Source organism: Mytilus galloprovincialis, chromosome 8, assembly GCF_965363235.1.
Source record: "Mytilus galloprovincialis chromosome 8, xbMytGall1.hap1.1, whole genome shotgun sequence".
Classification (NCBI taxonomy): Eukaryota; Metazoa; Mollusca; class Bivalvia; order Mytilida; family Mytilidae; genus Mytilus; species Mytilus galloprovincialis.
Window position 1 is genome coordinate 91,281,866 of NC_134845.1, and position 53,632 is coordinate 91,335,497.

Sequence of the window (53,632 nt, forward strand, 5' to 3'; positions counted from 1 at the left end):
TGTAAGTTGCTGTTCAATGTGAGACAAGGCTCCGTTCTTTGACTTATATTGGTTTACGTCTACACATTGTGACTTGGATGAGAGAACTTTCTTATTGGCACTCATACCACATCTTCTTATATCTTTTAACTCTGATACATCATCTATCGCATTAATAATTTGGTTGATTTTACTGATAGAACTATGTCTCAGGTTACCAATTTCTCGAAGACTATATAATTTGAACGACTAGTTTAACTTTTTAACTACCGGATTCAAGTTTTGCAGCTTCTAAAGCACTTGTTTGACAGGGTGTATGTTACTTATTATGCAATCCTTTGTATTTGTTGACTCATGCTTTTTCTGGAAAAACGACGTTTGTTTAATTTGACCATTGGTTTTTTTCTACTTTATTTCTTTCTGCTCAGCTTTTACCCACATTGCAAAATTTAAGTAAAATTATATATATATTTTAAAACTTTAAACAAGGATCCATAGATTTTAACCAGCCAGGCAATGTCACTGCCTTTCAACGTTTCTTCAACGATGGTATTCCTGGTCTACAGCGCTTTTGCGTCTTAAGGAAAATATGGGCTCTGCCTTTTCCTGTTATTGTATTGTAACCAATATTGAATACAACATGTTCATATGAAAGTTGACTTTTGAAATTGGAATTTTCACCGCTGAGCACATTAAACTCACTCAAAATGCATATTTGGAAAAACTCTTCGAGTTTATTTATGCGAGCATTTTTTCTTAGTGTTGCACAAAATCGGTACCACATAGCATTCATTAGACAACAGAGTTTAGTCTTTTGTAGACGAAAGTTAGGTAGACGAAACTCGCTTATGTCTTCCTTAATATTTATCCTGGTATCTACATATACCAACAAAGCGCTTTTATAGCTGTTTTTCATCTGAAAGTCACAGGAAAGCTTTCACCGTGGAGCAAAGTAAACCACCTCGCTACAAGTGTAAGACGCCAATATCACTGAATTAGGCGGACCTTTTCGCATAAAAGTTTGGATAGATATTATAAGATGTAACAGCATTAAATTTGGCCTTTGCAAAATGATCGTACTGGAAAATAGTGCATGTATTAAACAAAAAAGTTCCCCCGTATAAGTGTAAATATCTTACTATGAAGAATATATTTTCATTATTTATTTAGCACCTTTCTCTATGGAGTAACCAACAATAATACAATGCTTCAATTATTAATTTGATTTAGTAAAAACTTTTTTTGTATACATGCTAATTTTTTCTAAACAACAAATTCACTAACCGATAAATAGTCGGACGTAAAACAGCTCTAATTAACGTTTTACAGAAAAAAACACATGCATCAAAGCCAAATTCTTAAACTGACGTCACTTACGTTACAGTGTGTGCGTATCTCGATTCGTTTGGTTTATGTGCATTTTTATTTCGCCCCATTGGATACATTTCACTTTACTAAGTGTCTATCAATTAATGAGATTTATTCTGATATAAATGATTTAAAAGAGAGGGGTGAAAACTATCACAGGGACAGTCAAACTCAAAGATTAAAAACAAAATGACAATGTCAAGGCTTAAAAGACAAACAGACAAATAATAGTACTTAAGACATAACATACAAAACTAAAGACTTAGCAACACGAACCACGACGCCATATAATTTACCATCGAGGTGACAGGCGAAGACTGCCGTACAATATTAATTGACATAAAAATGAATTAAGATATGAATAGACAGCAAACACGTGCAATAGATTTTTTTTAGATCTGTTTTATTTCATATTATCATGATTGTAATTTAGAAATATGTTCATCTTCGTTTTCTGTGCTTAAATTAGTTTTTTTTTTAATTGAATCAGTCAACTCAATGATTTATCGTTGTTTCACTATATAAGTTGAAGTTTTTTTCGGCACATCTTAATCTTAACATCTGCAAAACAAGTAGGACTATACATAAAGGCAAAAAAAAGAGCGAAGCACTCAGAAAAAAACACCAAAATCAGGATCTTTAACTCAGATGTGAAATCTATACTTCTCTATGGGTCAGAAACTTGGAGACTAATAGCTACATCTACTTAAACATTAAAAGTGTCCATGAACACGTGTCTCAGAAACATCATTGAAATCATGTAACAATAAACAATAAGCAACAAAGAATTCAGGAAAAGACAAGACAATAACCAAAAGAAAGAAACAACACGCACATGGAAATCAATTTGACACACGTTACGTACAAACAACACAAATGTTACTAGACAGGCGTTATATTGGAATCTTCAGAGTCATTGCAAAAAAGGGCGACCAAAATGTACCTGGTGCAGAGATCTAACATCTGATCTACATAAATTTGAGAAAACATGGAATGAGGCAAAGAAACTAGCCAATGACAGGAAAAGATGAAAAGCTCCTATGGTCGCCCTATGTCCCCCATCATTTGCCTATGGGACGAAGTGGACTAAGTCAAATGATAAGTAAGTTATTGTCATGTTAACATATTACTTATGTTGTCAGTATAACGTAATAAAAAAACTGTCACACATGTGGATGAATAAACTCATCATAGATACCAGGACTTAATTTTGTATATACGCCAGACGCGTGTTTCGTCTACAAAAGACTCATTAGTGACGCTCGAATCCAAAAAAGTTAAAAAGGCCAAATAAAGTTGAAGAGCATTGAGGAGTGATTGTCAAGCTATAAGAGCAGGTTGAAACCATAGTTTTCTTCAGAAAAAATGTTGTTTTATCGGTAATACCATTCGTTCAGGAAGTCCAACGATTGATTTTTTATGGATTAATTTCCCCCTCCTTGAATTTACCTAGGAGTTCAGTATTTTAATCAAGACTATTTTTTTCATATTTTGGTAGACAATTTATGTCTGTAAGTATAGTATTCTTCGATAGTTTTTCAGACAACTAATTATGACGTAGATTATTATTTAACTAATGTACAGTCCAATTATAGACTGAACTGCAATGGACAACTTTGAAAATTGACTGAAAAAGACTGATATTATGTAAGGATTTATTTCTTAGTATTTTCCGAGCTGTTTTTATTTCTAAATTTGTTTCATTAGTGCAGTCATTAAAACGCGCTTAAGCTTTCAATTATGAATCAAATCGTTCGCTACAAATAAAATGATGAAGCTACAGCACTAAGAAATGTGTTGAGGTTCATAAATTTATAGCAAAATGGGAAGCTGTGGTGTTCAGTAGCAGTTCAATTGTTGTTTAGAAGTATCATAAAGCGATACCTTCCGTTGGTATGAGTAGACAGTATGAACGTACTGTTTTTTTAAATTTTAATTATAATATTCAATGTCGTTTTTCAAACTAATATTTCAACAAAACGTGTGTTGGCAGTCTGTGTTAATACTCGATTACACTGCCAATCAACATTTAATACTATCTAGTGTTTAAGTTGGGATGGGTGGGTAATTATATCATATATTATTCTATGATGAGTTTATTCACAATCACTTGTTCGATGCCACTGATGGCGTAGTTTTAATTTCCAGAGGGTATCACTAGTCCAGTAGTCAGCATTACATGAATGAAATGGTCATACCTATAAATTAACCGTTTACAAAACATCTGAATTTTTGAAATACTAAGGCTTTTCTACCTCAGGAATAAATTACCTTAGCTGTATTTAGCAAAATTTTTAGGAATTTTGATCATCAATGCTTTTCGACATCGTCCTGTATGTTTCTTTTTAAACTTATTTTTTCGAGCGTTACTGATGAGTCTTTTGTAGATGAAACGCGCTTCTGGCGTAAATACTCTCTTGACCTCTATGATGAGTTTATTAATATGATGTACCTGTATAACATGATAAGACATTCAAGTTTTGTCAAATGACTACAAAACAGATAGTTAGCAACCGGTAGTTTAATTAACTGTATTGCAAACAGTACAAATGAGTAACGTTAAATTGTTTCATTTCTTCCGTATCATCATTTTCGTTACTTTCATTGAGTAGGAAAATCCCTTCCATCCATTCCAAATCACGCCCTTTCCAGCTGATAAACCTTTACCACCATTCACATACTCTCCATTAAGATCGGAATAACCACAATTATAGGGATACCACCACGGTCCTCCATAATTATCTTTTGCACAATTGGCTCCCTTCGGACGACCGTCATTTTGTCTGTCTGCTGTTGTAAATTTCATATTATTAGCCAAACTGTTGCCTGTAATAGATATACATACATTGTGATACACGTTCACTTGATCAACTGTTTTGTTAATATTCTTACAATTAAATTTTTGGTCATTGGTAAACGATATTTAACCCTTCTCCTTTCTGTAAAAAAAAAGAAAATAATTGACGTGTGGGATAAGGTGATTTGATTCATAAATCTTCAAATATGTGTACTTTTCAGCATGACCAAAAAAGAAGAACCCTGATGCACTAATGTGCAAACGAGTATAAATCATTGACCCAGTCAGCAAACCCTTGTACCTGTAGAAAACTTATTTCAAACGGGATAGCACATCCTCATTTTTACGGAAATGTTGTTAACCGTCCCGGGAAATTTCGAAATGATCCATGTCAACTTTTTTCTTCTTTAAAAAAACTAATTCTGAAAGGTAACCAATTCAACACTATAATAAGATCATTGAATATTGTTTTTATTGTTATGAATATTGATTTTGTTATCAGTAAATTAAAAGCAAACTAAATATTACTAGACTAAGTATGTTATATACATATACACATGCATGGATCTACAATCTGTCGATACCTGTAACTTGGAACTGCACAAGGTCCTGTTTTTCTCTGGCTGTTTAAGACGTCTTTACAATAAATCCATAGGATGTTGGATGTGTACGGATTGATAGTTAAGTCTTAGATGCATATTTTTTTGTATTAGTTATTAGTGGCTTTGAACTAGCTGTCAGATAACTGCGAGTACTCTAAGATCTATTGATTGTGTCTTTTTGTGTCTGGATGTACAAGTACCCGGCCACGTCCACTTGTATTTTTGTCTATCTGATGAGTTAAGCCTTTTTCATCTGATTTTTATAGGTTGTTCTTATGTTGTATTTTTATACCACTGTACTAGGTTGGGAAGAGGGTTGGGATCCCGCTAACATGTTTAACCCCGCCACATTCTTTATGGTTGTGCCTGTTACAAGTCGGGAGCCTGCAATTCAGTGGTTGTCGTTTTTTTATATGTTACATTTTGTTTTTAGTTTGTTTGTTTTTTTATATCAATAAGGCCGTTAGTTTCTCGTTTGAATTGTTTTATATTGTCTTATCGGGGCCTTTTATAGTTGACTATGCGGTATGGGCTTTGCTCATTGTTGAAAGCCGTATGGTGACCTATATTTGTTAATGTATGTGTCATTTTGGTCTCTTGTGGACAGTTGTCTCATTGGCAATCATACCACATCTTCTTTTTTATACCTTTTGTATAATCTGTTTCGTCTTTTTTCATTAACGCGTAAACTGAAATTTGTATCATGTTTTTTTTAGGATCTTAATTAATGTTTGTAGTGCAACAGTAGATTTTGATGAAAGAAACAACCCAATGCATTAAATGAGAAACTCAATAATTCATATTTCAGAGTAATAGCGTCAACATATAATTTGAAATACTTGACTAAATAAAGCATATCATCAACTACAAAACAGATGCAAACATTTAATTTTGTTTTAAAAAGATCATTAATATTTTTTGTATGAAATCGCTGTTTGTTTGGAGTATTTACTTGAAGACGTATAATGTAACAAAAAATTTTTATCGAGCATTTAATGAAATCTACGGAAATGTATAAAAATAATTCTAAAAATATTATCTTTAACCTTCTTAGTTCTATTGATTGGAACTAATTTTCCGTTAACATGACCTTACGAATACTATACAAAAAGCTTACATTTGTTTGTTCTTAATTCTTTTCAAATAGTAATTGATTCAGTTTCAGGCCACGTTATTTTAAGCAGTTTATTTGTAGATAAAACGAATTGTAAAAACAGATGATCACTTAAATCCTGTTAAGTTTTATGTCTCATGAAAATTTCTATGTATATTTCTTTTCATAAATGCTACTGTATGATTGTGTTCTTTTAAAAATCATTTGGAACTCATTACGACGGCGCATTATTTGTATTCCTGACATTTTTTGGGTGAAATTCAAATATGTTTTCCACTTATCATATGCCAGTATATACCTGCATTACCACTGTATGACCCATATGACAACATATAGTTTGAGACTTCATCACCAACAGAAAAAGTATTGAAAACAGCATAACGACTGTTTCCTTCCCAGTCTTCAAGATATATTCTGAGCACGTTGTTTCCCAATCCAGTCAATTGATGAACTCGGTTATTCCCTGAAATTGTATCAATGTATGATGTTAATTAATATGTTTTACTCATTTTGTTTGGCATGCTACGAAAGTTAGTTTAATTCATATTTTTTATTATTACCAATATCATTTTCTTTATATGATTTTATAAATTGAATATTATTTTTGTATTGCTGACCCATTGTTATCATGGTGACCGTATTAACTGAAGAATTTCATTGTAAATTGACGCATCTTATCTATTTTATATCCGTTACAGATACGACAATTCAATGATTAATCGAAACAGTTATCGACGCGATTCATGAATGTAGCAAAGCGATCATTTATACGATTTTAAAACAATTACTAATTTAAAAAGGGAGATGTGGTAGAATTACTTTTGAGACAAATATCAGGCAGATACAAACATGACTTTATTTAAGGTCACCATTAGAGCTAATCACAAACTAAATAGATTATATAGAAGTAGATTTCTGAACAATGTAATTTTAACACACTAAAAAGTATATAAATATTATAATGTTGAACATATTTACAAAATGATAAGAATAAATACAATGTTTTGCTAGACAAACTAGCTTTACCAGCGTGCATCTCGGATGTAGACAATAACAATCAAAACCAAGGAGTAAACAAAGACTCACAAAACCAAGCGACATTTACATCAACAGTTAGAAATAAGAAATAAGAAACAACAAGAACTCCACTAAAAACCGGGAGTGAAATAATTTGCTCCGGAAGGGTAAGCATTGCCTGTACTGTAAAGATAATAGGATACTTTTGCAGCTCAATTTACATGTTGCACTTGAATTTAGATGCCTTTAAATAATACATAATTTTGATAAAGTTCAAAATTATTTACAAAATTGGGTGTTGAAGTTAGCAACGTCCATTGGCCAATATTACGGAATAAAATTGACGATGAGAAAGGAATTGATATTTATCCGTTTGATTGGGATCAAGGTCCCTTAAAAATGGCTCAATTCTGGATGTAACTAGTAGTAAGGAAGTTTATTTTCTCCTTAGATCATTCATATGTAAATTTCATTGAATGGTGGAAAGAGTTACACTGTTTTAGAAATTCATTAAGATGTTCGTGTGAATCTATCCATTTGAAATCAATATCGTTAATGAATCAAAACCATGATAAGGGCTGGTATGGAGCACTAGCCAAAAGGCGTTTTTCAAGTTGGCCAATAAACATGTTCGCGTATAAAGGTACTATTTTGTGCCCATACTAATGCCGTCAAACTGGAGATAGTGTTTGACATTGAAAGACAAGTTGTTGCTTTCCAGCACTAGTTTCAGAAGTGTAACAAGACACTTATTTGGATGATTTTTTTTTCACAACGAGTGTTCCATTCCTTTTCACACGCTGCTATTCCTTCATCTTATATAAGTATACATATATATATATATATTTATATATATATATATATATACCACACAGACGACACAAGTTTTGTTGAATTGACGATTATTTGTTTAACAAAATACGCAGAACTAAATTGCAGTAATTTTTCATACTAAGTTTAACTCAAGTGAACACTTTTATTTCTTAATTGATGATGTATGATAGAAATTTCTGAGATTTATTAAATTATTTTAGTCTTAAAACATTGTATTTGACTAAAATAGTTGCACAATATGTCTAAGCAAGCTAGTGTTGTTTTTTGTAATCCAGTCACTATGGGGAAAATAGCGTAACAAATTAAAAACAAATATTACAATTGTACTACAAGGGTGGAGTGATTTTGATATATTATTGCAAAGTAACCAATGCTTAGTATGTGTCAATTTAAAAAAGTTTCTCGTAAAATAGTATACAAAGTTACATGTACCTTTTCTGACCTCGGACCTGGTTTAAGTTAAATTCTCAGTTTCACTGTGTTTGTTTATTCTACATGTAATGGTGAAGGGTTGAAATCTCGCAAAACATATATATCCCCGCCGTATTTTTGCGCCTTTCCAAAGTAAAGAACCGTTTGGCCTTTGTTAGTCTTATATGTTTCTTTTAATTTTAGTTCATTTATATGTTTTGGAGTTATGTGTGACGTCCATTTTCATTGAACTAGTAAAACTATTGTTGAGCGACGAGATGAACCGTCAGACGCAAGATTTGCTCGCTTTGTTGGAGACCCATTGGTGGCCGTTAGCTGATTTTTGCTATTTTGTTTCATTTTCTCTCTTTGACACATTCCCAATATCCGATTTTAATTTTATTATAAGTCAATTCAAGAACTGCGTTTTAAACTTATAATTGAAATGCGTCAGAAGGAAATTCATACAAAAAAAGTAAAATAGATAAGAGATTACAAATAACAGTGTTTCAGTATACTGTACCTAACCGATGTTTCAGTATGCTGTACCTAACCAATGTTTCAGTATGCTGTACCTAACCAATGTTTCAGTATGCTGTACCTAACCAATGTTTCAGTATGCTGTACCTAACCAATGTTTCAGTATGTTGTACCTAACCGATGTTTCAGTATACTGTACCTAACCAATTTTGCAGTTTACTGTACCTAACCAATGTTTCAGTATACTGTACCTAACCAATGTTTCAGTATACTGTACCTAACCAATGTTTCAGTATGATGTACCTAACTGATGTTTCAGTATACTGCACCTTACCAATGTTTCAGTATGTTGTACCTAACTAATGTTTCAGTATGATGTACCTAACCAATGTTTCAGTATGCTGTACCTAACCAATGTTTCAGTATGATGTACCTAACCGATGTTTCAGTATACTGTACCTAACCAATGTTTCAGTATGATGTACCTAACCAATGTTTCAGTATACTGTACCTAACCGATGTTTCAGTATGCTGTACCTAACTAATGTTTCAGTATGATGTACCTAACCAATGTTTCAGTATGCTGTACCTAACCAATGTTTCATTATGATGTACCTAACCAATGTTTTAGTTTACTGTATTTAACCAATGTTTCAGTATGCTGTACCTAACAAATGATTCGGTATGATGTACCTAACCAATGTTTCAGTATACTGTGCCTAACCGATGTTTCAGTATGCTGTACCTAACTAATGTTTCAGTATGATGTACCTAACCGATGTTTCAGTGTGCTGTACCTAACTAATGTTTCAGTATGATGTACCTAACCAATGTTTCAGTATGATGTACCTAACCAATGTTTCAGTATGATGTACTTAACCGATGTTTCAGTATACTGTACCTAACCGATGTTTCAGTATGCTGTACCTAACTAATGTTTCAGTATGATGTACCAAACCGATGTTTCAGTATGATGTACCTAACCAATGTTTCAGTATGATGTACCTAACCAATGTTTTAGTTTACTGTAACTAACCAATGTTTCAGTATACTGTACCTAACCGATGTTTCAGTATGCTGTACCTAACCAATGTTTCAGTATGCTGTACCTAACTAATGTTTCAGTATACTGTACCTAACCAATGTTTCAGTATGATGTACCTAACTGATGTTTCAGTATACTGTACCTAACCAATGTTTCAGTATGCTGTACCTAACCATTGTTTCAGTATGCTGTACCTAACCAATGTTTCAGTATGATGTACCTAACTAATGTTTCAGTATACTGTACCTAACCAATGTTTCAGTATACTGTACCTAACCGATGTTTCAGTATGATGTACCTAACCAATGTTTCAGTATACTGTACCTAACCAATGTTTCAGTATACTGTACCTAACCGATGTTTCAGTATACTGTACCTAACCAATGTTTCAGTATACTGTACCTAACCAATGTTTCAGTATACTGTACCTAACCGATGTTTCAGTATGCTGAACCTAACTAATGTTTCAGTATGATGTACCTTACCAATGTTTCAGTATACTGTACCTAACCAATGTTTCAGTATACAGTACCTAACCAATGTTTCAGTATATTGTACCTAACCGATGTTTCAATATACTGTACCTAACTAATGTTTCAGTATGATGTACCTAACCAATGTTTTAGTTTACTGTGACTAACCAATGTTTCAGTATGCTGTACCTAACCAATGTTTCAGTATACTGTACCTAACCAATGTTTCAGTATACTGTACCTAACCAATGTTTCAGTATACTGTACCTAACCATTGTTTCAGTATACTGTACCTAACCGATGTTTCAGTATACTGTACCTAACCAATGTTTCAGTATACTGTACCAAACCAATGTTTCAGTATACTGTACCTAACCGATGTTTCAGTATACTGTACCTAACCATTGTTTCAGTATACTGTACCTAACCATTGTTTCAGTATACTGTACCTAACCAATGTTTCAGTATACTGTACCTAACCATTGTTTCAGTATACTGTATCTAACCAATGTTTCAGTATACTGTACCTAACCAATGTTTCAGTATACTGTACCTAACCGATGTTTCAGTATACTGTACCTAACCATTGTTTCAGTATACTGTACCTAACCATTGTTTCAGTATACTGTACCTAACCAATGTTTCAGTATACTGTACCTAACCATTGTTTCAGTATACTGTACCTAACCAATGTTTCAGTATACTGTACCTAACCAATGTTTCAGTATACTGTACCTAACCAATGTTTCAGTATACTGTACCTAACCAATGTTTCAGTATACTGTACCTAACCGATGTTTCAATATACTGTACCTAACCAATGTTTCAGTATGATGTACCTAACCAATGTTTTAGTTTACTGTATTTAACCAATGTTTCAGTATGCTGTACCTAACAAATGATTCGGTATGATGTACCTAACCAATTTTTCAGTATACTGTACCTAACCGATGTTTCAGTATGCTGTACCTAACTAATGTTTCAGTATGATGTACCTAACCGATGTTTCAGTGTGCTGTACCTAACTAATGTTTCAGTATGATGTACCTAAGCAATGTTTCAGTATGATGTACCTAACCAATGTTTCAGTATGATGTACTTAACCGATGTTTCAGTATACTGTACCTAACCAATGTTTCAGTATGATGTACCTAACTGATGTTTCAGTATACTGTACCTAACCAATGTTTCAGTATGCTGTACCTAACCATTGTTTCAGTATGCTGTACCTAACCATTGTTTCAGTATGCTGTACCTAACCAATGTTTCAGTATGATGTACCTAACCATTGTTTCAGTATGCTGTACCTAACTAATGTTTCAGTATACTGTACCTAACCAATGTTTCAGTATACTGTACCTAACCGATGTTTCAGTATGCTGTACCTAACCATTGTTTCAGTATGCTGTACCTAACCAATGTTTCAGTATGCTGTACCTAACCAATGTTTCAGTATGATGTACCTAACCATTGTTTCAGTATGCTGTACCTAACCGCTGTTTCAGTATACTGTACCTAACCGATGTTTCAGTATGCTGTACCTAACTAATGTTTCAGTATACTGTACCTAACCAATGTTTCAGTATACTGTACCTAACCAATGTTTCAGTATACTGTACCTAACCAATGTTTCAGTATGATGTACCTAACCAATGTTTCAGTATACTGTACCTAACCGATGTTTCAGTATACTGTACCTAACCGATGTTTCAGTATGCTGTACCTAACTAATGTTTCAGTATACTGTACCTAACCAATGTTTCAGTATACTGTACCTAACCAATGTTTCAGTATACTGTACCTAACCAATGTTTCAGTATGATGTACCTAACCAATGTTTCAGTATACTGTACCTAACCGATGTTTCAGTATACTGTACCTAACCAATGTTTCAGTATGATGTACCTAACCGATGTTTCAGTATACTGTACCTAACCAATGTTTCAGTATGATGTACCTAACCAATGTTTCAGTATACTGTACCTAACCGATGTTTCAGTATGCTGTACCTAACTAATGTTTCAGTATGATGTACCTTACCAATGTTTCAGTATACTGTACCTAACCAATGTTTCAGTATACAGTACCTAACCAATGTTTCAGTATATTGTACCTAACCGATGTTTCAATATACTGTACCTAACTAATGTTTCAGTATGATTGATCTAACCGATGTTTCAGTATACTGTACCTAACCAATGTTTCAGTATGATGTACCTAACCAATGTTTCAGTATACTGTACCTAACCGATGTTTCAGTATGCTGTACCTAACTAATGTTTCAGTATGATGTACCTTACCATTGTTTCAGTATACTGTACCTAACCGATGTTTCAGTATACTGTACCTAACCAATGTTTCAGTATGATGTACCTAACCGATGTTTCAGTATGCTGTACCTAACCAATGTTTCAGTATGATGTACCTAACCAATGTTTCAGTATACTGTACCTAACCGATGTTTCAGTATGCTGTACCTAACTAATGTTTCAGTATGATGTACCTAACCAATGTTTCAGTATATTGTACCTAACCGATGTTTCAATATACTGTACCTAACTAATGTTTCAGTATGATGTACCTAACCAATGTTTTAGTTTACTGTAACTAACCAATGTTTCAGTATACTGTACCTAACCAATGTTTCAGTATACTGTACCTAACCAATGTTTCAGTATACTGTACCTAACCATTGTTTCAGTATACTGTACCTAACCATTGTTTCAGTATACTGTACCTAACCGATGTTTCAGTATACTGTACCTAACCAATGTTTCAGTATACTGTACCTAACCAATGTTTCAGTATACTGTACCTAACCAATGTTTCAGTATACTGTACCTAACCAATGTTTCAGTATACTGTACCTAACCGATGTTTCAGTATACTGTACCTAACCAATGTTTCAGTATACTGTACCTAACCAATGTTTCAGTATACTGTACCTAACCAATGTTTCAGTATACTGTACCTAACTAATGTTTCAGTATACTGTACCTAACCATTGTTTCAGTATACTGTACCTAACCATTGTTTCAGTATGATGTACCTAACCAATGTTTCAGTATGATGTACCTAACCGATGTTTCAGTATACTGTACCTAACCATTGTTTCAGTATACTGTACCTAACCATTGTTTCAGTATGATGCACCTAACCAATGTTTCAGTATGCTGTACCTAACCAATGTTTCAGTATACTGTACCTAACCAATGTTTCAGTATACTGTACCTAACCAATGTTTTAGTTTACTGTACCTAACCATTGTTTCAGTATACTGTACCTAACCAATGTTTCAGTATACTGTACCTAACCAATGTTTCAGTATACTGTACCTAACCAATGTTTCAGTATACTGTACCTAACCAATGTTTCAGTATACTGTACCTAACCAATGTTTCAGTATACTGTACCTAACCAATGTTTTAGTTTACTGTAACTAACCAATGTTTCAGTATACTGTACCTAACCAATGTTTCAGTATACTGTACCTAACCAATGTTTCAGTATACTGTACCTAACCAATGATCCCCATTGACTTCTCCAAATCCGTTTTTGTAGTCTTCCCAAAGTTTCGTATGAAAACTAACAAGTCCACCAGATCGATATTGAAATACCTGTGAGAGATCATATATTATTTTGAATTTTTGAAATTTTACACACAAGTACATTTTATAGACGTATATACATAGAAGTTAGTAAACTATCCTAGGTCGCCCTCGTTAAAAATTAAAATGGGATACATAAATAATTGATATTTCATGAAAATATAACATGTTTCATATATTTATTGTTGTCTTAAAGATTAACTGTAACAAGTAAAACAAAAAAGAAAAGTATTCAATATAGGAGAGAATTGATTATATTCAGTATAAGTTGCTATCAAAACAGCAATCTCTTAACTACGTACACATTTATATAACTAATTATCATTAAGCTACCCAATGATTTTTTTTTTTTAAATCAATACCAATGTTATATCATAATAATTCTATTTTTTTACTTACAAGAATAGATTTTTGGAGCGGTTTCTTTGTGTCATATTTGGAAAAATTGACAAACGCACTCAATCGACGTAACAAATAAATTTGTTCAGATGTTTGAGAGATATCCAAATGCCAGAAGTATATGAAACAATGCAGATTAAAAGGATTTTCTAAGTTGAATTGGTCAATTTATTGTAATTTTTATACCATACCATCCTTACTTAAAATAAACAGCTGACATATTTAGGTTCACGTTCTGTGTATATCTGATGCATAAATTATCTTATCGTACATACTGTCCATCCCCCGCCGTCTGTATCCATATCACAGTAAACTTTATATCCTGGAACTCCAGTAGGGTAGATATGATAAACTCCACTGTTGTGCATCGTTCTGTGTACGTCATTGCAGTCGTTCACCATATTTTCTATATTAACAAAAACAGTAATACTACTACTACTACTACTACTACTACTACTACTACTACTACTACTACTAATAATAATAATAATAATAATTATAATAATAATAATAATAATAATAATAATAATAATAATAATAATAATAATAATAATAATAATAATAAGAATTGTAAGAATTATATTTATTTATATTCTTATTTTGAATATTTGTTAGAAGATACATTTATATATAAGCACTAATAGTGTATACATCGTCACTTGGCTGCCACTATTTAATCTTATGGTAAGCTTTTTGTAAAAACTATTTTTTATACGTAATTATTGACGTTTACGGCGCTAAATATATTTGCTGTATTTGCCGTCCGTCTTTATGACGTTATGTTTTCCTATGAATGTTATTTCAATTTGTTTACAGCAGTTTATTATTTGGATTTTATTTGGACACACAAGATGACTTTCACAGGTTTTATAAGAGAGCATAATCGGTAAGAATATATTTAATCCGACTTTATCATTCATTTCTTTAGCAAGAATTGTAACAATGTTCCGCAAATGAAAAATATGGATTTAATCATTTGTGCAAACTTTGTACTTTTGTCAGAAAACATGTTTCTTTATATTTTATTATGATTGAGAAGTAATTAATGCACTGTATATTATTTATACTTAACGGAATTTAGTTTCACTGTTATTTATGATTTATAATTTATGTATTTGCAGAGAATCGTATCGTATACAACTAAATTAAAGAACTGATTTGATACGCATACTTGACTTTGTTTTGATTTACTGTGTGGTTCAAACAATAATAATAATAATAATAATAATAATAATAATAATAATAATAATAATAATAATAATAATCATCATAAGAAATATAATAAAAATAATAATAATAATAATAATAATAATAATAATAATAATGATAATAAGAAGAATAAGAATAAGAATGAAAATAAAAATAAAAATAAAAATAAGAATAAGAATAATTATAAAAATAATAGCAATAAATATAACACAAAATATAATAATAATAATTCTTATACCTCAGTATGTTTTTTCTATATAAAAAAAATTAAAATGGTTGTGCTATATCATTTCACTATTACCTCGGTTAATAGTTTCATAATCATCGTTCCCGTACTTTTTCATGCTTATTTCTATTGGACAATAATGATGTCATTAAATAGTTTGCTTGGCAACGTCAAACTTTGATATTGTAAACGGTATAATCTGTTTGTGTCGATTATAATTTCACTTACAAGAAGCAATTAAAAAAAGGTAAAATCGTCGCGCGAATTTTTTAAAGATCTAAAATATAGTGCCTTATTTATTATATCAGTTCGGTCGTCGTATTATAAAGTGAATGTGCGTTTGGTGTACTTTAGCTTAAATTTTTCATATGCACGGAAAATTTAACACAAGTATTTCAAGTCTTGATTGCAATTAATGAAATACAAGAACGACTATAGAAAAAAACGTATAGCTCATCTCGTGCATGTCAAGTTATGTGACATTTTTTTTCTTTTCTTTCAGATAATATATCTATACTTTAATTAGTTAATTTGGTATATAAAAAACACTTAATGACTGTGTTTTTCAGTATAATAAAACACCTAATGGATGGTTGTGCGGGTATTAGCGAGTTTGTTATCCCTTCGCTTTGCCTTGAGCAATAGTTGGTATTTCAGGGACAACAAACTTGATATTACCCACACACCCAGTCAATAGGTGTATATAATGTAGTCTTAAATCTGTAGTAATGCGCACATGTCGTAGTACAAGAAGCTTACTAAAAGAGGGACGAAAGATACCAGAGGGACAGTCAAACTCAAAAATCGAAAATAAACTGACAACGTCATGGCAAAAAATGAAAAAATCAAACAGAATAAGCAACACGAACCCCACTAAATTATACACAGATATAAAAAAAGAAGATTTGATATGATTGCCAATGAGACAACTGTCCACAAGAGACCAAAATTACACATACATTAAAAACTATAGGTTACCGTACGGCCTTCAACAATGAGCAAAGCCCATACCGCATAGTCAGCTATAAAAGGCCCCGATATGACAATGTAAAACAACTCAAACGAGAAAACAAACGGCCTTATTTATATAAAAAAAATGAACGAAAAACAAGTATGTAACACATAAACAAACGACAACCACTGAATGACCAGCTCCTGCATTGGGACAGTCACATATATAAATAATTAGGCGGGGTTAAACATGTTAGCGGGATCCCAACCCTTTCCTAACCTGGGACAGTGGTATGTTAGTCCCGTTATTAATTATAAATTCGTCAATCATACCTACGTCAGAGTCCCGACAATTACAGAATACAATACGACTGAGACCAGACAAAGCCGTTTGCAATGCGATAGAGCGGACCGTGATAGGATTACGTTCCGACAGTACCTGACTATCCCGAGTATGCCGACAGTTTTCGAACGGATAACTTCCGTCAGCGGCGGTTCACTGTCTTGTCACTAACTGATCTTTGTCGGATTACATTCGGTAGAATCGGGACGCAGTCGTGACAGACTCGGTCGAGTTTTACCTGGCGAAAGATACAAATCGGATTAGAAGCGGATTTAGAACGGGATTATAGGGATAAATTCGCTTGGAAACGGTTGAATATCGACGCTTCCTGAACAATATCTGATTCTTGTCGTGATTAAATTATTTTTTTTACAAATTTTAATTAAAGTTTGAATTTCCATCCACGATTCATAGGATCTTGATCAGACTTTTAATAAATTTTATTCGGGAATGGTCCTGTCAAGGACGGCAGTAAAAATCGTGAATGTGTGACCCCAGCTTAACGAATTGATTTTATCGATTATCTTCATATATGGCTATCACATAAAATCACAAAAATATTGAAGTTGCTTTTAACCAATGGTATTTCTAAAAATGTATAGTAGGTTAGATAACATTATGTACACAGTTTGCTAGTAAACTAACACGATATATTTGGAATCAGTTAATTCTATGGAGACATCTGACACCTTATGTATCGGATTAGGTCACTAGTATACTGTGTAGAGAGTTTATCTTACCGACTACCTTACCATTTGGCACTTATACCAGTGGCCAATCAAACTAATCAAGTTTACAAACCACACGTGAAAAATACAGGGTAATCTACGTGGGCACTTTCATAGTTCTAGAACATGTAAAAATACATAGGAGATAATCATGTATGACAAGAACTTGATTTCTTAAGTCAAATGATTAACCATTGCACACGCCACAGTGGTCAACAAAGAGAATAATAAGACACACATTCAAATACATTTGCTAGTAAATAACCAAATATATCGGTTTACCATAATCGTTAGATGTCATGTACATGTAAGGATAAGCTACCATAAGTATAATTTGTATGAAAATAAATATAACACATACCTACCTTTAGCTATATCAGTGTAACTTTTAACATCTGTTTCAAATGATGATAATTTTGATTCAGTTAACTTTTGTTTTTCTTTCATTTGCTCAATTTCTATCTTCAGTCTATTGTCTATTGTAGTCAACGAATTGATGTCGCTTGCAAGTATGTTCTGTTTTGACATCATGAGTGCAGTTTTCTTCGCTGTATTTTCACGAACTTTAGTTAACTTTCTGCCAAAATCTTCTGTTTTGTTATATACAGCAGTGACTAATTCCTCTATTTGTACAGTTCCGTCTGAAAGAAAAGTTGATTCACTCATTGATCAAAATATTCCTTGACAATAAGATACTGTTGATACAGTGTTAGTACGAAAAACTATAAGAGGTCGAGTAAAATTGTACAACATCATGTCAAAAAGAAAGTATAATCATCAGCAGTGCGCCTTACACTTTCTAGGTAATAAAATTGAGAAAGGAAATGGGGAATGTGTCAAAGCGACAACCATCCGACCATAAAGCAGACAAAAGCCGAAGGCCACCAATGGGTCTTTAATGTAGCGAGAAACTCCCACACCCGAAGGCGTCCTTCAGCTGGCCCCTTAAAAAATAGGTACACTAGTACAGTGATACTGGACGTCATACTAAACTCCGAATTATACACAAGAAACTAAAATTAAAAATCATACAAGATTAACAAGGCCAGAGGCTCCTGACTTGGGACAGGTGCAAAATTGCGGCAGGGTTAAACATGTTTATGAGATATCAACACTCACCCTATACATCTAGCCAATGTAAAAAGTATACGCATAACAGTACGCACGTTAAAATTCAGTTCAAGAGAGGTCCGAGTCCGATGTCAGAAGATGTAACAAAAGAAAATAAATAAAATGACAATTATACATAAATAACAACAGACTACTAGCAGTTAACGGACATGCCAGTTCGAGACCTCAATTAAACTGATAGAAAGATTATGTCTTCATCATATGAATGTCAGGCACAATCCCTCCCGTTAGGGGTTTAGTATCATACTATCATAAAATATATGAGAAGAACCTAACCCGTATTATGCCGACAACTGGTTCTTCAGTAAATGTGTTTAGGTCCGATGCAAAGACACTATAAGTGAATCAATATTAAAGCCGAAATATGTAATCTTTAACGACTTGAAAACAGTATCGTGACTATATCCCTTCTTAATAAGTCTGTTTAAAGTTTTTATAAGCGCTGAGGTGAATACTGATATTTTTGTGCTTTGTAAAGGATATTACCATAAAAGATTGGATATGAAATATCTGAACGTATAAGATATCTGCATGTTGAGTTATATTTACGAATTATTTCCTTATACCGATGAAAACAATAGATTCACCAACAAGAACTCGTACAAAATGCATCTGTGTCCTTGTACACGGCAGTACATGCTACCGATGCATTTAGAACATAATTAGCTCTAAAACAACATTTAATTGAAACTCGATCATTACCATGTAAGATTCAAAGATATTCTTTGAGTTATACAACGGTTTGATCTTATTTGACGTTCGTTAAATAGTAAAGTCACAAAAAAACTAAACTCCGAGAATACTAAAAAGGGAAAGTACCTAATCAAATGGCAAAATTAAAAGCTCAAACATATCAAACGAATGGATAACAACTGTCACATTACTGATTTGGTACAGACATTTTCTGATTTCAAAAATAGGGGAATGAACCTAAACGTATGTTAAAACAGTCATTGTAAAATATGAATAAATCGATATGTCAGTTCATCCCCAACGTCATGGCTTGTTTGGGCTTTTGTGAATAAGTCTCACTTAGTTTGCTTTTGATGAACGGGGTTAAGTGATGCAACTGAACGATGACGTAAAATATGAACAATGTGAATCGCAGTAAAATCTGTTTAAACATGTTAAACCAAAAAGCAAGTTTGTTTGCCATTTCTTGTGTCAATTCGTTATTTTTAATGATAGCCACAACGTTAACGAATGGCCAAAGAGAGGTGTCTGGTCTGAGGAAAGATACGCAGGTAAAGGTTGATATATGTAAGCTCTTAGAATTCCCAGTCAATCATTTTTAAGATAGTATACAAGGTTAAAAGAAAATCCAACGTAATAAATCGTAAAGATGAAACTGATTGCATTTCAGTATGTGTAATTATTTGTCCTCCCGTTTCCAATTTGTGAGAAAAAACGAAAGAAAGAAGAAAAATAAAACCTTGTTTGGTTCTAAAGCAGGTTAAATGCTATGTTTATGATCTTACCTTCTATCTTCTGTTTAAAAGTTGACAATGTAAGATTGAATGGTTTCCAGAAGTTGTCCAGGGCAGTTTGTATTCTCTTATTCAAAATATTTTCCACGAGATCTTTCATCTCTTTAGATACAGCCACTTTTACCTCCTTTTGTATAACTTCCCTCAGCTGTTTGGTTAGACTAGATATGTCTAATTCTGCCTTTAACGGTGCATTAAGCTTTGAAACAAGCGGGATATCAATTGAAGACGAACAATTGTCATTTTCGCACGAATCCGCACTAGCGTATCCAGTAAGAAAAATGCTGATTAGAACAAGTGTAGATACATACAACATCTTAAACTCCATACTGAAATTAAACTTTTTCGTGAAAAGATCTTCACTTTATACTTCAAATCTGATGAGATATTTGGCAGAACTGATTTACTGTTTTAGATAATATAGTGATCTGTATCTTTTGAACGTTAGTTTATTTTGGCACGCAATACGGAAAGAAGATTTAATCGATATTGTTATGATAAATGAAACTGAATTATTGTACAAGTACATCAATATAACATAATATGAAATAAAATTTAAAAAATCTTTAGACGAATAACATATTTAAAACTGTTTATAAAATTTATTAGATATGATAAGCTGGAAACCAGTTATGTTTCTAAACTCGTTATGTACGTGCATTTTAATCATATACTCATAACTTTCCGAACGATCAATTTTTTTAACTACTAAAAAACAAAATGCGATATTAAGTGCATTCCATATCTTCTTTTTTTTACAAAACACATACAATCATATTTCAATAACATTTTATTTCATACTGAAGTTATCACAAAGTTTAGTAATATATGATGCTAAATTCTGACGCCGGATCATGACACATGGCATAATACTTGGTATATAATATATAATAGACCAACGAGCCCTGGAATTTTCTTTTGAACAAAAACGAATGTTTACTATGAGTGAAATATCGCATCCCTTTTCATAATACAATTTTTTTTTATTATACTTCACGTTAAAATGCCATAATTTGATTGGCTGATACGAGGGTGTTAATTTACTCTATCACATGGCTGAGATGGTGACAATTTTTTTTAAATGTTACCCTCTCGTCTAGACCAATAAAAAATTGATAGTTTAAAGGACATTGAATTGAACTTATATCAAGTAATTAAATACAATGCTAAAATTCTACGTTTTGACTCACATTTTTGTATTTGACTGTCAAAAACCAACATCTTGCTTAACTTTTTTGGTTTTTTTTTCTAATACCCGAAACGTTGTTATGTACGTGACGTCATAGAAAAAACTGTGAAAAACTATAATGATAGGACATTCAGTATAATAAATTAAATGAAACATAGCTGCGGTTGACAATGTTTTCTCGGGGTAACAATTAGCTCTACCACCTTCTCAGCTATCTGTTATTTATATAAAGTGGCACCTTGAAGAAAAGAGGGAAGATAAAGACAACATAGTTGGGTTTACTCGTATCAGCTTCTCGATGTTCAATTTCAAAGATTTAATAGATTTTGTTTATAAACATTAACCAAGATTTCCTATAAAAAAGCAGACATGAGTGTAGAATAAAAAGTTTGATTAAAATTATCTTTATACGTGTATGACAATAAATAATAATTATCTAAATATGAAAACTGCAGGACAAAAGCTCAGAAAATATTCAGGTTTTCGACTAAAAATCAGCTGTATATAATTGAATTGAAATTTTCAAATGCAAAATGTCGAAGTTCAAATAATGTCATCGCTAGTGTGGATCTGATTGACAGTAAGCACCAGCAATGCAAAGACACTACATATTAATAAAACAAAAAGCATATTGAAGAGGGTTATTTAAGTGTGATTATCTATTGTTTTCTATTTTCATTTCAATTTTATCATTTTGTAGTTTTAAGCATTGGTGCTTGATTTACATGTTGATGATATTACTGAATTATTCGTCTCGAAATTCCACTCCGATCTCACCGTTGAAAGCCATTGGGCTTTAACAGGCAATTATATAAATGTATAGGTGTATAACTAACCTATAATAACTTGCATTCGGTCCCTTATGAAAATCGTGTGTCGTTTTCTTTAAATTATCGTGCCAAGAATAAAATAGTACTGATATAAATGAATGCAGTAATGAATTTGCATGAGTTTACATTTGATTATAACTCAGATCTATTACAACTTGTGTTTTAGATCTGACAACACTCGTGATACAGGTCTCACTTCTGTGATATGCTCTACGATAATTGAATGCATGTTGAAAGTCTGTTCTATCAAGGTTTTAATACAAGTCTCGTAAATGTTTTGACTAGTTTATGATATTGAAAACCCTGGTGTAATAATTTTACCGACAAGGAATCTATTTTTAAACGATGCAATACGAGTGTACAGATGGGACATATACGCTTTTCAAAATATAACATTGTGTAACATAATACATTAAGTGGCAAAACTTTCGATTCAGAAATCAATGCGTGCTTTTACTATTGCGAATCACTGATTACTGCATTGTAAAAGTGTGAGATAAAAGTAATGCATAGCAAATGTTTTCATGATTTCGTGAAAATTGCTTCCCTACCGAAACTATAAATAGGAGTTTATACTATGACGAACCTGAACTGTCTCATATTTTGCAATAATTTAAACATCGCTATAACTTCTAAATTTGAAGCATACACTATTTAGCAAGGAGTAGTCGTAAGTAATGACGCGATGTAACATTGAAGCACGAGGGGAGATATTCTTAACAATTACACCAGATGAATTTAAATATACGTTGTTCATATGATATATTAAATGAAAGTTATAAATATAACAATAAATGTTCCTAACGGAATAAATGGTATAGAATATTTGTTCCAACAGGAACAGATATTATGACATTTTTTATAAAAAGTCTCCATTGGAATTTCTGTTAGGTGAGACAAATATAGGTTGAGATATAATACTAAAAAGAAACATGCTTCAAATACGAAGTATGCCCTATTACCAGACTACCTACTAAATTTTAACAAAAGTACAACGCAACATGACCTGTCCATCCCTCATGGTTCAGCTGCACTTTAACCCTCATTTAATATGGAACGTTGTCAATATTAGCGTATACGAGACGTGTAGTAAAACCTGAAAAGATTATAACACCAGGGTTTTCGATATCACAAACTAGTCAAAACATTTCCTAAATTGTATCATCGGTACAAGGACATCATTCGTAAATATAGCTCAACATGCAGACTTCTTATACATTCAGGTATTTCACAATGACATTCACTTTTGTATGGTAATATTCTTTATAAAGCACAAAAATGTCAGTATACATCTCAGAGGCTAACAAAACCTTTAAATAGGCTTAATAAGCAGAGATATAGTTACGATATTGTTGTCAGGTCATTAAAGATTCAGATTTTGTCTTTAATATTGATTCACTTATAGGGAACTAAACAAATTTATTTAAGAACCATTTGCTGGCGTGACATAGGTTATGTTCTTCTCATATATGTTACGATGGTATGAAACTAAACCCCTAACGGGAGGGATTGTTCCTGATATTCATATGATGAAGACATGATCTTTCAATCAGTTTGATTGAAGTCTGGGGCTGGCATGTCTGTTGTCATATATGGTATTTATTGTCATTTTGTTTATTTTCTTTTGTGATACAGTCCTTGGATGGTGTAAACCTCCCACTAACACCATACATTATTACACCATACACCATACCCCATTACACCAAACACCTTGTGCCATTACACCATACACGTTACACCTTTGCACCATACACTTTACACTTTACACCATACACCATTCCCCATTATATCTACACGATCCGAAATTACCCATAATGCAATTAAATTTTAAATATTAAGATTTTTATTATGTTTATGCTTACAATCCGAAAAAATTAAATAAAAAAAAACTTCGTTTGCAACCAATGAAAGGTCGTACACTATCATTCACACCATTCACGATCGCAAGTTACACAATCACACCATTCCTCATACAACATTACACCATTCCCCTTACACCATACACCATAGCACCCTACACCTTACACCATTGCACCATATGCCATACACCATTACACCATACATGTTGTTTTGGGAAGTTTACACCATCCAAGGGCTTTATGTTCTGACATCAGACTTGGACTTCTCTTGAACTAAATTTAAATGTGTGTATTGATATGCGTTTACGTTTCTACATTGGCTAGAGGTATAGGGGTAGGGTTGAGATTTCATAAACATGTTTAACAACGCTGCATTTTTGCGCCTGTCCCAAGTCTGACCTTTGTTAGTCTTGTATGATTTTTAATATTAGTTTCTTGTGTATAATTTGGAGTTTAGTATGGCGTTCATTATCATATATATTTGTGTAGGAGCCAGCTGAAGGACGCCTCCGAGTGTGGGAATTTATCGCTGCATTGAAAACCTATTGGTGACATTCTGCTGTTGTCTGTTCTATTGTCGGGTTGTTGTCTTTTTGACACATTCCCCATTTCCATTCTCAATTTCATAGAACAGATTTTAAACATAGTTTCGATTATCGTAAATCATGCCAAACATTTCATTTTCAACGTGTGTGCATTTTTTCCATATTATATGTTATACATCCCTAATTTTATCTTTACACACAACATGCACAATCAAATTTGAATGTTGATTTTTTATTTCTTTATCCTAAAATTAGAACGATAATATAAGTAGCGTGTTGTGTGTAAAGATGAATTTATAATGTTTGCTATTCTGTCTCAAAATGACAAGGCTTTTTAGAAGTATATAGAAATAGCGGGACTTCAAAAGCAGATTTAATAGACTATAAAACTGAGAAAACTTTCGAAAGTGTGGTTTACTACGACTCCTTTAGTTGACAAAGTTTCACTTTATTACGTGTAGACAGTGCTCAAATCTTGAAATAGTATATCTTTATATTTTGTTCAAGCCTACATAACGATCCAACCTTAGATCAATCGTCAAGACATAACAAATGTTTTCTAAAATAAATGAAAAACGGCATATGTATTAATAATTTATGGTAATAGTTAGTATTTCAATTCAGAATATATGATACTGAATGCTATTGTGTGATGTTAATTACATAACAGAAATCTATACATGAGATATCCTTTCCTCGAAGCGAGAAACTGTCATTCCGTTTTTTTTCTTTGGAGAGTCTTGGGTCATTTCAAATAGGTACACTCCAGTTTTTGTTCCGAGTGAATTTTCAACTTTTGGTAAGTCACGTTCTGATTATTTGACAAGACAGGTGCACATTTATCGTGTACTTGGCTGGGAGACTATGATAAGCCCAAGTAACGAGTTGACGAATATACTGTTCTTCAAATCAATTCTTTATTACATGATCATGCTACTGCACTTGCAGACGACAACTAACATACTCAATAATAGCTAAAACATGTTCCACCTTTTCCGACATAAGACATACATTTTGTGAGGCAGTCCCGATAACCCGAAGACCTGAAAAGGTATATAACACATTGGTGTTAGGTCTAATTTTAGATAAACGAAATCAGAGATCTATCAATTAATTAGGTTGATGTGTATTAAGATGAAATTAATGCAAACGAATGTAATGTAATGTAATATAACTTTGACCATTTGAATCAAATGGTGCCGTATACATGTATACATGTAATTGTATATCTGTTTAAACTGACATTAAATTCAAAACCATGTCACCTGTTATTAATTTCAATGTAAAGTGTCATTCAATAATAAAAATAAAATAATTGTGTTTAATAGATATAACAAGATTTGGTATGAGTACCACTAAGGCTATCAATAATACAAAGAGCTAAAACAGATCTGTCTTCAGGACATCGTATGACTAATTGGAAGCAAGCATTGTTTTTTTCTCTAAAATGTCGAAGTAATTTCATCTTGTTTATCACTAAACTGCTATATTTTAAATCATGATTCATATCCATCGTGCTAGAGTTCGAGATAACACTGGAATATTAATGAAAGTTCGACTCAAGTTAAATTTCGAGTTCAAGATTGATTTGATTTTCCAGTTACTATTTGAGTGAAATTAAGTTAGAATTCGAATAAGTGCTGTTCAAGAAGAAAAAACAGTCTGCTATTTTCAACACTTTTTTTAATGTGTTTTTAAGCTACATGATACACCGAAACATAACCTTTTACGACTGTATAGACAAATTTAAAACGACGGAGAGAAAAATATAGCTATAGGAAGATGTGGTGTGAGTGCCAATGAGACAACTCTCCATCCAAATAACAATTTAAAAAAAAGTAAACCATTATACATTGTAGGTCAATGTACGGCCTTCAACACGGTGCCTTGGCTCACACCGAACTACAAGTTATAAAGGGCCCCAAAATTACTAGTGTAAACCCATTCAAACGGGAAACCCAACGGTTTAATCTATATAAAAAAACGAGAAACAAGAAACACGTATAAATTACATAAACAAACGACAACTACTGTACATCAGATTCTGACTTAGGACAGGTGCAAACATTTGCAGCGGGATTAAACGTTTTAATGGTACCAAATGTTAACCTTTTATGAAACAATAGCATAACATCACAACATAAAAGAATGAAAACTTAGGAAAATTAAACTATCTATATGACTGTGTAATAAAAGTAACATTTATATTTATATAAAAAAGCAATCTTACCTGCACCATATTTTTTTTTGTACTTTAAAAATCAGGCAGATGTTGATTACCTTTTTAGGGTGTACTTTAATTAACTTTATATAGCAAATTACAGAAAAGCGCTTCGGAAAAATATAAACTTTTTTGTATGAGGCTGAGAAACTGGAAAAGGGCGAGGTTCTACCGAGCCCTTCCCCAGTTTTGGGCCGAGCACAAACAAGTTTATATTTTTTATGACATTGACCTAATGTTGTTTTTATACTGGAACTTAAACTAATAAATTGATAGCATTTTGAATCGTAACACAAATGTCAAACTTATTTTCATCCCTTAATTAACCCCTAAATGTGGAGAAAGTGTTCCATGGTTAAATTGACATTATACAAAATATAGCTATGTTACTATACTTAGGTATAAACACAACTAGTTGCATTAAAAATGATTTTATGATCGTGTTGTTTTCATATTTTTACGCATGAGATAACTGAACTTTGATACAGTAACTGTCATCTTCACGTTTTGATGCAATTGCACGTGTTATGTTATGTTGCTATGATAGTATACTTTTATATTTAACAGAATTGTAAACTGTGAACTGAAAATGATAACATGTCGACGTGAATCTAGTTGCATGATTAGTTTACAAAGATGTACAGTATCTGTTTGGCAGTTTGAGTAGATTTTATCTTAAATATATATATCATTTTTATTAAGTTAGTGCGTACATAGATGTGCGGACGTGATACAAGTAATTATCAAATATTTAATCTGTTATATGATTCGTAAAAATAATTCAGCAGAAGAGCAATTTGTTTTGGAAAGACAGGAATAGTTTCATTATCTGAAATTTGTCCTGTATATTTGTTTGGAGAAAACCAGATATGTTTGTAGCCCACCTGTTGTTTAAGTCGTACAGTTATCTGATAATTATATAACAGACGTTTTAGTTCTTCTGTTCCGTAGTGTAAACGTAAATGATAAAACCAAAAAACTTAATTGTCCAACAATATTTGATCGTCACGACCAAAAAAAATGTTGTTAAAACGGTACGAATGTCAAATCTGAAATAATGGTACTGTCAAATCTGAAATAAAGAAGATAAAACTGAGAATGGAAATAGGGAATGTACCAAAGAGACAACAACCCGGCCATAGAGCAGACAACAGCAGAAGGTCACCAACAGGTCTTCAATGCAACGAGAAATTCCCGCACCTGGAGGTGCCCTTCAGCTGGCCCCTTAACAAAAATATACTAGTTCAGTGATAATGAACGCCATACTAACTCCAAATTGTACACAAGAAACTAAAAATTAAAATAATGCAAGACTAACAAAGACCAGAGGCGCCTGACTTGGGACAGGCGCAAAAATGCGGCGGGGTTAAAAATGTTTGTGAGATCTCAACCCTCCCCTATACATCTAGCCAATGTAGAAAAGTAAACGCATAACAATGCACACATTTAAATTCAGTTCAAGAGAAGTCCGAGTCTGATGTCAGAACATGTAACAAAAGAAAATAAACAAAATGACAATAAATACCATATATGACAACAGACATGCCAGCCCCAGACTTCAATTAATCTGATTGAAAGATTATGTCTTCATCATATAAATTTCAGAAACAATCCCTCTCTTAAGGGGTTTAGTATCATACCATCATAACATATATGAGAAGAACATAACCTACGTCACGCCAGCAAATGGTTCTTCAATAAATGTGTTTAGTTCTGATGCAAAGACCCTATAAGTGAATCAATATTAAAGCCAAAATCTGAATTTTTAATGACCTGACATCAGTATCGTAACTATATCCCTTCTTAATAAGTCTATTTAAAGGTTTTGTTAGCTTCTGAGGTGAATACTGACATGTTTGTGCTTTATAAAGAAAATGTCCATAAACTGTTGGATGTGAAATACCTGAACGTATAAGAAGTCTGCATGTTGAGCTATATTTACGAATGATGTCATTATACCGATGATCAGATTTAGTAAATGTTTTGACTAGTTTGTACTAAATTATAATCCTGGTACCTTTGATAACTATTGTGATATCGAAAACCCGAGTGTAATAACTTTTCAGTAATACATAAATTTCTCTCGTTAAAATCTAAAACATTGTTACATACACGAGCGAATCGTACAAGTTGAAATATATAAACACCGTAAGATGGTGACAATGGAACTTTCCCATCTAAAAATGGATAATTAACGATAGGAAATGAGAAATCATCTATCATGGCGTACTAAATTATAATCCTGGTACCTTTGATAACTATTATCATAAATTTTAGTATTAAGCTTTCCGTTAATGATATATATATTAAGATCGAGGAAAGGGCAGTGGTCATTGTTAGTATTAGCTTTATTTAAAGTAAGTTCAACAGGATAACATTCTTTAGTATACATACTGAAGTCGTCATTATTGAGAGCCAAAATATCATCCAAATATCTAAAAGTATTATTAAATTTGTGTATCAGATGTTGTTTCGATGGGTCTTTGCTGATTTTTGTCATAAATTGTAACTCATAGGAATAAAAAAACAGGTCCACAATAAGTGGTGCACTGTTAGTCCCCATTGGAATTCCGAAAACCTGACGATATACGGAATCTCCAAAGCGGACAAAAATGTTATCCAGTAAAAATTCAAGGGCAAACATAGTATCAAAGCATGTCCAATTGACATAGTTTTTTGGTTTATTACTACTAAAAAATTACATAAAAGAGTTTGAACATATATATTCATGATATTCACATTCTGACTTTTTAAATGCCCATTTAATTAGGTGTGTAAATTTTTTCTTAATGAGAATGTGAGGCAATGTGGTATATAGGGTAGAAAAATCAAAACTTTGAACAGATTCAAAATCACCAATATAAGCATGCAATTTATTAAGTACTTCCAACGAGTTTTTGACACTCCAAAAGTAATTAATTCCAGTCACAGTCACAGTCGCCGCATTTTTGCGCCTGTCCCATGTAGGAGCTTCTGGCCTTTGTAAGTCTTGTTTGTTTTTATTTATATTTTTGTTCATTTATATTTTTGTTCATTTATATAAATTGTACTTTGAAGTTAGAATGACGTCTATTTCACTGAACTAATTCACAGCTTTGTTAAGGAGTCATCTGAAGCCCACCTGCGCGTGCTAGATTTTCTCAATGTGTTGAAAACCAATTTGTTGCCTTGTTTTCTTATCTTAAGTCGTGGTATTACCCTTGGCACATTCCCAATTGCCATTCTCAATGTTATCAATTTCTGATTCAGGTAGCAAAACAATAAGAGTTAATTGTATTGACATGTTTTGTGGCAAATTTTAAACATTCTTTAAATTTCCAATGCCAAAATGTTGGACAGCACAGCCGACCACATAAAATTACCAGTAATCATGATAATCAAGTTGTTTAAAGAATTCAAATGTTTGATGATAAAACGAAAAATATTGGTTGTTGAATATCATGTCACAGCACTATAACAACAAAATCCCAAATAATGTGTGTGTATGCAATTTGTAACCAAATCAATCCGTGCAAATAAATATATCAGTCTGAATATAATAACTATGTACCAAACTATTTTATTGATCAATCAAAAGCGATTAAAAAGTTTTTGTCGTTCAACGTTTCCATTCACTTTGATTTAACCATAACCAGCATCTTAAAATGGCACTGAAAAATAAAAACAACAATATACTATTTGTTGAATATTATATTTAAGAGCTTTTTCTCAGGGCAGTAAAGAATTCGTTAGCATTCAATTGATTAAATCTAAGAGAAAATTGCAAAAAAAAAATGATTGCTCAAAGGCTGTTATTATCTGTGTTTTGTTGTCCTTCTTTTTTGCAATTAAGTCCTAGATATAGCGACGATCATGTGAGAAAATTGACATGGGATCGCATATTCCAATCCAGAACTCCAACTTCCCTCATCACCTACGCCCCTCCCCCCTAAAAAAAAACCAGCCTAGGTTTACTTTCTATCCCTTACTCAAAGACAAAACAACTTTAAATTGTTTTGCCCGAATATTTTTTTTTTTTATCACTCTCTTTAAGACTTTCTCTTTTCAATGTCCCCTTATCCCCGTACAACCCTTATCAAATAAATGAGTGGTACGATATCATTCACAACCTTATAACATGCTAAATGAAAATTGTAAAAACATGTTCGGTGTGAGCCATGTTTACGTGTTGAAGGCCGTACTTTGACCTAGAAAGGTTCACTTTTTACTAATTATGACTCGGAGTGAGAGTTTTTTCATTGGTACTGATAGTACATCTTCTTGCATCTATTGGTTCCATAATCAGTGTATAATGCATAAATATTTTTCTATAAATTTGCATTTTTATTCATGAGAAGTGTTATAACCATTAATATTAAAGACAAATACCTCTGTAAACAGAGTTCCTATGGCCTGATCCACACATCCTGTTTTCTCCACTACATTTCATGTTACAGTCGCTTTCGGGGACGGATTTGTACCGATCAGTATTTAGATTGTTACCACAGAAACACTCGTTAGAATACTGTAAAAAAAGTAAGTGCATATGTATTTATTATATGTGTTTGTTTTAAATCAGCATTTCCTTTAAAATGATGGCTTATCTTTACAAATGAAATAACAAAACAAATGTGTGACTTTCAATGAAGTCGTATTTAATATTTAAACAAACGGATAAAGCACCAAGAAATCTCAAAGTATTGTAACTGGATAATACACAGATAATGTATGCATCAATTCCATCATATGCATTGCGCAGTTCAAATGTATTCTTATCTTTATGGGCATATTCAGGATTGTTCAAGTCATAGGGATTTAACCCAATAAAAAAGGTGTATTCATGTAGTAAATAAAATATAGAATAATAAATTTAACTTACTTGCAGTCCTAAGAATGTGTAACCCTGGCATTGTTGTTGGCACTTCTTTAGAGTTAAATCTGGAATACTTTTGACAGTTTTTGATGGTAGCATAGTATTTTCTATATCCTTGAAACATCCAAGGTAACCTGAAAAATAAACCGTCTTTCAAATATTTGATCGGCCATGTTAACCATCAGATTTCTAAGCTTATTGAGTAACCTAATCTGTTCATATTGGATTATTTCTTATGTATTGCTCTTCGAATTCGTAATTTGAACCTTCGACTTTTTTTATTCAAGGGTTACTGGTAATATTTTTGTAGACGAAACGCGCGTCTGGCTCAAATACAACATTGCAATACTGATATCTGTGATGTGTATGATGAATTAGTTTTTATCACGTACATTCTATAAGAAAGTAAAAACAGATTTTGTGAAGTAAATAGTTTACGGGTCATTTTGAGTTTTGCTATTTAAGGAATATTATGGCCGAGGTCAGCATTTCCTAAAACAAATCTATTCATAAAGTATTCAATCAGCTGCTTATAAATTATATTAAAACATATTACTTTTATCAAATTATGTCTAAGCTTTACTTTAAAATCTGCATAGTTACGATACTGTTGTCAGGTCATTAAAGATTGCATATTTTGGCGTTAATATTGATTCACTTATAGGGTCTTTGCATCGGAACTAAACACATTTATTCAAAAACAGTTGTTGGCATGACACGGGCTATGTTCTTCTCATATATGTTATGATGGTATGATACTAAACCCCTAACGGGAAGGATTGTGCCTGATATTCATATGATGAAATCATGATCTTTCAATCAGTTTAATTGAAGTCTGGAGATGGCATGTCAGTTAACTGCTAGTAGTCTGTTGTTATTTATGTTTAATTGTCATTTTGTTTATTTTCTTTGGTTACATCTTCTGACATCAGATTCGGACTTCTCTTGAATTGAATTTTAAATGTACGTATTGTTATTACTTTTCTTCATTGACTAGAGGTATAGGGGAGGGTTGAGATCTCATAAACATGTTTAACCCCGCCGCATGTTTGCGCCTGTCCCAAGTCAGGAGCCTCTGGTCTTTGTTAGTCTTGTATTATTTTAGTTTTTGTTTCTTGTGTACAATTTGCAAAGTAGTATGGCGTTCATTATCACTGAACTAGTATATATTTGTTTAGGGGCCAGCTGAAGGACGCCTCCGGGTGCGGCAATTTCTCGTTACATTGAAGACCTGTTGGTGGCCTTCTGCTGTCGTTTTTTCTATAGTCGGGTTGTTGTCTCTTTGATACATTCCCCATTTCCATTCTCAATTTTATGAATAGAAACACGCATTTTACCTTCTGCCACTTGTTCAATTAATGACACACACTGTCCAATCTCATCTAAACATACCAGTTGGTGGGTACCAACAAATACCAAAATACAGACAAACAGACTTCTCATTTTGATTAGCTGCAAAACAAGACAAACAACACGTTCAACGAATATTGGCTATGACCAGGGCAGTTTCATGTAAAGCTATTTTTGTATGTGGAAAATTATCAAAGACAATATATTTATTTTCCGAAATGTTTACATTGTTTCAGCTAACTCATTATCGAACAATGAGGCAATGCCCTTTTTATAATGATTTGTTCCAAGAAATACGAACCTACTAATATAACCTACTTTCTAAGAGTGTACTCCAGAAGGGTAGGCTAAACATTTCGGACACTGGAGTAATACACTGTTTGGAATATGCTCTCATATTGAAGGCAGATATTTTTAACATTATATTGAACCTGTCTGTCATTATATGGTTTAGCTAGGAACCAAATAATAACATAATCAATTATTAAAGTCATATGCTGTTTGCGTATCTACATCCTAGATTGAGATCGTTTGTTTTGTAAATTTAAATGATTTTCGTATACAGTAATGTGTACACTGTATCACTGAAAAGTCAGCAAAAGTCTATATATAGTTGTTTCCTTTCTTTCATATACCAACTTAATCAACCAAGTTACAGTATCAAGGAGTAGTACGTATAATGCGTGAAAGGCATAAATATAAAATTTCAATCCTGGTATCTATGATGAGTTTATATCAAGTTTGCATGTAATCCCATACAATCACTATTTTGTGTCATTTCAGGTACAATTGAAAAATGCAAAAAGAAAACAGAATAAAAAAAGTTAAAAACGTTTAAATAAACTATTTGTACGGATAAGTTCTTACCTTTTAAAAGCAGCGGTGTATTTGAAAGTAATGATTAAACACAGAAGAACTACGACTTGTTTTATACATTAGTACGGCATACCGCATGTAATAAAAACAACTGACGAGGAAGCTTGTAGGAAACAATATGTTTCCGATTGTATTTTACCCCAGCTTAAACAACGCAACTAAAGATACATGATAGTACATGAAAAAAACATGAAAAAACTTATAAACAAATATCTTGGTCTAGTAGTTAGTTTTCGCTGAATTTAACGTTATCATTTCAACTGTCTTTTGTTGTTTTTCTTCTTATTTGATTAAGGTTTTTTTTCTTTTTCTGGTTCGTGTTTTGTTATTGACAAACTTGTATTACTTGTTTGTTATTATACTTTTTTACAATACGAAAGCACATGTTTTTCGGGTTGTTTTTCGTCTTCATCAACAAATGTTTTGAAATAGCAACAACTGTTGATAATGGTTTTCATGGGTTGTAACTTGGTGCATTATGGGTATTTAGGTACATTTGTACTGCTGGATTTGACTCATTGTATTTAAGTGCTTGCTCTTTCATATAAACTAAATAAAATTATAAAGCAATACATTAATGATTCAAACTTCGCTGGCTGAATAACTACTTTGAATTTATTAACTTTAAGAATTTCAAAATTACCAAGTTTCTAAAATGAACAATGTATGGACTGTACTGGATATGTATCAGCATTTCGTGTGTATGTTTGTCTAGTCGCCATTTAATTAACCTTCGAGTTGACACCCAAAGTCTACCGTCGGTCATATAACTCGATATAAGCATTGCTATAAATATAGATACGTTAATCTAAATTGTTCTAAGTCAGTCTGATTTCATATTGTAGATTCTTGTAAACACATGTATACGTTTGACGATCGTACTACATATACTCTGCTAACTTTACCATTGAATTCTGGGTGTCGTTTGATATTTGTTTTTGTTTTAGTGGTATCTTAGCGTATTGTAGACATGTTCCTTTTCAATTGACTGAGAAGGGCAGATCCTGAAATTGTTCCGGCTTTTAAATGTAAAGTTTTCCTATTTGTCAATTACATAGAAGATGACATAGAATAGACATAACAAGATGGGATGTGAGTGCCAGTGAGACAACTATCCATTCAAGTCATAATGTGTAAAACATGTAAAAGTAAACAATTATAGTTCACAGTTTGTTTTGTATGATCATGTTCAAATTCAAATATCAATTAAGCACTCAGTACAGGATCTCAGCGGAGACTTGTTTCCCTTATTCATAAAACAGCAGGATATAATACTGTTGATGAGTTTCCCTACCTTCACCTTAACCAACATGATGTAGACAATTAATCAAATAAATTCATTTTAGTTCATACATGTGTTGATGTCAGGGTTAAAAAAACTTAAGATTATACTTTTAAAAATAATTGACAATTATTGATTTTGATTAGTAAAAAGTAAAAAACAGCTTTACTAAAAAAAACGCCCCTTAATTATGTGAATTACAGACACAATAATATAAAAAAAAGGAAATATCTACAAAATGTTGAACACATGATTGATCGAATTTAATTTATATGTTATTTAAATTCGAAACAAGATATTACAAAGAGACAAACAAAAAACACAATAATACTTTTATTAAAAATTCGAATAATTTGTTAGGAGTAGGGTTATATATAGTCACCATCAAGAACATGTATGTATGTTCCTATCATAAATCAGACGCCTAAATGTAGTGCAGTGACTGTCGTAGGTTCATGTCTATTTTGTTTGTTTTTGGTTCACTGTTTGGAACATAAATCAAGCCGTTATTTTTTTTTTTCGTTAAAATTGTTTAACATTTTTCGTTTTGGTTCTTTCATAGCTTACTATGCGGTATGAGTTTTACTGGTTGTTGAAGGATGTACGGGAACCTTAACTTGTGTTAAAAAATCTACTTCGTGTGGATTCTGGTAGAGAAATTTCGTATTGGCAATCTTACCCCATCTTTTTTATTTTTCAATACATATACAATTTGTATTTTGCGAACATATCAACCCAGCATATTCTATATGTACATTTTGACGTTGTTTAGTGTATGATCATCCAGCTATTGGGTGTTTGGCTAATGTTGTTCCTTGTGTGAATGGTCCAATATATGCGAAAAAACACATTATATGGATGGATAAATGACACTGAAAAGGACAAAATGTTATGATCACCATTACGAGTAAGTTTCACAGATAACGAGTGGCGTGTTCTATATATGGTCATATTCCTAATCCCGTACTTGCTACCTCGAATGTGACTCATCAACGTAGTATTTGAATGAGATCCAGTCCACGAGGCGCAGAATTTGATTACCCTACCAGAGTACCAAAAATCAGCCCTATTTTTCATGGGGGTTTGTTTGTTGCTCTTACTTAAGTTTTCGATGTTGTAGTTTGTCTTTCGTCTTTTTTGTTTGATCTATACAATGCCATTGTCTTAGTTTTTTGACTTACGATTTTGAATATTCTTTTTTGTTTCTGTTGCTTCTCTCGCATGGTCTTTTACATTTCTACATCACCCTCAACTCTATCCTTATTCTATTTGAGTGCTTTTCGATAAGACAAAATAGAATTACTGGTTTATTTTTTTTACAAATTTAATGAATGACATTTAATATACACTGATAGAAAAATATATTATATGAAATAGAAAATTACGGCAATTGTATGGAACGCCACAGCTGTCTTATGTGGAACTCTGATATGACTTTATGTTCTTTTATTATTACTCAATGATATTTTGTCTTAAATTAATATGCTTTTGACATGACTTAATGATGTTTTAATATAACTTAATATGGAATAGTCATTACTTAACGATATTTTGATATTACCCGATATGGTTTCGTATTAACTTTATATAGTTTTTTCATTACTCAATATGGTTTTGTTTATTAATCGATGTGCTTTCACCAGTATTTAATATGGTTGTGTCATTAGTCAATGTGGTTTTGACATTTCTTGATGTGTATGTGACTTAACGTTATGTAGTTGTTTCATAATGATGATTTGTCTATTCTTTATATGGTTTTAACATTACGTAATGATGTTTCAAAATTTGACGAATTTACACTACTTGATGTGTTTGTTTCATTTTTCGATGTGGTTTTGTTATTCTTTGATGTGATCCTGTCATTCTTTGATGTGGTTATCCCATTACTTGATGAGGTAAAACCATGTGACCAATTCGGAAAAAAACTGTTCTATTTTTAGATAGATTTCCATGTTGTATGTGCCATGAATACGTGTGGCCATCCATCTAATTAGTGTTCATGTTAAAGTTCGGGTTACTGTTTGAGTTAAACTTTGAGCTAGTTTTCGAAATCAAATCATGGTTAGAATTAAAGTTCTAGTTAGCATTGAGTTTCGAGTTGGACTTCGAGTTTCAATCACATTTATAGGCAGAGTTCTAGTTAAAACTTTGAATTTGAATCACTTCTTGAGGTAGAGTTTGAGTACGATTCGAATTTAAGTTTCATTTAGATAAATTAAGATTTCGAGTTAAAATTCGAGCTATTTTATATGTCTTTTTGAGTTCGTACCTAAATTTTCTATCGCGAAAAAAGGGCTTTTGCTCGGGGTTCCGAAAAGAGGGCTCCGGGGTATGCGAACTAAATAAACAATGTTGCAGTAAACAAAACGCATCATAGGAGTTGCAATACAGTTAGATGTGGTGTGATTGCTAATGAGACAACTATCCACCAGAGTTTAAATGCAATGGATGTAAGAAATCATATATAGGCAACCGTACAGCCTTCAACACTCCGTATAGACAGCTACAAAAGGCCACCACGTGAAAAAAATCTATTTTTTAAAAGATTTTAATATGTCGTTTGTTTAATGTGCTTTGGACGGGTATCGTAAAAGTGAAAGTTCAAATTAAAGTTCGAGTGGTTGGTCAGAGTTATTTGGTTTGAAAAAGGGGAACGGCAGACAATAATGAAAAAAATAAAATCCTAAATTTTTTACAGTATTTCGGACATAATTGGGATATCCCCAAACCACTTGGTCCTGTTATTTTATCCGAAGATCTCTAATAGAAGCAGCATTATAATAAATTTGTAAAATATTCCACGTAACGCTTGTGTCTCGCCTGATATTGTTGCTTTCAGTGTTAAAGTGTAATGTTGATCGACTGTACATTCATCGGTCAAACAAAATTTAAAAAAAATGTTTTTCTGTAGATGCTTCCCATTTCCTTTCTCAATTTTAATTCTCTTTTTTTTTTTAACTAACACAAAAGTTAATGGTTTTTAACAATGAGCAAAACCCATAACCCCTTAGTAAGCTATAAAAGTCCCCGAAATGACGCCACTTTCGACGACGTTGTAGTGTCTCACTGCCGCTACATTGATGTCGCAGGCTCGACACAAATCAAATGACTAATACTTTGTCGTTAACAAATGAGACACTTCAAATCAACTCACACTTAAGTCACAGGAAAATCGGGGGAGGGGGTCGGACTAAGCGACAAAGCATCAATACTATAAAATAAGAATTCTCTGCTTTGTTTAGCGTTAATGATTACGAATATTAATCTTTTACTTTTAATCAATTGAATTCTCTGATCTACCTCGCACAAATTGAAAATAAAACTTTTTGGAATATCTGTATCACATGTGACGACGAACATGTTCCAGTTGTCGTAACCATAATACCTCCATCTTTTACTGGAATGTACACTTCTCAATAAAACCAAATCACTCGGTTTGTAATGTCGCGAATAACATGAATAATACGACGGGTGCCGCACGTTGAGCAGAATCTCCCTACCTTTCTGGGGAACCCGAGATCACCCCGATGGATTTAAATTACCCAGTCATAACGATCTATCGAGTCAGCCAATTGAAACTGTTTTTTAATCCACCGCAACTTTACCGCAACTGAAAGTTGGGGGCATAGTGTTTAACCTCTGTCCGTCCGCCCGTCTTTCCGCCCCATTATGGGTATATAGTTATCCGCATAACTCCTTCAATAGTTTGAATCCTAGGAAGTTTTCTCTTTACTGTCTGTATGTACATATATTGAAGGTGTGCTGCATGTGGTCAGTGTTTAATTTTGATTAACATGTGCTCTTTTGGGAGAAAGTTGAACATTTTTGTGAAATTTACTTGCATAAGTAGGGCATTTCCAGTTAAGTCCTTCTACAGTTTGAATGCTATGAATTTATCACTCAATCTAATTAAAAACCGATCTCTTATCGCTCCTATTTTCTTGTTTGTCGCGTGTTAGATTGTTCATCACTCTGCTGTTTGTACATGTATTGAAGGTGTGCATGTGGTCAGGGTTTTTTCTTTTTATAATTTTTCCTCTTTTGGGAGAAAAATTGAACTTTTTGGGGTATAAACGGTGCCAAATTATTTTGGTATGTATATTGATGGAGTTTTTGAGGTCTACTGTCTATTGGTTATATCAATGTTTCATTGATTTAAAGGGAATGCAAGTGTTGTCCTTATTTAGAACACTTTCCAAGAGTCAATTATCCTATAATCAATTTGTTATGAACTGCTTCCATTTTTTTGGCCATAAAGCGGGAGGTTTGACTAGCAACAAAACCAGGTTTAACATACCATATTTTCTTAAAATGTCCTGTACCAAGTCAGAAAAATGGCCATTGTTATATTACAGTTCGCTTCTGTGTGTGTTTCTTTTGTATTGTTCTTTTCCTCTTATATTCGATGTTTTCTCTCAGTTTTAGTTTGAGACCCGGATTTGTTTATTTCTCAATCAATTTATGAATTTCGGACAGCGGTATACTACTGTTGCCTTTATTTGTATTGTGTAAGAAAGGTATCGATGAATCACTTTTAGTGGAACGGTACTTGGAACCTGTCTTCGGAAAATGTAACGTATATTTTAGTGCAGGTGATTACGAAAAGACATGTCAAAAAATTAAAGAAAGTTGGGTGTTAAATGCTCTTGATCATTGCATTTTGTTTGACCTTCAACTTCACGAGTCTTATGTAGTTGAAAAGGGCATTTCACGTTCAAAATAATAAGGCTCGAATCCTTGATTAGTTTTTTTATTAATGTGGTTTAATCTTAATTTGCACCTTATATTAATCTCCAAAAAAGGAGGTCACACTGGAAGTATGTGGAATCTATTGTAACACCACCAGAAGATAACATCATAGAAAATCGTGGCTGTATGTTGAAAAACTTTTACTGGAAAAAACAAGCTGCTCAAACCAGGAATTCCAAGACAGATGTGGATCTTCAAACAAGAGTTATCCATCTATGCCAGAAATTAAGATCACAGATAATGGAATATTGAAAATACTGAAAAACCTCAGTCCACACAAGGCAGCTAGTCCAGACCAGATTACATCTAAGTTTCTAAACGAATTAGCCACAGAAATAGCAGCAATACTCAGTATCATCTTTTAAAACTCATATGAATCTGGAGAATTACCAATAGACTAGAAATTAGCCAACCTCTGTTCTATCTTTAAAAAGGCCAAAAACACAAAGCAGAAAACTACCGCCTTGTATCTTTAACATGTATATCCTTCAAAATCATGGAACACATACTTAGGGAGCTACCATTTGATTTTTATGGAGGGGGGTGGGGGCTAGGATGAAATTTGAAAAAAATAGGCAGGACAGGAATTCTGAGTAAAAAAAGGCAGGATGAGACACTTTGCAAAAAAAAAGGCAGGATGACAATTTATGAAAAAAAGTCAGGACAAATTAAGAAAAAAAAGGCAGGACAGAGATTACAACTAAACAAAAAATGCAGGACAAAATTTTTCATCCTAGCCCCCCTATTAAAATCAAATGGTAGCTCCCTTACTTGCAACATCATAGCTCACTCAGACAAACATAATATCCTACATCCTATGCAACACGGGTTCCACAAAAACTTATCATGCGAAACTCAACTCATCGAGTTCATAGATGATATCATACAAAACCTAGACGAGGGAAAGCAAACTGATTGCTTAATCATGAACTTCTCCAATGCTTTTGAAAAAGGTCAGCCATGCACTACTGATCAATAAACTAAGGCAATACTGGATTGATGGAAAAACCAACAGATGGATCTAGAGTTGCCTAAGTGGTAGACAACAGGGCCGTAGCGTAATGTAGGCAAATGAGGCCTTACTTTTGAAACGACGACCAAACTTAAAAAGTGTCATTTTTTTCAATTATGTATTTTACATTATCATACATATATCATTATGCGAGTTTCGAGTTTCAAATTATCTACCGGCACACTACATACAGTGTGTCCACTATGTAGCAGCGTGCAGCTTTTACCATAGCGGTGACGGTAAAACAATAAGTGTTCCGAATACAAATCAAAATAGAAAAATTGAAACAAACTCGTGATGTCTTTACAAAACTGGTTGAAGACGGGTTCTTTAAAGAGAAAAAAGATGAGAAAGGTAACTCATGAGTATAAACACCCCCTATAAGTATGCAGGCTTATTGCTTGTTTTATTTTTTGAATGGATAATGCTATAGTTACCAATGTATACACTATCAATTCACTGAACAACAAATGCTAATCCATAAAATAATTCATTGACCAAAAAAATAATAATTATTTATAATTAGTTTTAAACAAAATCATGAAGCGCCTTTTTATGGGAGACTCAAATCTTTAATGTATTAATTTAAGGCAATTCATTATATTTATTTATCAGTAATAAAAGTGTGAAATATATTTTTAGTATTGTTTGAAAATATGTTTTCCATGTTTCTTTTTCTGATTATGATCAGCATTGTCTGGTTGTATGCTAATGTGTTCCATTGCTTCTTGAGCGGTAAGGTCGTGGGTTCGAATCCAGGTTATTCATAGTTAAAACCAATGACTTGAAAATTGGTAGAATAATGTGTCCAGTTAGGTTGACATGTCTTCCAGCGGAAAATTTACAGGTAACTTGTGATCACTTGTGACATTAGCACGTCAAAAATCTGTAACAATATTGGTCTAGTCTTCTCTGTATCTATTCTTATGATTATGATTATGTATTAAAAATAGATATATCCTAATTGATGCTTATAATATGTTCTCGTCTTTTCTAATTTTATAATTTGCTGCTGGAGATGAAAAAGGCATTCATCATCATTATCATCATGCTAGCATCAGGTTTATTTGTTCAATTTCTTTGTAGATGACCATTCTGATACAGAAAAATTAACTCCAGATATATCCTCTCCCATTCAAAATGAACCAGATCCAGAAATAAGGGAAACACCAGAGACGAGTACTAGTAAAAAGTCCACTCTAATGTCAGTTAGTAGTCAAAAGGGGCTTGATCCAGCTATATTTCTTATTGAAAACCAACATAGTACAGATGAACAGAAATTGGCGATGCTAAACGATGCTGACGAAATATCTAATGTTTATCCTAAAAAAGGGGGGAGACGATATTTGCCATCTTGGGAATCCCAGTTTCCATGGTTAAGATATTCCTGTACGGAAGATGCTGCATATTGCAAGTATTGTGTTGTTTTTCGGGATGAAGGTGGACTTTTTAGCAGTAAAGGTTTCACGGACTGGAAAAATGCAGTGGGTAATAAAAGATCAACTTTAAAATCACATGACGACTCCGTTGACCATAGAAATGCAGTTGAGAAGGCTGAAAATTTTATCTCTGTATGCGAAGGCAAGAAACCTAGTATATGTTCATCATTAAGCAAAGCATATGAAGACAAGGTCAAGAAAAATCATGATATACTTCTTTCCATAATTGATGTGATAATCGTGTTAGGGCAGAGGAACATTGCATTAATGCGGGGTTCACACATTGCCGATTATTGCTCACGTTTGAGATCAGACAGCGATACGACACGAAAAGTGAAAAAGTCGGATTAGTATCCTCAATTATCTGGAATGTCCTATTATTGTCTGAACGCAGTCGTTTTAGTTCGTAACAGATTCCTACTGGTCGGGAAGGGTCCGAATAGTTCGGCAAAGCACCCCGACAGTTAGGTAGGTCCCGTAACATTCGGGGAAACTCAGCCGATTTTGTCTAGTCGGATTACAATCGTGCCTATGTGGTGACAGATTCTGCTGTATCGGATCGAATTCCTAACAATGGTCTGTGTATTCGGGACGGTGTCCTGTGGAACGGGAATGATCTTGAGAAGTCCCGACAATAACAGAATACAATACGACTGAGACCAGACAAAGCCGTTTGCAATGCGATAAAGCGGACCGTGATAGGATTACGTTCCGACAGTACCTGATCATCCCGATTATGCAGACAGTTTTCGAACGGATAACTTCCGTCAGCGTCGGTTCACTGTCTTGTCACTATCTGATCTCTGTCGGATTACATTCGGTAGAATCGGGACGCAGTCGTGACAGACTCGGTCGAATTTTACCTGGCGAAAGATACAAATCGAATTTCCATCCACGATTCACAGGATCTTGATCAGACTTTTGACAAATTTTGATCGGGAATGGTTCTGTCAAGGACGGCAGTAAAAATCGTGAATGTGTGACCCCAGCTTAAGGGGAAATTGGGATGAAATAGCTCACCAGGAAGACGGAAACTTTCAATTTTTCATCAATTGGAAATCTAACTTTGATACGGTATTAAAAGATCATCTCGAAACAGCACACAAATCTATGACATACCTATCACCACAGATTCAGAACGAATTGATACAATGCTGTGAACTTGAAATAAGAGAACGAATTGTGCAAAAATGTAAAGCATCTGGCTTTTATTCCATAATGGCCGATGAAACTACGGATGTTTCCGTGACAGAGCAACTATCGCTTTGTATCAGATATGTTGATAATGACACGTATGAGGTTAGAGAGGATTTTTTAGGATTTGTTGAACCTAAGGAAGTTGACGCTGAACATATTGCTAATGCAATTGTTAATAACCTAGACAAATGGGGACTACCATTGCAGAAACTGCGTGGACAAGGGTACGATGGAGCCTCTGTCATGAGTGGACATGTATCAGGTGTACAACAGCGCATACGTGAACAATGTCCAGATGCACCCTTCGTGCACTGCAAGTCGCACAACCTTAACCTTGTGGTGACGCAAAGTTGCAAGGATGTGCGCCAGATACGGAATTTGATGTCATCAGTTGGCCAAATGACATGGATCTTGTGTGCATCCCACAAGCGTAAAACCATCCTAAACTCATTTACAAGTAATACAAAATTAGTAGATGATATGCTTGAAGGTTTACAAAATGAAGAAGAAGATGTCGACATAAAACTTTTGAAAAAGGGAACAGATGTTTCGGTGAAGCGTTTATGCGAAACAAGGTGGACAGCAAGAGTAGACACGGTTTCGTCACTTCTTGCAAACTACAAATCTGTTCATGCTGCTCTGACTAAAATTGAAAATGTAAGCACAAGTGATGCTAGGACAAATGCAAGTGGTTATCGGCGCTACCTGGAAGACCCCGAATGCATTGTTGCCGTGTTAGTTGCCCAATTTGTTTTGAGCATTCTTAAGCCACTAACATTGTTCCTTCAAAAGACTGACTGCAATATGGTGGACGCTTTTGAGGAATCAAAAATTCTTCTGGAATTATTGCAGGAAAAGAGAACAGAGGAAATTTTTTCAGAACTTTTCAGGCGAGGTACTGTCATAGCAGATGCTATTGAAATAGACTTAATGCCACGTAGGCGAGTTGGTCGTCAAGTTCATAGGGAGAACGCAGCAACTGCCTCTACTGCAGAGCAGCATTGGCGAATTAATTTATGTTTCCCATTTTTGGATCACGTTATTAGTGAAATGCAACGCCGGTTTCCTGATGAAGTAAAAAATCAAATGTTAGGATATTGCCTTATTCCAAAAAATGTAGGCAAGTTAACACCGGAATTAATTGAACCCCTTTTCCAAGCATTTCCGGACGTAACTAACATGGAAGAGTTAACATGTGAACTTGAAAGGTGGGTAAGAAAGACAGTAGGAATGCTAGATGAAGGAAGCCTCACGACAGCAATTAAGCTGGCTAACAAAGACTTGTACCCAAATGTTTTCACAATATTGCAAGTACTTTTAACTATGCCTGTCACATCAGTCTGTTGTGATAGATCGTTTTCCAGTTTAAGGCGTTTGAAAACATGGGAACGGGCTACAATGGGTGGTGATAGGCTTTGTGGGCTTGCCATGCTCCATGTGCATAGGAATGATGCAGTGGACAAAGAACGTGTATTGAAGCTATTCGATAGCACAGGTCATAGGAGAATCGGGAAGTTTTGGTTAACCAACAGAGATTAACTATGATATACAGTGAAACTTGTTTTGTTACTTACTAGGCTAGCTATTAAAAAAAACGCATTTCTGTTAACGAACAACGATGGCACATGAAGTTCAACGAAGACAAATGCAATGTCATGACCATCAGCAAGAAAAGAAATTCAATCACAAAAGATTATATCCTTTATGGCCATGTACTGGAGACAGTATCGGATGCAACATATCTTGGAGTTACCATCAGCTCAGATTTAAATTGGAGTACCAATGTAAATAACATCTGCAAAAAGCAAATAAAACTATAAAGAAATCTAATCGTGAACAACAAACAACTGAAAGAAAATGCATACAAGTCATTAGTAAGACCAACAGTAGAATATGCAAGTGCAGTCTGGAACCCTCCTCAACAAAACAACAAGAAAAGAATTGAGATGGTACAAAATTAGTAATTGCCTAGTTTATATAGATGCAACGTCTATGCTTATTCCAACAAGCCAAGCATCAAGAACAACTCGTACTGGATGTTTCCAGGTTCCTATTTATAGAACTGATATACAAAAAATGTCACTCTATTCTATTCCTTATCACTTTCCACTACCACCGCCCTGAGTCTTGAATGCTTCAAGGCTCGGCTAACAAAATAGACAAAAACACTTGTTTTTAAAGAGCACCTGTATTTAGGATTAAAACTTTCACAAAGTGTTAATATAATTTAATTTTCTTTGGACTTTCATGCGCAACACACAGTGGCAGAATAATCAGACAGTTGATTGCGGTCGCTTAACTGGAAGAAGAAGAAGAACATAAACATCATACCTTAAAATATAATTTGAATACGAAAAAACTAAAACCTACATCAACTACCAATGTTCTAACACAGAAGATTCGTTTTTTTTTCAATTCGTTTTACGACACGGAAGTGTTCCTACTTTTGTACGTGAATGGAATTACCGTCACACTTAAAGTAGTTCATTGATAACCAATTGCAGATCTGGAGATGTCATTTGGTTTTTTTTTATTCTAAGTATTACAAATGTCAACTTTATCAAACACAACGTTTTTATTTGTCTGTTTAAATTTATTATAAAGATAAACAAATGATACAGAATATATGCATATGATATGACAAATAATATCAATATAAAAAATGTATTTCTATCATTAACAACATATCAAAACCACACTGTCAAAATGGTAAGAAAACTTTTTATTTGACTATCGACATTTTAGAGAAAAGATAACAACAAAAATGTCAAATGAATGAATATGTAAGTAGCTGAAGATGTTCAATATTGATCATGTTAATGGTTAATTACAGATGAGCAACCAATTAGTTTGAGAAAAGTTTAAATTCAAACGTTTAAGAACCTGTTTCTCTGCAACAGATCATAATCGCGATCGAAAATAAACAACACGACAGATGTATGATGTCTTAAATACACATGTCTTCGATTTTGATATTTACTTTAATGTTGTTTTCAGATTTTAATCATGTAGATAGTGTTCCATTTATTTGGCTCTGATTATTATTTTAAAAACTATAAACAAAAGAAATGATAACAAACAAAACAATATATCAAAGGTATCTGACTATGTATGTGTACATTTACCGTTAATAATATATAAGCAACAATACAAAAAACGTGATAATAGTAAAAAAATGTTTAATTATTCATTAAAAAGGTTATAAATTTACGCATATCATACGTTATATCCGGTTGGTCAGTGGTTTTTTATTTGTTTGTTTGATTTTTTTTTTGCGATTTGATGGACGGAAAATAACTTAAAACTTTTTGTACATGTACGCATTTTTTCTGTACAAAGGTTCATATGAGGACAACATGATAACGAAATTTGTATAGTCGTAACATTGATTTGCCAATTGACTACAAAGTCATTTATATAATAAATAGCTAATATTTTCAGCCAGAAAAATGATTTAACCGAAACTTAATCTTATCTCAAATCCTAAATGCTACAAAAGAATAGCTACCGGAACTGTTAACTATCTTAATTTGAAATACCAAACGATGATTCTTCAAATTCGATTTTTTTATCGGGGTAGGGGTTATAAACATTTATCTAAAGAGTATATTACAACACAACAATATGAACACAAATACAAGATTAAATATACACATATTTAAACATTTGTCGGTATATTTTTATCCTTCATCAATTCCCATTACCCTAGATAAAATTGCGATTAATTCGTCATGCGTTATTACTGAATACACACATAAATATCAATTTCAGACACCAATACGTGTCAGTATATATTACAGCAAAGATGCAACATGTAGGCTAGAATTTCTATTGATTTATCAATGAGTTTGGCCCTTAATGCTTAATAGTTTGTCACGTGCGAGAGTGACATCATCAACAATCAACATACCGAGACAAATAAGTATAAAGTGAATATGAAAAACCCAAATGAATACTTAACGCCTACATCGATTACATTGGATGGGTGGCACCTTGGAGAAATAGTATACTTTCACGCAATCCCTTCAACTATGACTTAGACACACATACGTAGATAGTTTCGAAATGAAGAGTGTGTTCGTGTCTTTTTGTATACGTCTGTAGGAAAACAACTGAATACATTAAATATTTGCAAGCATGATTTTCAACATCAATCCATAATATTGTTGGTGTCAATATCTCTTTCAAAAATGTGTATATAGTTTGTTGACCACTTTGAAATTACAGTTTCCGTTTGCCTTAACTGTGCATTGGCATTCTCCATTTAACATGCAGAACCACTGTATACATGCAATGTGTTAGGCCTGTAAATAAATAAGTCATCAGACAATATATTATGACCATGATGATCAAAATATATATATATGTTATATATGATTGGTGTTTTAAAATAGTATGTCTTCATTATTCTTTTTTTTTTTTTTTTTGCTTTTCATTTAATGCATTTATTTTATTTTGTAGTACTAATATTTCAAAAAAAAAATAGACCAATGAATTGGTAACACTAATTAGCAGTCAACATCTTTCAAAGATATATTACCAGTATCATATTTACAATAACGATGTTCAAACTCACTTAAATAGTACACATTATCGTTTAGGGGCCAGCTTAAACCCGACTCCGGAAGACATTATATCTGTTCATATTCCTGGTACTAGAATTATCATATAAACCAAGCTTACATTTTATACGCCTGACTCGCGTTTCATTTTCAAAGTACCTCGCTCGAATGAAAAACTTACAAGCCAAATAAAGTACGAAGTTGATGAGTATGATGGCCAAAAGATAAAGGTTTCGCTAATTACAGCTAATTTAATGTAATCTTTTCCTGAGGTCGAAAATCATGACCATATCAATTATGATTTACATCAACACATGTAATTGATTAAAAATGACTCAGTTTCCCACACTGTTATCTAACTGAAATAGACACACCCAACATGATCAACTATAGTCAAATGTCAACTGTTTGCAACTTTAAACGCCCTGATTGTTAAATGCTTCAAACTAATGATATAATTCAAACATGTTCTCCTGATGTCTAAACCTTATTTAATTCTTAAACATTCTTAATAAGTTACTCACCCACATTTGTGACAATTCCTAATAACAAAAGAAGTATTCTAATCACAAGCAAAAAACTAGGAACAGTTGATTTGTTTATGAGGTACTTATGATACCAAATTCACTATCTTCATGTAATTGATTTTCGGAAACTAAGAAATAATATTTATTTGACCCGTACGATAATCAAGCTTTTGATTTTCAAAGACCCTTTTTGAATAATGAAAGATATAACAACTGCTACCAAATAACTACCATTAACACATTATTTCATGAATGGGAAATTGTTAGATATAATCTAAGACATCTATGAACTGAGGTCATATTCTTTGATAAAGAAATCAAATTATCGGGTTTACCTGTTGTATTGGCTTTGCAGTATTTTCCTTTGAAATGTCAATAAGAAGAGACATGAACGATACAGTAAGGTCAGTTTTTTAAATAAAAAAATTATAAATGCTACAATTTAATAGTAATTATTTTTTTTTTCTTCACGAACTTCTGCAGATGCTATTCAACGTCCATATTTTAAAAGTATGTTGAAACTGCGAGCCTTGTGCCATATTTTCATTTCTTCATCCCTAGTGAGTCATTTTTATCACGTGATTATTATAGTTATGGAAACTTTGCGTTACAGCATATCTAAGACTTAACTGTAATACTTGAACATTTTTATCACATCAAAGACGTTAACAATGACTGAGTTGTTTACATACGTTTGATATTGAAAAATCAGACTATATTTCTCCATATCTACTTCATACAGTCAAATACTATGATCACATATATATATAATAGAATATACTTACTGAATCAGTTCCCTGAAAAACATGCATTTACGAATAATCACAAAACATAAAAAATAATAGAATTCTAGTATAGTGGTTAGCAAATTGTTAAATGCAAAAACAAATAAGCAAAAACTTATTTATATAAGCATATTCAAATAAATTAATTATGCTACAATTAAGGATTGTTTTAATGTATAAAAACTCAAAGGAAAAACATACAATTATCATAAAAGAACGATGTGCCTAATTAAAAAAAATGTAATTGAAATTTCAAAAGGTTTATATAAGGGCAACAATAGTATACCGCTGTTAAATAGTCATAAATCGATTAAACGAAATTAAAATTACAAATTAAAACTGACGGAAACACATCAACTATAAGAGGAAAACAAAGGAACAACGGGAACACGTAACGGCTTCAAATACAAGCACACACAAGGGACAAGGGACACCCTCAATCTTGTCTTTTGTCAACTGATGTTAAATTTCACATGTAACACGATAAGATAGTAATTAATACATTGATGGAACTGTGTAACTGTTTTGAAAAAAAAAGTCAAATCTGATGAACTCATAATTCTATCTACTTTTCATTCCAAAGTGAAGTTTGTTTGTATCTAGATATGTTACATCTGGGTGTAAATTTTCTGTTACTTACGGTTTCGGTGCTTTTCCCTGAGATACTCTGAAAAGTAAAAAAATATGTGATTATCTTAGTCCACTATTTCCCTAAATTAAATTCATAGCAGTTTAAGAGTTTCCAAAAAATAAAGCACCTAGTATACGTCTTTACTTCTTTCAGCTTTATGTGTAATTATTGGTTTCTCTTATATGTTCTAATTACTGTAAATTTGTTTTAATCAAGTTTTGCTTCACGCAGCATTTTGTTGGCTAATTTCTTTGTTACAATTACATAAAAGGCACTTACCTCAGGTTGATGATATTGCTGAAATATAAAGCATTAGTACAAAATGTTCTTCTCGTAGATAAGGTTGTTGTTATAATTTCTACAAAAGTACAAAAACATTTCATTTCTAACTGTTACATTTTAACTAGTACCCTACATAACTCTTCGATTGTTTGTAAAAGTGACGATACTACTAATATGGACCACAAATCGGTAATAGCGATTGTTGTGTGTATGCAGAAAAGGCGGAGGATTCAAAATAGATAATTTTTGAGAAATAATTCACATGCGACCTTTCCTAGAAAAAACGTAGTGTTCTATTAGTCCGCACTATTGTCTTTGTTTTTAGATAAAGTTTCAAAAGAAAGTGTAATGGAAATAAGCACAAATTAGTCCAGCCTAAACATTATTAGATATAGAGCAAAGGATTTCAGGGAGAGCATAAGTGAAATTTACAACAAAATTTGATATTTTTCATGATTTTATTTGAATTTGAAAATTTAGATGTTATTTGAAATATTCTATTTTAAAAATATGAATGTGAATTTCACATGACAAAAATACGTGAAATTCACGTGAGTTTCACATGAGTTTCACGTGAAACCTCGTTTGAGGTGAAATTCTTGTGAATTTCACGTGAAACCTCGTTTGAGGTGAAATTCATGTGAATTTCACGTGAGATTTACATGAATTTTTAATTCACGTGAAATTGATGTGAGTGAAATTTGCCTGTATATTTGATAGACATTCTACACATAAACCTTGCAATATGTTTTCGACTGGGAGAAGAGACTTGATTACTGATATGCTAAGTGTCAGCGTTTGTATTCACGCAGTTTAACATATCTGAAGAGTACCTTTTTGAACACACACAAACTTACCTACAGGAGTTGCATGTATATCTGCATACAACCGGTCTGAAATTTAAATCAAGATATGTGTAAGAATAGTTGAAATGGACTTTTTAATCATTTTTTTATACATTGCTTTAAAACGACCTGTGAAATATCACATCAATGACGAAGTTGTCTGAACAATTACAGAGTAAATTCATATGCCACACAGAAATATTCTAACAAACAAAATTCTTAGTTCTACTGATAATTTGTTGTTCATTCACTAAAGCTAATTATTATATAACATATTTGAACGGAAATTCAATACAACTACAAATTTAGTTGGGGTTTGGTGGTCACAATACTAGACTTTCAACATTGAATTCGTGAGATCGTATCTCGCATGTGACAGGTGTACTTCATCCAGTATATACTATTATTGTTAGTTTTCTACAGGTGGTTCTCTCCTGTCACTCCAGCTTCCCCTACGCTGCTCCACGAAATAGTACAATACTGCTAAAGGGTAAGTCAAACACCAATACATTAAAAAAATCAATAAATACTGCTGTTTATGTTTGTTAAAAATGAATAAATGGTTTATCGTTACACTATACGTGAATTCCAAAATCAATGAATCGCGCTACTTACTTCCGATAGTCCTCCACTTCCTCTTTATACGTTTTTATCGTCTTTTCGGCATCCAAAATTTTCTGTTGGTAATCTTCTATCGCTTTCTGATTCTTTTTTCGGGTCAATTCAGACATGGAAATGCTATTTATATATATTGATATAGAAATTGTTAATGGTTAACATAATATTAATCCATTAGATTTGCTTTTGCAATTTCATATTATGTGTGACTTTTTCATTCCTGATTATATTGTTTGGGACTTACTCATTGTAAATGTTCTTACTGCTAACTGTAGTTGTTTAAATTGTGGTACCCTTGCAATAGATATGTCGTTTCATTATGTTTTGATCAAAGTCAAATAAAAGAATCTTAGATGATGTATTCGTCAATTCTAAAACTATGTCTCCTGTATACATTAACGAATTTTATTAACGTATTGACAATACATATTCATTCTATGATTTGTTATCAAAAACCTTGGCGTCTTATTAACGTTAAAGTTTCATTCTCGACATTCTACGATTTGAATAACCAATAACAACATCGATTTCAAGTTTGAAATAAATTTAAAAGCAGCATTTTCATTGATATATTGACATAGATGGCAGTCTAAAATACACTTAAATGTGTAGATTGGATTAATATATGTATTGTTCCTATTGCATTCAAATTATCATACAAATTAATTACCGTTGATTTTGCACTTGTTGTAGTAAGTTCCGTTTCTTACAGTCTACATCCCTGAAAATTAAACCTTCAATTTCTGACTCTTCTATAAATTTTAAATTTGTTTTTAAATCTTTAAATCAGATGGTCTAACATTGGGTGGATGCAATTAATGATAGACTAATGCTTGATAAAGCTAACATGCATTTAATAGATTGCTGTGTTTTATTAGCTTTTGGTGTTTTCTGATTTGCTTCACTTTACTTAATTTTTTGTTGATTCTCTTTTGTCTCTCCGAATCCTTTAAAAGTGTAAGGGGCAAGTGCCATTAAATGAACTTTGGCTGAATTTATTTTAATGGATGGAATTCGTTATGCTTTTTCTATGAATATTTTTATCTTTATTCAAACCAAGGAAAAATCATCGACAAAAAAAATTCATTCAAATATAAGAGGGAAAGATAGATTCTAATGAAATTTTCCACTTAGAGTTTGAGCCTCATATTATGTAGATATGTTATACAAAAAGTTTTGACCTGTCTCTTTCTGTTTTTTTTTCTTCCTTTCTTTAACGTTTAGGTATATTATAGCAGCATTACTTTGTTTTGCATTGATTATCCTGACTCACACGTCAATTTTATTTCTCTGTTTGGTAGGCAAATGTGAAAGTAATCCGCTAACCGTTCCTCGGTTTCTAAAATTGACCCTTAATCGGATGGCTTTATTGTTGATAAATCATGTTTTCACTATAATGTTTGATTGACTATTTTCTCATTAAATCGTTTGTCTTTACAAATGGCGTTATCGGTTCATTTCGACTTCCGTGATACCCACGTATTTACTATTTATGAATGCTACTACATGTTGAGTAAAATATTATTAATAAATACCTTATAGTACTAAGTTCTTGTTTCAGTTCTTCAACTTCTTGTTCATATTTTGCTGATTTACTCAACAGTCTGAAAGTACATTGTGTACGGTAAATTGTCATTGACTTGATTATACCCAAATGCAATACAGATAATCAATGAACAATTTGCTAACATGATTAGAACTGTTCACTCCTTTTTCATAATACGTTTGTCGTCACAAAATATTAGAGCATGAAGTCAGATTTTGATTTAATTAAGAAAA

At 32.8% G+C, this 53,632-nt stretch overlaps 2 protein-coding genes across 2 annotated transcripts; both read right to left on the bottom strand.

Moving 5' to 3' along the window:
• Window positions 1-3,853: 3,853 nt before the first annotated feature.
• Window positions 3,854-20,635, bottom strand: LOC143042828 (fibrinogen-like protein 1). The gene is made up of 6 exons (XM_076215299.1): window positions 20,194-20,635; window positions 17,950-18,225; window positions 14,403-14,533; window positions 13,638-13,737; window positions 6,159-6,323; window positions 3,854-4,173 (listed from the first exon to the last, which is right to left on the bottom strand). The coding sequence occupies exons 1-6, from the start codon at window positions 20,528-20,530 to the stop codon at window positions 3,917-3,919; spliced, it is 1,266 nt and encodes a 421-aa protein (XP_076071414.1). The 5' UTR covers window positions 20,531-20,635; the 3' UTR covers window positions 3,854-3,916.
• A 9,750-nt stretch (window positions 20,636-30,385) lies between these two features.
• On the bottom strand, window positions 30,386-34,039 carry LOC143042829 (uncharacterized). The gene is made up of 5 exons (XM_076215300.1): window positions 33,916-34,039; window positions 33,036-33,150; window positions 31,705-31,832; window positions 31,215-31,350; window positions 30,386-30,496 (listed from the first exon to the last, which is right to left on the bottom strand). The coding sequence occupies exons 2-5, from the start codon at window positions 33,139-33,141 to the stop codon at window positions 30,486-30,488; spliced, it is 381 nt and encodes a 126-aa protein (XP_076071415.1). The 5' UTR covers window positions 33,142-33,150; window positions 33,916-34,039; the 3' UTR covers window positions 30,386-30,485.
• Window positions 34,040-53,632: the final 19,593 nt, after the last annotated feature.

Coding starts and splice junctions, on each gene's coding strand:
- LOC143042828 (XM_076215299.1), bottom strand. CDS start 20,530: ATGGAGTTTAAGATGTTGTATGTATCTACACTTGTTCTAATCAGCATT. Junction 18,226..20,193: donor TTTTAAACAGAAGATAGAAG/GTAAGATCATAA, acceptor CTTTTCTTTCAG/ACGGAACTGTACAAATAGAG. Junction 6,324..13,637: donor CAATGGGGATCATTGGTTAG/GTACAGTATACT, acceptor ATACAATTTCAG/GGAATAACCGAGTTCATCAA.
- LOC143042829 (XM_076215300.1), bottom strand. CDS start 33,141: ATGAGAAGTCTGTTTGTCTGTATTTTGGTATTTGTTGGTACCCACCAA. Junction 31,833..33,035: donor AATTGAACAAGTGGCAGAAG/GTAAAATGCGTG, acceptor TTTATTTTTCAG/GTTACCTTGGATGTTTCAAG. Junction 31,351..31,704: donor ACACATTCTTAGGACTGCAA/GTAAGTTAAATT, acceptor CTTTTTTTACAG/TATTCTAACGAGTGTTTCTG.